The sequence below is a fragment of the Tursiops truncatus genome, chromosome 6 (assembly GCF_011762595.2).
Source record: "Tursiops truncatus isolate mTurTru1 chromosome 6, mTurTru1.mat.Y, whole genome shotgun sequence".
Lineage (NCBI taxonomy): Eukaryota > Metazoa > Chordata > Mammalia > Artiodactyla > Delphinidae > Tursiops > Tursiops truncatus.
Genome location: NC_047039.1, coordinates 67,371,097 through 67,443,185, shown reverse-complemented (window position 1 = coordinate 67,443,185; position 72,089 = coordinate 67,371,097). Strand labels below are relative to the sequence as shown.

The 72,089-nt window shown below is 38.3% G+C and overlaps 2 long non-coding RNA genes across 2 annotated transcripts; both read left to right on the top strand.

Annotated features, from left to right (window-relative positions):
- The first annotated feature begins 20,262 nt into the window (after positions 1 to 20,262).
- On the top strand, positions 20,263 to 35,509 carry LOC141278882 (uncharacterized). Its single transcript, XR_012332279.1, has 3 exons — positions 20,263 to 20,329; positions 28,517 to 28,552; positions 35,459 to 35,509. It is a non-coding gene; the product is annotated as an uncharacterized lncRNA (long non-coding RNA).
- Positions 35,510 to 36,094: 585 nt separating this feature from the next.
- On the top strand, positions 36,095 to 50,998 carry LOC141278881 (uncharacterized). The gene is made up of 3 exons (XR_012332278.1): positions 36,095 to 36,120; positions 37,266 to 37,411; positions 50,873 to 50,998. It is a non-coding gene; the product is annotated as an uncharacterized lncRNA (long non-coding RNA).
- The last annotated feature ends 21,091 nt before the right edge of the window (positions 50,999 to 72,089 follow it).

The following is a 72,089-nucleotide window of genomic DNA, read 5'->3' as shown; positions in this document are numbered from 1 at the left end:
GAAAGAAGGGAACAGTGTATCAGCAGCTGTCTCCTTCCCCCTCAAGGTTCCATTACACCTTCTTCCCACTTTCTTTCCACCTCTCTACTTACAAATCTTATCATCTGGTCTCAGTGTACTAGTGCAAATAACAAGTTTGAATGGAGTGAGTTCCAAAATCAAGAGAGCATAAAGAATCTTTCAAAGAGAGGAAAATTGTGTGAAGTGGTGTTGTGGATATTTAGTGCCTTGCCAACAACCACATACCAATTATGTTACCTTGGGCTAGGTGAAAATGAGGAAACCTCATTATGCCTTGGAAATTCTGCTGCTTATACCTAGAAGTGTCACTTGGCTTTCTGGTTAGCACAGAAAATTTTGGACTTTCTGAAATTATGTAATGGTAGTTAGCTTGAGTCTAGAACAAGAGGAAAACATTGTTGATATATTTGGAAACATTTCGATAACCATATATATACAGTTTAGTTTGTATAATAAGCTGAATTAGATTATATCTGTATATTATGTTGCCTTCCAAAGATATTTTATATCAGTCTTTAAATTATGATATAATAGATTTTGTGGTATATCAAACCCATTCAGAACTCCATATATTTCTGTTCTTATTTCGTAGAGTGAAGTTCCTCCCCTGTTTGAACAGCTTCAATCCTGAAATCCATTTTCTCTTTTCAGCTATAACCAAATATTCTATCTTCTGTATAACATGGGTTCATAAATGCTTCTCTCTACCAACACTTGTCTCAAGCTACTTTTCTTCCACAATTGACTGTGGAGTCACTGTAACCTGATAGGTATAACTGTATCTCATTGTTGACAGGAGCTTACTGAAGAACATGTTTTGGTCTTATTTTATTTCTATCAACTAGTCCAATCTCAAGCATAAAGGAGCCACATAGTAACCTCTTGATTAAAGAATGAATAACAGTATAAGGGTTAAGGCAGATCTACAGCCATAGATGCAATTGCTTTCTGGCAACATTTAAATCCAAAGAACATCATGTCCTAAAGAAAATGGGATATACATGCATATATATACATAATGGAAAAAAAAAGATGAAATCTTGCCATTTGTGGCAACTTGGATAGACCTTGAGGGTATTAAGCTAAGTGAAGTAAGTGGAGAAAGACAAATACCATATGATTTCACTCACATGTAGAATATAATAAACATAAATATAATAAACAAATAAAACAAAAACAAACACATAGATACAGAGAATAGAGTATAGTGGTTACCAGCAGGGAGGCAAGGTGGGGGAAAGGTGAAATGGGTAAAGGGAGTCAACCCTATGGTGATGGATGAAAACTAAACCTTCAATGGTGAACATGCTGTAGAGTATACAGAAGTTGAAATATAATGTTGTACACATGGAACTTATATAATCTTAGAAACCAATGTTACCTCGATTTAAAAAAAAGGAACAGCATGTGTACAGTTTTTTGAGCTTTTCAAATATTTGAGCTTCCAATACTTATTTGCTTTGTATTTATGCAGTTTGTAATTTTCGAAATACAATTAGTCCATGTACTCACCCTGAAGTCATTTATTAGTTATAAGTGTTTTCCTAGTCTTTATACCCAGTAGAATTGGCCTAAACATGCAACAGCCTATGTTTAAAATCTACTTTGCTGATTAAAAGAAGGAAATGAGCTTGTACTTGCTTGCTTGCTCTCCCCCAAAGCTTATTAATCCATGTACACTTATTTTACTAAAGAATGTACCCAGTCATGCAGTGAAGTGTAAATATATTGAGTGCCCACCATGTGCTGGATTCTGTGGGAATACAGAGACAAATAAAATGGACACTTCCCTCCAGGAGTCTAAACGGTATTCACAGAACAGATATAACTGTAAATAATGTTTTTCATAAAGGATCCCTGAGATACATGCTCTCTCAATGTTGTGAACAGAAAGAGGGGTAGAACAAGGAAGGACAAAATTAATTGCTATGGGTGGGATCTGAAAAGGCCTTTCAGAGGAAGGGGCATTTGAATCAAGCTTTGAAGTTCATGATATAAACATTGTACAGTATAAGCAGTCTGAGGGAAACTTCCAAGAGGAAGAAATGTCTTGGTCAAAAGGCTGGAAGCAGCAAGGTTAAAAGCTATTCTTTGGCACAGATGGGATATAGGAGTGGAGATGGGGTATCAGATAAGACTGGAAAGTCAGATTTGGGTCAGAAGTTCTTGGTAAGAGGTGAGGATCTTGCTTTAATTTCCCAGGCAGCAGGGAGAAAATGAAAGTTTTTAAGGCAAAGAAAAGAAGAGACAGGCTGTGATGTTTAAAAGTTTTCAAGAATCAGAGGCATCAGAGCCAGTGGCCAGAGAATTTATAAGTAGGAGGAAACTTGATAATCTTCATAAGGAAATAAAATGCCCAGAAATTCCTCACCTCTTCTCAAGTAAGTGCTGGTACCAGGGCAAAGCATGTGAGGTGAGTAGGGTGTAAATTTATAGGAGGCACTCATTCTTAGGGCCGTGAAAGTACATGAAATTGTACCTCTCTCACCTTAGTCTGGTTCTGACACTGCCTGGAATATTAAATTGGCATTACTGTAAAAGATACTCGTGACATTTCCTGTGAGAACTCGCTTCCTATGAGTTTCAAAGTGGTCTACTTTCAAAGTGGTCTACTGGATTCTTTCCTTGGGCCACCATTTTCAGTTTCTGTAAGGGGAGAGGAAGGCTAATTCACATAGAAAAGTTGCACTGCAATGAGATATTACACTGAACCAGGCCAGTTAGAAGAAGAAGGTCTTACCTCCATGAGCCTGAAGCTCCCATTTATCCTGACAGGATATGCATAATGACACCCAGGTCTTTTGATTTTGAACTCTTTAATTTAGATTCTCAGTCTGAGGTAGAGAAAAGGACACCGACTGAATGGTGAGGAGCACTGCACTCTGAGCTGTGAATTTGTGTCAGTGGGTCCATTAGGGTAATCCAGACCTTCTGTCCATTTGTAAGGTTGCTGAGAATTTGTGTCAGTGGCCCATTAGGTTAATCCAGACTTTCTGCCCATTTGTAAGGTTGCTGAGAAGAGGAGGAGAAAATTAGAATGAATCTCTTCTTTTTTAAAACCAAGAAGTAGGTGACACAGAACATTTGCTCATTTGTGGTCAAGATCCCTTCATGTTACTGCTTGTTCATTATCGATTGCCTGTTGTGATGCCTTGTACAATCATAGATTCTTAGAGCAGTTTTCATTTTATAAATATACTGAGTGGTCCATTGTTAAAATTAGTGTACACTGCATATGACTATCCATTCTACAGTCAGTCAGCCTGTTTCTCACCCATGAGAAGCAAAGGAGATATTCAGGAAGCATCTAGCACAACATTGGCACATTGTAGGTCCTCAGTCAAATACTGGCTCATTTTCTTCCCCTCTCTCAAAAATCTCCTTCCTCTGTAGAATCACTCTCTCCCCCACAGACTGGGCCCACATCACCCAACTTCAAGATTCCACTGCTAAGATAATTTTTCTAAAGTATTATTTGAATATCCTATGCCCGGCAATTAATTGATTGGTTTATTATATTGTACCCCACCACTTAGAAGGAAAGTTAGTTTAAAAAAAAATATATATATATATACACATAGACACACACACACATACTCACACATACATATATACACATACACATGCATGCCCTTCAATGTACAAGTCTACTGAGTCCAAAAACAACACATAGTATGTAAAGTCATAGTCGTTAAACACAGGGCTACATTAACTTTTTTTATATACGTTCCCATCCATCAAAAAAAGTGCCGTGTGCAGAGCATTGTGATGTTTACAACGTCAGAATATGTAGCTCTTAAGATTGGCTCACCCAGTAAGATTCAGAGAGATGCAGGATGCAGAATGGGAAAGAGCATGGGCTTTAAATCAGTAAGGCTTGGGTTTAAATCTCCTATCTACCAGCCCTGTGACCTTGAGCAGGTGGCTTACTGTTCTGAATATTTGTTTAAGATATTAAATTGCCCCCCTGCAATTCTGTAAGTATTAGATGAGATGATATATGTAAATCATCCAGTGTAGTTTCTGATCCGTGGTTGGCACTCAATAAGTGGTAACAATAAATGACATTGATTACAGTTTTAGGAAATTATTTCTGTCTCACACAATCACTCAGCCACTTCAATCCATGTATATTCTAAGGGATTTACTTGGAATTCAGACTCATACCTCCTTTATGTGTTCAGTGAATTCTATGAAATGCAGTACCTGTCATATCATCCAAATGAAGGCTGTTCTTTGGAACACATACATAGAGATATTTGAAAGATTTCCCTATTCAGGACAAGCTAGACATCTCCATATGAAATCTCCACGTAAAGAATGTTTTCAGATTGTCTTCTAAGATGTTATCTGTCCTGTTCCTGCCTTTTCAGTTCCTTCCTGCTATCCCCAAATCTCGTACAACAGAAGTAAAATTTAGTACCTTACTGTGTTTTTGTATGACTCTTCTTGCCTTTACTACCACAGAGATACTCTTCTTGTTAAACACACTCTCAGTGATTACATTATTAACCTTTGACTTCTTTTCCCTGACACAGATCATTTTTAAAAATTTATTTATTTATTTATTTATTTTTTGCGGTACGTGGGCCTCTCACTGTTGCGGCCGCTCCCGTTGCGGAGCACAGGCTCCGGACGCGCAGGCTCAGCGGCCATGGCTCACGGGCCTAGCCGCTCCACGGCATGTGACACAGATCATTTTAATTCCAGTAACGACCTGTTCTTTCTTCCTTGATTTGACAGGGTATCAGGCCATGTAAGATCACGTAATCCACTAAGAATCATAGGCCATTAGAGCTGGAAGGCATTTTATAGATTATCTAGTTCACTTTGTTCTTTATATACAGGATAAAAGGGAAGTTCTGAGAAGTTAAGGCACCTTGTGAACTATCATTCAATGTCTGAGATTTATGTCTTGAAACCAAACAAAGATTCTGTTTAATTACCTGGAATGAAATTAGAACATGGCTCTAACATACCTTATGGTCATCCTCTCTTTGTTCCTTGTCTTGGTAGGTATTACATGAGAAGACATGATAGAACAGTAAAATTATGCAGCCTTGTTAATAAGGTAACATTCCATCGATGTAAGGAAAATTGGTGTCATTTGAATGGTTTCTTAACTTTTATTTTCGACATCAGCTGTTTGGCAGTCTGTACATATACTATTAGGAGCGAGCACTTATAATCCAAAGCAACCAAATGATCGTCAGTAAACACCAAGGGAATTTCCCTTAGCATATTCGATATATTTTTGTGATCCTTGAGATTGGCGCTGGGATTAGTTGAGAGTATACAACTGTTAACACACAGTTAACTATATTGGTATTTCAGGAACACTGTCTATTACATCTAAAACATTCAAAGCCTGATAGATGCATTGTTGCTGCATTCTTTCCAATACGATTTATTTTAAAACATCTGTTGATGTTGTTACATCTGTGCAGACATAAGGTTCTGCTAGGAGAAAAATTAAAAGATTGGTGAGTAGGCAGATGTGGCTGTTATCTTTCTCAGAATCATCTGAAATTATAACTCCAATAAGTCAGTGTGGTAGTACAGCTAAAGGAAGAGCCAGAATGTAAGACAGATGTTTACACTTTTATTAGAACTGCTTGATACCAAATCAAGACTCTGAGTTTGGAAAAACCATTGGTAATCATTTCAGAAATAGCTTACAAAGCATGTAGTTAAACTAAGTCTCTTATTTCTAAGTGCTCCTGTGTGTGTGTGTGTGTGTGTGTGTGTGTGTGTGTGTGTGTGTGTGTGTTTTCAAATAAAAATGACGTAAGGCATTTTCATCTAGATATTCTACCAAAGATCCTTCTTAACAAAAGTTCTTATGTTAAGCTCACAGTTCTTTCTTAGCAATGGCATACAAATTTTCAGTAAAGGACTTTTGTCTTGGCACCTTACAAATCTTTCCTCGATTATCCTGAGTCCCTCAAAAACTTCCCTTGTTTGAACCCTTATATTTAACACTGGTGAAGCAGTTTTATGTGTTGAGTACTGTTCTAAGCATTTAATCCTTCCAACAGTTGCTAGAGAAGTTATTCTAATTATCCTATGTTTAAAGATGAAAACACTGAAATAAGAGGTCAGCTTGTCCAGAGTCACACAGCCTGTGAAAGATGAGGCAGGAGTGGAATCCAGGCAGTGCCTTCCTAATTACTTCTATAGATTGCCTCACTTGTTCACTATTAATTACCATTCTCTGGGACATTATATCATATCTTTCCAGGTAGTTTGTTAATGCTTTATAGGCACTGTTCCTCTTTATACTCCTTTTTTTTTTTTTTTTTTTTTTTTTTCGGTACGCGGGCTTCTCACTGTTGTAGCCTCTCCCGTTGCGGAGCGCAGGCTCACGGGCCCATGCCACTCCGCGGCATGTGGGATCTTCCTGGACCGGGGCACGAACCCATGTCCCCTGCATCGGCAGGCAGACTCTCAACCACTGTGCCACCAGGGAAGCCCTATACTCTTAAAGGCAGAGTAGATTTTGTTTGGTAAAGACCAGTTTAGCTTCATGCCCAGAAGGGTAAGAGTAGAGGAAGTGTCCTGGACTTTCTGAGGGCCAAGCTGGAAGGGCCAGTCTTGCCTCCAACCACCTGGCATTTCTTGTCTCTTCCCTCACTTGCTCCTGGTCCTTGGTTTTATCCTTTGCAGGTGCAGGATTGACTCCAGAATGTGTATATACAAGGGGTTTAGCCACCCTGTGAGAGAAGGGACTTTAGGGACTTCCATGACTACTGTGAAAATACAAGGCCAGTTACATAACTTGCTAGGTCTAGTGCAAAATAAAAATGTATGACCTTTTACTCAAAAATCAGGAAAAAGTTTATTCCTTTCTACTGTGGTCTCTCTCTCAACCTGTCATGGTGGTTTTTATTTGTTATTTAATGTTGTGCTCCCTCAGGCATGGGGAACTCACTAAGCGAATGCACCTAGGGCCCCTGCAGGAGGGAGATGGGGAGAGGGCAGTGGCTGAGTGGGGTTGTGGTTGGGGATGACCAAGAGTCTGCTCCAAGGAGGGAGTGGGAGATGAGACCGTGGTTGAGCCTAGGCTCTGAAGGCCCAGCACATCCTTCATTGTCTCATCAGACCTTACAGAACACAAATTCAAAATAAAAGTACTAAGAATTTCAAGATGGCAGCTGCAGAGTTAACCCCCAAGGGTAGGCCCCCCTTTAGAGCACTGGTTGCAGACCAGACCCATGAAGCTGGTTCTTTATACCTGTTAATTTGGTTTGACTTAGGGGTCAGAGCTGATGAAGAATATGGCTGAAGCCTGTCTAAGCTGTCTTTTGCTCCTTCCACTGTTAGGGTGATAGCATCTTTTGAGGTATTGTTGTCTCATCCCAATGACTAGATGGCAAATCTTTGAGATCAAAGCATTTCCTTTGTGTCTTTATGAACTCTCGCAAGGTGACCAGAGGACCACTGCGGGTAATGAGGGCACTATGGAAAGTCCATTTGAGGGTAGACAAGCCTGTGCAACCCAACAGAAAGATTACTTGTACCACTTTATGATGGCAGAGAGTCTTCACGTCCACTGGACTCACTGAGAAACATTGTTGACTACTAAGCAAGCTTTACACTCACTATTGGGGAAGACTCTCATGCATTTTTAATAAAGAACCATTTACTTTCCAGCTTATCTCCAAATGGTACAGTCCTGAATGTGCAGACTGAATGGGACTTTCGAAATCATCCCTTCCCAGCCAGGCACTTTACCAAAGAGAAAAGTGAGGCCTGGGGAGGTGCCTTGACTTACCTAAGGTCACAGTCCTCCAGAGATACAGTTTTCATTCGGCCTGGTCTTTAACACAGCACACCTTTCCCTCAAAGTCTGACACAAGTTTTTGGAGACAGAAGCCAACCTGAGGGAACAGTTCAGAGTGCTACCCTCTCAATCATTCCTTCACTCCAAACCCCAACTTGTCAGTGTCCACAGATGATAAACTTTTCCTTCCCCAGAGAGCACATTCTTTTTTCACCTTGTTCATTTTTCAGGTGTTCTATCCAATGTTTTGTTTCAGGGCAGATTATACTCAGAGACTGAGATTGTATTGCCAGTATTTTATTTAACAAAGATTCAGTGTACAAATTATAATTTCGCAGGCCAATAGCATACAGGAAAATGTCTCTTAACAAGCCAATAAAGAAGTAACATACTCTAAAATGATGATAATTACACTGTTCTTCTAGGCAAGGGGAGGTGACAGAAATAAGTCCAAATTTAGTTGAGGTGTACCTTTTTATGAGTTAGTACTCTGGGGAGGCAGCTTAGTCAGTCATCAGCTGATGTCCAGCTGCTGGCAAAACGAAAGTCCCCTGTTGTTGGAGCACGTTGCTAGGGAGTGATGGTGCTGGTTTGGGGGAGATGATCTCCTTCACGGGGCAACTGCACAGCTTTCATCACTGCCAGTAAAAGAGTGGACTTTACCAAGGCAGGAGCTAATGCCCCAAGGTCTTCCCAGAGCTATTAGATCAGCAACAGCAAAGAGCCGCCTTGCCCAGATGGAAGACTCTCAGTTGGTCCTCAGAAACTCTGAGTATTTATAGTCTAAATGTCCCATCACCATACTTGCCTCTGTGTATGTTCTTATTAATAAGCCCCAATGGCACCCCCAGCAGCTGAGCTACTGAGTGCTCGTCAGCAACCACACGTGTGGATGACAACATCCCCACATGCAACTTCACTTTTATATCAAAACAACTTACAAAAACAACTTCATTTTTAGACCAAAACAACTTTACTCTTAAAAACAACTTCATTTTAAAAATGAGTCTAGAGTTTTTGTCATAAAAAACAAGTGGATTTGAAATTCTACTGTCGACTGAAAAAATGCACAACTTAGAAGTTGAGAGTTATGTTTTATTTGGGTACTTTGCTGAGGACTATAGCCCAGAGAATCAGCCTTTCAGATAGCTCTGAGGGACTGTTCCAAAGAGGTAAGGGCTAAGGGATGAGACAGGATACATAGGCATTTTTGTTGGAAAAAAGAACATATAGTTGAACATCAAAAGATAACTGCTAATTTACACAAAAAAAAAAAACCCGGACATTTCAAGTTAATGATTTTATTGGTTTTCTATATATGGGAAGATGCAAGAGTCTGGGCTCATTGAAATTACTACTTTGATTTGCATCTTAACTAGGCCCGGTATCCTGTTCTCTCCATTCTGAATTACCCTCAGGGCACACCATAGTGGGCCGCTGATGACAGGTAACATTGGTTGTTTACCGGAATGGCAGGCAACATTCTTTGTTTACAGTATCAAACCACTACACAACACCCACAAACCCATCACCAACTCTGATGGACACAGTAAAATCTTTCCTCTTCTTTGAGATATTTGGGTTATACAGACAGAGCCCTAGCCAGGCCAGCACAGAGGCTTCTCCTCTCTGCCTCCCCAAGAGTTCAAGGTGGATGAGAAGGTACACTGTTGAGGGCTGATGTGGAAAAACTGGTTTTCATTCTACTCAGCTGGCAGTGAGCACCTTGAGGATTCTGAAGTTGACCCAGGGGATCAGTGGGAAAGTGTACCTTGGCCTTTGGTAGTGCCTTCCCGGTGCCAGGGCAAAAAGGGTGGTAGTTCTGCCACCTATTTGCTTTGTATTAGCTTCTGTGCTTATTCTGGATTTCTTCCTGGATTTATTATGCTATAATTTGATGTGCTATTGGAAAATATTTTAGCTGAAATTCTAGGCTCATTGATGAGCTTTCATAACCGGCTCCTCCATTAGGCCCTGCCAGCAGAAATCCTCTCAGCATATATTTAAAGAAGCAAGATGATTAGGGGAAGAGCCTATTGGTAATCTTAACATTGCAAACTTTTAATTAACAAAATGTTATACCTAAATATATGCATGTAAGTCTAAATACTTTAAAACTTTTTAGTTATGGTGATTTCTGTTTTTAAAAGTTATTAATTGAAGAAGTAATATAGCTTATGGCAAAAATTTTAAAGAGTACAAGAAAGCATGCAATGAAAAATATTGTGACATCTCATCACCAATAATTAATTCCAAATTCTCCATCCCAAGAGGCAATTACTGTTAAGAATTCCTTCTGTATCTTTCTAGAAATTTGCTACATATAAACAAAAATGTGTGTTTATACACTTGAGAAGATACTTTACATATTATTCTGCATCTTGCTTTTTTTTCCATGTAAAATTATATCTAGGAGATAGTTACCTATCAGCACAAATAGATCTCATTTCTTAACATCTACATATATTTCCATTTCAAAGATGTATTTTAATTTATGTAGCAAATGATCTAAATAGGATGCTTTCTAGTTATTTGCAATTACAAACAACACTGTAAAAAACCTCATGACTTTGTTTTTGCCCACATATGTACATACATGTGTAAGGTGATTTTCTAGAGGTAGAGTTGCTGGCTCGAAAGATACATGCACTTAAAAATTGTGATGTTTCCAAACACTCTAAGAAGTTTGTGTGACTGGTTAGCATTTGAAAAACCGTGACTGAATAGAAAAAGACAGATATAAAACCAAAGTAGATGACTATGAATTGAATTAATATATTCTACTAAAAGCATAAAGGAAATAGTAATTTAAATGGAATCTAAAAACAATAAGTAGTTTAGTTCAGTTTATCAAACACTTGTGCCTGTTGTGTACTGAGCAGTGTCAGGTGGATGAGAAGGAGCTGGAGGTCATGGGGAGGATAGTGGACACAGGTGAGTAAGGCTGCATGCTTGTCTTACCTTGACGGAGTCCCCAGTCCACTAGTGTAGGCAGTTGTGGGTGAAAGCACAGGTGTTAGAGAAGCACAGGTGAGAAGGTTTAAGATACGTGTGGGGTTGGTGGGGAGAGGGCTCATGTTTATAGTACTTTTTTGTACCTCAGATATCTTTCTGCTTCAGCCTATAGCATTTATGTACAATTCAGGAAGAACTGATTTACAGGCTGCTCCCTGTTTAACCATGGGTTGAATTCCAGAAGTTGGTTTTAAGTCCATCTGGAGCTTAGAGGACCTTTCCTCACAGAAACATTGCCATAAATTGTTTCAATTCCTAAACCATATAAAAGCAATCTCACCCACAGTGTAGCAGAAAAATTGTGCATATGTGGTTAAAGAAGGCAGTAATATTCTGGTAAGATCAGGTAATTAAGCAAAAGACAAAACAAGTCAATTTAAATGAGTAGCTTACCATGAATGCCTGCACTTGAAGACTACTAGGTTTAGTTAGAGGAAGATAAAAAGGTCTGTGGAGATTCTGAAAAGTACTGGCTGTTTCTCTGGAAACTTTCAGGGGTTTTCGGAGCTAGCCAATCCATCCTAATTTCTACTTTTTTGTCCTCTGCACTCCCTTGGTTTTGTAATTCATGGAATGAATCAGAGGGAAAGGTTTTCCTGAGGTAAAAAAGGAAAGAGTTGGAAGAAAGAGTAGAAAGAAAAATGAATTCAAGTAGGGTGTGTATATCTCCGTGAGAAAGAGGTGTCCTGAAATGGAATTGAGGAGTGTCTGAATACTTGAGTGATGAAGCTTGGAGTCACACAATTCTACAGTCTGCCCAGGAGGTTATGATGTTTGTCCCAAATGCCTTGGCTGGTCTTTGAGAGGGCGGGTGGGCTTGGTAGTGCTTCCTTTAAATCAGTGGTTCTCAAACCTGGAAGTTCTTCACAGTCATTTGGAAATTTTAGAAATGCACATTCCTGGCTCTAATACTGGAGATTTGATAAGAAATTTCTGTTTTCCTGTCCAAGTGCATAATGTACGTAGGTGATTCTGATTATTTAGCCAGGCCTGGGAACCACTACAGGGTTGGACTTCATAGCCTTGGGTGAAAGGGGAGAAAGACTATATGTAACCTGTTGATGGTGTAAAAAACACTTCTTTAAGCCAAGTGATTGTAATGTATGGAATGCTTATTTATATTTCAGAAAAGGGCAGTCTCTTCTTTTTGGAGCAGTGGAAGGTACGAATCCTCTGTTCCTGGGGACAGGATGGTAAACAAGATAGGTCCCTGCTGTCTTTGAGTTCATATTCTGTTTTTTACTCTATTCAGTGATTCTGGTAAGTGATTCTCAATCACACTGCACCTAGTGCCTGGTCCGTTCTTGGCTGTGATCCCCTGGTTCCAGGATGGGACTCAAGCACTGATATCTTTTAAAGGTCTCCAGGCGATTCTCAACAGTGAAAGTATTAAGAACCTTGTCTAAATTTGCATGAGGTTGAAGAGGGAACAGTAACCTGTCTCCAGTGTTTCTCCTCTCCCAACTTAGTTCCCCTCTCCTCCTGGATTTCTGGTGTAAGAAAAGATGCTAGTACTGTCAAAAATTTTTGAGATGAGGAGAGAGAGTGTTTTGTTCATCGTACTAAGAGATGGAGAACTCTAAGAGCAGCAGAGCTATGATCTTCAGTGACTCCCTGAGGATTTTCCCGTGTGTGGAACTACTGTCCCTTTTCCAGCTGATGGTTGATGCAGGGAACTCCCCACCCAGTTCAAGCATCTGAGAGCAGATAAAAGCTTTTCTCCTCTTCCTAAGAATGGCTGCTTGACCCAGTAGCAAATTAATCCATTGTTTTTATTGTAAGATTTTGTGATGTGCTAGTGAATGTTTAACAACCGGCTCTGGAAAGAAAACAGAATCCGCAACTGGTAGTGTGTGCTAATTTCATGGTGTAAATACTCTCCCATGGCTGATTTCAAGCTGACAGCAGTTAAACACCTCACTTGCAAGGTTCCTGAAAGCGGAACAAGTAGCAATCCTGAGCAGTTAGAAGCCAGCACACCACTAGATGTATCTTTCCTCCACCCCTCTGCATGCCAATCATTTTTTATTTTTGATAGTTTCTTTCACATAAATGTACAGTTGACACTTTATTTTATATAAGTGATATATCAATTATACAATAAAACAAAAACCAAAATGAAGTATTGAGGCTAAAGTTGTGCCAGTGATTTCCATCTCTGCCCTGCGTTTTTTCATTTATAGGGACAACTTATCTTCTTGCTAGTTAATATGACCTCTGAAGACTCTTCATTGACATGAACATCACAATTAAAAATAGTGTAAAATATTTTTGTTCTGAGACATCTTGTTATAAAGCTTATGCCAAAAAAGCTAGTTTTCCTTAAAGCAGAAAAAAATTTTAATATTTGCTTCTTTTCAAAATTTAAATAAATGGCCTAGATATTATTTATGGTTTATTTATGACCCACAAGACACTCATTAGATGGCTTTATGAGGTTGGCTTATAATGTGGAAGTTTTACAGATTTAAAAAAATAAAACAGATGTATTTTTAAATTAAGTCTATCAAGTGGTATGGGAGAGCGAGTGGTTGCCTTTTGAGCATTTATTATCCAAATCTCTAAGGGAATTAAGGTTGCATAGGGGAGCAAAGTTGAACATATCATAGAAATATTCACAAATGAACTGACCACTTATAAAATTAGCCCCCATTCAAACCACCCTCTCCACTTGACATCTTATCTATTTAAACACTGAACAAAATGCAATGCAAACTGGCTTCAAAGTGCATTGGAAATCCTTTAATATGAGGAATTTCTTTGAAGGCAGTGTTGGCTTGTGAATGGCTTGAATCTTGTGCAGAGCCGTAAACAAATGGTGATCTGATTGAGTCATCTGAATCAAGAGGTGAAGTAGAAAAGAAATCTGAAGATGAAGACAGGATAGGTTTTTCAGAAGTGAATTATTCAACATCAAAATATTGAGAGAGACCTCTGCAAAAGTTGATGATAGACATTTTTGCCAAAATGGCTCTCTTAATTATGGTGCTACAAAGTATCGTGTAATTTTGTTAGGAAAGTTAGCTATATTCCCATCCACCAAAAACAAAAAAAAAAAACCCAGAAAACAAGAACAATTACAGTAGAGCCACTTGTTCTTAGAAACAATAGCCTAATTCACTGTGGACAACAGTACACAGTGGGTGCAATTATAATTTAGTTTTTTGACGTATAACATATGTTATTTTAGTAATTTTTATGAATTTATCAAAATTTGCCAAAATTTTATGTCATTTTTCCTGGGTAAGGTTCCATTCAAACTTCACCCTCATTATTTATAATGAAATGTTTTTTCCTGCTTTAATTAGGGTCATTTCAAGTCAGCCTTTTCCAGGTAATGGTAATACTTAAATAACCATATAATGATGTACTCCTGAATTCAATCCAGAACTTGCCAGGTCCCTACATTTTTGGTAATAAGGACAACAATAATAATTATTGAGAATATGCTATGTACTATTCTATGCCTATGTGCTATTCTGAGTACTTCACAAGTGTCATCTCTTTTAATCCTTACAACAACCCTGTGAGGTAGAAACATTTATTAACAGCATTTTAGATATGAAGTAACTGAATTGAGAGGCTGGAAAGTAACTTTCTAAGGAGGGGAAGCAGACACAGGTAATCTGATGCCAGAGCCTGCTGCCAGTGTTTACCAGTGACATAACGGCCAAGAAATATTAAAATGCTTAACGCCTCAAATTCTAATGGTGAAGTGACCAAAAGTCATATTCTTATCTACTTTAAAACATAAGATGAATATTATATTAACAGGAGTTAATAAGTATCAATACCGGGAAATCCTCTCCCTAATAACTGGCTTATTCACATGTTAATCAGAGTTTAAAATGCTGCAAGAAACGGCTGCACAGACTGCTTGCCCCATAAGCAAAAAAATATTGTATAATATTTAGACAGTAACTTAAATAAGAGCTAACTATATATACCTTGCTTGTTCTGGTAGTTACTAAAATAGAATTAATTGCAGGCTATTGAATTATATTGTTAACAGTAATCATGGTGCTGCTAGCCTTTTAGGTGAAGAAAAAAGGCATGTTGTAGTTCTTAAAGTTATTTATTATTATTTAAAAGCTCCAAATTAATAGAATCAAAAGATGTATTCTTTACATAGAAGAAAAATGGTACAGCAAAGAAAGTTTAAATTAGAGTAGATTTGTACGCTGGAAGCGTATTTTTCTCCTTAGGTTAGTGACTTTCCAACTTTTTACAGCTTCTTAGGGAAATGAAATCAAGATAATGATAAATGCCTTTGTGTCACTATAAAATTCAGCACTCCTTTTTCAACATTATCTCAGCAGTATTTAATATATTAAATTTGTGCATCATGGAGTCCCTGCCATATGTAAGCTGCCAACTTGAAAAGCAAAGCTCTCTGCTTTAATATTACGTGATACAAGAAATAAGATTTTCCAAATAAATTGGTTTATTGTTCATTGACGATTGGTGGAGTGGAATAGGGAAACACATTACATTTTACTTTAAAATAGAATTCAAGAAAATACAAATGGGTATATTAGAACATGGGCATTAGTTGAAGCTGCATCTCTGGCCAGCAAAATTAAAGCAATTAGACAGTGTCAGAGGCTAATTACTGATGAGACCTCTGTATTTTCTCAAGCTTGGAACCGGGAAATTAAATGCAGAGCTGAAGATATAGTAAGATACAGCATGTTTCTTTTTGAAAACTGTAATCTTCCTTTTACCATATAGTGAGAACCATGTCATATATTTGATCTTCCTTTTTGTCTTGATCTACAAGAAGTTCAGAGGCACAAGTTTGGCTCAAATACAGGATCTTGCGTTAAGCCTACATTTTTGACTGTTAAGCCTCACCTTCTCTCCACTCCTTCATTCTCATCCTTATTATTTCGATTTCCCTTTTTAGTCTTCAGTTCATAGTTTTACTTTTTTCTCGTTTCTATGCATTATACTATGTTTTGTTTTAGTTTTTGCAAGTTATTCTGAATCCTTGAAGAGACAGTGTAACTTTATGAGCCCTGCCTGGGACCAGATCTTGACTCGGCCATTCAAGAGCTGTGCGATCTCAGGCAAACAACTGAATTCATCTGTCATTTGTTTTTCTCATCTGTAGAATTGTGTAATTATGATACCTGACTCCTAGGGTTACTGTAAGGATTAAATGGGTTAATATGTGTTCAGTGCTTTAGAAGGGAGTCTGGCACATGGTAACTTTTCAGTAAGTATTAGCTGTTGAAGCGATGGATGGACAGACATGCTCTAGGTGGAAGAGAAATAGGCAAATATAAGATAAAATGCTTTGTAGAAATGATGATAGGTTTAACTACCTGAACTTAAAAGAAAATTAACTGAAGGTGACCCTGAAAACAAAAGGTGGCCCTGATACTTACCAACTGTAACAGCAAATAGAGAAATCTCAAACAGTGTAGACATTGTCATCAATGAAGTCATTCCATAAACTACTGGAAACTAGATCTGAAATGTTTGGGTCTCCGAAGTCAGATGGGGATATGTTTTGTGACATTAGTGTCAATTATTTCCTCTCTGAAGTTATGTCTTGTAATTCTGGGCCAAAAATCCTAAGATTACTACATTATTAAGAGATTAATCATACCTAATCAAGAGATCAAATGCCAAAAAAAAAAAAAATTGGAATCCCACTTTCTATTCTTTCTTCTTGTCTCCTTCATTCTTGCTTTCCTGGTGCTGAGATCTCTGTGATGTCCTTTGAAGGAGTAGAAGAAAGATAAATACACCTGACATTTGTTGATTCCCTCTGCATGAACCAGGTTATCTACTAGAAGCTCTAGCCTGCATCCTCATGCTGCAAGTAGGTATTAATATCCGCGCTTACGTTGCAGGTTCAGAGGACTTAAGTGTATGCCCCCAAATCTTACATTTAGTGCGTGACAGAGTTGGATTCAAACCCTGGTCTGTATGGTGCTAAAGCCCATTCTCTTATGGATACAGCCTATTCTATATATCTAATCACTCTACCACAGAGTCTGTGGATAAAGATATAGCTATAATGCGTTAATTAAGTCTTGCTTAATTAGGAATCAGTTGCAGTGGTTGTACAGTTTGGGTTACAATTCATGTTGTAAATTTTTAAACATTTTTAAAAAAAAATTATGTATTTATTTATTTGGTTGCGCTGGGTCTTACTTGCAGCAGGTGGGCTCCTTAGTTGCAGCTCCAGGGCTCCTTAGTCGTGGTTCGCCGTCTCCTTAGTTGTGGCACACGGGCTCCTTAGTTGTGGCATGTGAACTCTTAGTTGCGGCATGCATGTGGGATCTAGTTTCCTTACCAGGGATCGAACCTGGGCCCCCTGCATTGGGAGCACAGAGTCTTATCCACTGGGCCACCAGGGAAGTCCCTTGTGTTGTCAATTTTTGAAGAGAGGTTTTCCTGGGTAGTTTAATATCACTTATTTCATTGTCATGATTGAAGTTCTGTGGCTACAATCTTCTAACAACCTCTCATCCTTTATTCTTTGTGACCCTACCGATTCTTGATTACTCATTAGCTAAGCTAATTTCTGAAAACACGCTCCTATATGAGGTCAGGCTATGCTTTTGTAACCCAAAGACCCAAAACCATAGTGCATCAAGCAAAAGAGTTTATTTCTGTCTCATGTAGCAATCCAGGGCTAGCAAGCAGCTCTGCCATCCTCAAAACATTGCTTTGAATGTTGCCTCTTTCCAAGAAAGTGGGAAAGAGGTAGGCCAAGGCAAGGAGATAGCCCAGAAATGGCACATGTTACTGCCACTCACATCTTATTGGCTCAGACTAATTAATACAACAAAGCTAGCTACAAAACTAGAGAACCCTCTAACCAAGTGACTGTGGGGATAGATGTTCTATGCTAAAAGAAGGAAAAGAAAATATATACTGGGGCACAATCAGTGGTCTCTGACTCATCACCCCCGACTAAAGAACCCCTGAGACTCCTCAGTGTCTCTGTTATTGAAGCTGACCTAGATTCTAGTGCCCTCTGTAATGACGCCTCACCTTACCCATTCAGTTTTTTCCCCTGGAGCCTTGCCAGCATAGGGCTATGTCAGCTTTAGAGCCGGAAAGAAATCTTTTAAAGCAACAGTTATGGTTTTGACATATGTAAAAGTCTGTATGTCACAGGCCCATCAGCTGAGTTGGAAAAATGTCCAGCCCCTCCCCAGGATGAAGAGTGCTGCATGTGAGACGGGGAAAATGAGATTTGTGTTCATATTAACTAGACACGAAGATTTATATTTGTATCATAAAAAGGCAATAACTACACTGCAAAGATAATTTCAGAATTGGATCTCTCTTCTTCTCTCCCTCTCCAAACCTCATTATTTAAAAAAAAAAAAGGTGAATATGTTGTTATTTGCATGGGTATCAGTTGACAGTGCATGTCTGGCAACTCAGAGTTTTGCAAACGTTGTCCTTCTAAAATATCTTGCTGTGGTTTTGTTTTGCTTTGATTTTTTTTTAAAAAAAAGAAAATACATCTGATAAGAAATCTGGCCCCAGAGAGTTTAGAGAACAAAGCTTACAGAAATTGCAATGGATTTGTTCCACAAGCTGGTGCAAAGCTAAAAGCAAAGTGAAGCATATTTCTCTGCTTTCTAACAGTCTTCTCTGTTTCATTCCGAGTACAGAGCTGTATGGCTGAACTTCTTGTAGCACCATGCATCATTCATGACCTGATGGAGTAGACAGAGTGCATAACAATCGGTGCAGAAATCCACTGCATGAATAAGTTGACCAATAGGTTACAGACGTCTCCGTTTTGCTTTCTGCTGATCTAGGACATTACCCCCTCCCATTTCAGGAGCAAATTACTGATACATTTTAATCATAACACTTCATCCCGATATGTTTCCTCTTAATTTGGAAGTTGATTTGGGTGATGAGAGTTTTGGCACTGTTAGAGTGAAATATAATCATTGTATGGTCAACACTCATTAAAATCGAAATTAAACAAAAATGATAACACAGCATATTAAGTTACTAGACTGGTGACTTTATATCCACTTTTCTTTGCTTAGAATACATTTATGTTAGGGGAAGAGACTAAGAGGCATGCTTTTTTAAAAAAATTAATTTGGGTAAACAGGTCTTCCTGTTCCTACCTACCTATCTCTCCCCACCATGTGAGGCCCTGTAGTAACCATTCTTATTACTGTCTTTATGCATTTAAATATAAATGCAAATACATGCTCCCCTGCCATTCTTATATAGAAGGTATATATTGGATTGGCTAAAAGGGTCATAAACCCGAACGAACCTTTTGGCCAACCTAATATATACCGTACTGTATATACTGTGGTGTACTTTGTTTTTCTTACATAAGACGTCTTAGAGAGCTTTTGATATGAGTACATAGACAGCTTCATCATTCTTTCATAGAGTTGCATCGTTTCTTTTTTGTGGATCTGTCAGAGTTTATTTACCAGTCTGAGGAGCATTGTTTAGTTAAATCCTCAGCTCTAAAGTAGGCATTATTAATCTGGATTTTCAGAGAAAACCAAGGCTCTAGGAGGTTCTACAGTGCTTCCACGGTGATCTCTATCTTCCAGGGTTTGGTAGGTGGATTCATATTACATCACCATGGTGGAAGCAATAGTATCGGTTCTTAAATATTGGCTATTCTTAAGAAAATCTCCTTCCTTCACATGCTCACAAGTACGTTTTCCTATGCCAGAGGTTCTCAACTTCAGAGTACAAGAGAATCATTTGCCGCCTCTGAGAATGCAGACTCCTGGGCGGCACTCTCATAAGTTCTCATGAGCATGTCTGGGGTGAGTTGCTGGAACACAGCTCTACCAGGTAGCCCAACTCCATCATGGCTATTCACATAGAGTGGAACATAGAGGTTCTGGTCGGCAATACTCATTTGAACATATACTCCAGAGGGTTTGTGGCAGCGATCCCTGAGCCACACTCTAACACACAGCTGTAGATAGTCCCTGGGTGTGTATAGTATTTGTGTACAGCATCATGCTTGGTAGTCAGAAGCATTCCCTGACCCCATTGCCACCTGGTTCCCTGTGGTGCTTTGGGCTGGGCTTTGTTCTCCAGCTCACTTTGCACCCTGGCTGTACAGGCTGCCTTAGGTGCCAGTGGGTGCAGCAAAGCATGAGGCTGAATATCTCTTGTGCCTTTGGGATTGAGAAAGACTTTAGTTCTCTGTAGCAAATTAGCATATAAATAGGTGCTGTTGGAGTCCCAAATCCTGAGTGCACCAGGAATTGAAAATATGTGCAAGGGATTTAATTAGGAAACTCTTAGAATCTCCAATGAGACAGAAAACAGAGAAATCTTCAGTGAGGAAGAACTGCTTCCTGAACTTACCTTTCACTTCTTTCTTGTTTCCACCATAGTCAGGTCAGGAATTATAAGAATGAGACCATTTCTGTAGGACTGACCACGACAGAATGCCAGAGCTTGAAGAACCATGAGAGGTCATGTAACATGAGGATTCTTAACATGGAGCCTCTAGAATGGACCCTTTAACTTCCAGAGGTCAGTAAACCCCACAAAATCATAAAGTACTGTGTCAAAGGAGTTTCTGATCTTCTCAGAATGATAAAGGACCACCCATATAGCCTAGCACCTTCATTTTACCAATGATGAAACAATGATGCAAAGAATTGCAATGACTTTCCAAGGTCACATAAATATTTGTGGCAGGGATGGGGCCAGAATATGGGAATCTTCATATCTGGTGATTGATATCTCCAAGACTTTGAAAACAGCATATGAAGGTGGCTTAGTAAGAGCCCTTGGCAAGGAGCATGCCATTGCCAGGACTTGCAGTCTTTGTAATAGAAAATGCTAATTGACGGCTTACTTTGTGCTAGCCACTGTTCTAAGTACTTTACATATTAGCTCATTTGATTCTCATAATCACTGCATAAAGAACCCTAAGAATGGATGAATTGTAGGAGTTAACTTTTGAGTACAGAGAGGGAAACAAAGACTGGACGTGATGGTGAGATTTAGATGAAAAGGGGGACAGGGACCAGGAAAGACTGGCAGCGGGAAAGCTTTATGATAAGCCACATAGGAAAAGGTGGTCAAAAGAATAAATGATGTTCAGCTGTGATTTTCCCCACCTTAAAAAAAAGTAATTCAATATGTTGTTGTTCTTATCATCCCATTTTATTTATGAGGAAAAGAAAGTACAAAGAAATTAATTTATCTGCTAGGATTTAAAGTCCAGCAGTTTGGTTCCACAACCATGTTCATCATTACGCTATGCCATTTCTTTCTTTGAAATGATGATTAATGCCAACTGGGAGAATGAGCACCAAATCATTTACAGATCCACATTTTCATGAGATGTGAGAGAAGGTAATCTTGGCTCTGTTCCCGGGAACTTCTGCACTTCAACATGAGCCCTAGAATGAAGAAACACCATTGAGACGCTTTCAGTGATAAACGACAAGATGGTTATACACTAAAACGTCCACAGTAGTTACGTCTGAGTTCTCCAGTATGCAGTTTTATTTTTGCTTGGTGCTTTTCTGTTTTCCCAGTTTTCTACAAAGTATATCTGCCACTTTGATAGTCAAAAAGAAAATAAATATTATTTAAAAGATACTATACACAGTATAAGAAACCCAGAAGTTCATTGCCCCCTTTTTTGTCTCAAACCATTGGAAGGGATCCTTCTATAGACATTTGCTGTCAGGTTTTGGGCCTCTGGGGTGTATTCTTGTCTATCTTCAGAGTGCTTTTGTACAGTGGGAGTTTCAAGGGCTGACAGAACTGCTCTAATGCTTTCCTGGGTTGAAATATGGCACCATAGCACCAACCCCTAAAAGGAAACAGTTTTCCTTCAAACATTATCCAGAGGACACTTTGAATGGATGAATGGTAGGAGTTAACTTTTGTGTACAGAGAGGTAAACAAAGACTGGACATGATGGTGAGATTAAATGAAAAGGGGGAACAGGGGCCAGGAGAGACTGGCAGGGGGGAAAGCTTTAGGATAAGCCACATAGGAATAGGTGGTCTGAAGAATAAATGATGTTCAGCCCTGATTTCCACACCTTTAAAAAAAAAAGTAATTTAATATGCAACAGCCTTCAGTGCTATTCAGGAATGATCTATCAGTGTGTGTCTGTTATGCCAAAACTCAGAGTGGTTAATTATAGATAGAGCAGCATGAAATATGGCCTGCTCTGCATATAAGGCCATCAGGGACCCTCTCTGTTCCTTGCTGTCACTAAAGAGTGTCAGCACAGCTTAAAGATGGCACCCTATCTGCCAGCACCCCATTTACAAAACATTTTCAGAATAGATTTGTGGCTGGGAAGGTCTGTGTCATGGAGTTTGTTTCAGTTTCAAGTCTCAAATTAACGGATAATTCCTTGGAAAACCTACACGGAATTCATTTCTTTAAACTGTATCTGTTGGTATGAGCATCAGACCCTACCTTAGTCTTTCAGGAAACTTAACATTTCTCTAGTGTCAAGCTGCACCATAAGCAAGTTTGCCAATATTTTAGTAATAAAGTTCACAGAGTCACGTCTTGCTTAGATATTACTGTCATCAGGATATAAAGTATTTCAGTTCGGTAAGTTTTTTCAGAAGACTGAGTTTCATAACTTTAAGGTGTTAAGGCTATTTTCTCTAACTTTAAACACATGGGAGGAACATTTCTCAAATATGTGATACATTTCTGTCCCTTTTGAAACAAAGCACTGTACTCTGGGTGGCTAGGGGGTCACCACTGTACATGCAATTGATAATTCTCAGAAAGTATTGGTGCATATGTAGCAGTTTCCCCTTGCATGTAAGTCCCAGACTGCCTTCCTGGGTCAGTTTGTGTGTCTACGTTTGAATTTGTGATCTCTTTGCTTACTATCCATCCCACTTCCAGATACCATTTCTTCCTCTTACCCGTGTGCCAGTCACAGACATGTTGTATGAATTTTAATGACTTTCCTTAATCTCCTCGGTTCCAGGATTGCTTTAGGTAGTTGAGGTGATTAGACAAATGTTTTTTAGATAAGTGATATTTTGCTATGAGCAGCAATAGATATTTTAATGTTTTTTCAATAAATTCCCTTAATGATATGCTCTCAAAGTATTTAGAAGAGGTTAGTGGTCCCATTGTTTAGAAAGGTGGAGTGAGTGACGGGAGTCACAGAATTCTGTGTTGGTGATTGCGGCCTAAGACTTAGCCAGTCAGCAGCAGCCCATCAGTAGCATCACTGATGGTCTCCTAAATCTCCCAGGGGTCAGAGCTCTCATTCATTCATTCATTCATTCGTCAAAGTGGTAGTTTAAGAAGGATTAATTTTATACTTGCGTGTAGAATGATTTCAAAGCTATGGAGACTTAAGAGGGAACGGGGCTTCAAAGACATATAATGTTGAAAGCAATTGAAGCCAGTTAGAAGCAATTTCAATAATTTATCATGAAAAGTCACCTTTACTTGACAATCCTACTTGAACATGTTTTCTTCATCTATTAGCTTTGAGATTCTTCAACAACTATTACCTTTGACAATAAAACTCATTCATATGGTACAGTTCATTATTACAGGGATTTATACAAATGTCACCTGCAAATATCATGTAAGATCTGATATATCAATTGCTTACAAGCCTTACCACCTAAATGTAGTTGAATGTGTTATAAATAATGTGTTATAAATATAAATGTCCTGCTAGACATTTCACCTCTAATTCACCTTGCTTAAAATTTGATTTATCATATATTTTTTTCAAGTTATCCCCTTGTCCTAATATGCCTATATATTAATTCCAGTTTTTGAACAACTGCAGTATGCCACGCCCTACCCCAGGTACTTGAGACGCAATCACAGCCTGCAGAAATTTATGGGCTATAAAAGAATAACAATAAATCAAATTACACTAATAATTATTTTGTTACAATTATAATGAAGGCTATGAATTAGAATTTTAGCACATTATATGAGTGTAGTATTAAAACCAACTTTTTTAAACTTCATTTATGGGACCTCCATATCATGAAGTGTCTCCAGTGCTTATTGACTGTGCTGTCATTTAGCCTCTCATATCCATTTCTTTTTTTCTGTTTCCCATGTTTGCAAACTAATTCGACCTCTTCTTATTTCAGTAGGCATACTCTGCTGCCCTTCCATTCCAGGCCTTCTCCAATTTCTGTTTCAGTGACTTACAACCTCTTTCATACCTCTCTTCAGTTTTGTCTTATACCACACCTCCAGACGAAGCATCCACAAATGCCACATTGAAAGCAGAAGTACTCTGCTCTACAGACACCTTTGGTGGTCTTCCCTCACCAGCAAGATGAATGCCAGCCTTCTTAGACTGCATTCTAGGCTGTCCTCAGCCTGGCTCCAGCTGCCTACCCAGCCTTATTGTCTATTATTCCCTTAAACACAGTCTCCCCTCAGCCACCTTAGTCTACTCATTGTCTCCTGAATGTGCGTCTATGCACGTTATCAACTCCATCGGAAATGATCTCCCACCTTGGAGCATTCTATACCACCAAACTTCATATTTCAGTGTAGATTCTTCCTGTAAAGATGTTTACATCCTCAGAGGGTCCTTTCCTTTCTGAACTCGTAATAGTAATCTGCATTTCTTACTTAACAACATAGCCTTTCTATTGTTTCATTGTATTGCAATGTGTGATTACACACCTAAGGCTGATGGTTTCTAGATATCAAGGACTATGTCACTTTCAGGACATAGCACATGTTTTACATGAAGTAGGTGCCCAGTAAATATTGATTTCATAAAAGGATTCTAACTGTACTCTGCAAAGGTGAAGGCATTCTGTAGATCTATATCAGTGAGAATCTCCATAGGAATAGCGTGCCAGACTCCTCAGAGATGTCAAGTTTGAGAGCTTTCTGACTCTTCCAAGTGGAAGTTCATGGGAGGAGAGTAAGTGCTGTGATAGGAATTTATACTTGCTTTGATAATGTGAGTAAGATGGCCGGATTCCAGAGAAAGAAGACCAGTAGTGTTGTTTGGTTGTTTACTTTAGAAAGCAAGATTTGTCTTCCATGCCAGTTCTTATCTCATCAATATTTTATTTGCTGTTTTCCTCTTCTGAGAACGGAAGAGTAAGTATATTGGATTTTCATTTACTCAAAGAAACAAAAGTATTTAGTAAGCAATATCCAGTTTTAAGCATTGCTCTACTGGAGATAGTGAAGTTGGCATATATTTTGTAAAATTTGCCTTTGTGGTTTTCTAGTATGTTTGTATTGATAGTTCTTGCAATTAACAGAATATAAAGTACAAAGAAATGACTAAGTTTCCTAGGTTTTGAATAATAAATTGAAAGTATAAGAGAAAGAGGCCATTCAGACCGTAACGTTGACTGGCTTAATATAAAGATATAAAATGAAAATGACCTTATTACATTCATTGGCACAACATGCATTTTAATAAAGGCAGATAAATTAAAGCTATAGAGCATTATGAAACTGGTTTTCTGAACTCCTGAAGGTAAGATGCCATGTTCCTGGGCAAATGCAGGGCAGTGGCACTGGGGATTGCAGGTGGTTGTTTAATATTTATTATTAATCTTTGTTGGAAGTTAGTATATGTCTTTAAATTTTCATTACCCAGCTGTGGCTCACTGTAGACATTTCCAGACCTTAGAGTCGTGAAGCAACTGCAGAGGTGAGAGTTGCCCATTCTAACCCACCTTTGTAAGCTCTTCAGTGGTTGGAGGGGAAGCTTTGATTACATGGTCACTATAGGCTTTGGGGTCAGCAAGGTCACAAGCCCTGTATCAGGGGTCCCCAAGACCACCCTCCCCTGCCCCACTAGGTTTGGTGATTCACTAGGGACACTCAAAAGACTTATACAGTCATCCTCATGGCTAGGATGTGTTACAGGGAAAGGACACAAAGCAAAATCAACAACAGGATGAGATGCATGGGGTAAAGTCTAAAGAAAACTAAATACAAGCTTCTGTGCTTTCTCCCAGTAGAGTCATACAGGACATGCTTAATCCCCCCAGCAGTAGTTGTGAAAATGTTTGTGAAATACTGTCTACCATGTAAGCTTATTAGACTCTCAGTGCCCAGGGTTTTTACTGCGGACTAGTCATGTAGGCACCCTCTGCCTAGCACATACCAGAATTCCAGACTCCCAGAAAGAAAGCAGGTGTTCAGCAAAAAACATATTGTTTGTACAGTTTAGACACAGTGAGCCACTCTCATCAGTTCTGGAAAGGGTGGGAATCTTCTCAATATCCAGGTGTCCTGTTGCCAGCCAAGGGCCAACCTTGCAAACAGGACTTCTAGGCATAGCAGTCTCAGGTCTGCTGTGCTGTTTGTACATACCACCCAACCTCCATGTGCAACTGCATTGAGGACTATGTGATTGGGATGTCCCAAGCCACCAAGTTATCTCTGTCCTTATGCATTCATTTGTTCATTTAGAAGATTACATATTCTACATGGCCTTGCATGAAGTGGCTTCTGTCCGCCTCTCTAGCTGCATCTGATGCCACTGCTCTCTTTATTAATAAGTCAGGCACCCTGGCTTTCTTTCAGTTCTTCAGTGCTCCAAGTGGTTTCCTATTTCAGGGCCTTGCTGTACACTGCACCTGGCTGAGCACTGTACATCCTTCAGCTCTTACCCTGGCAATTACTTATTGAGGGATGTCTTCCCTGACCCTCCAGATGAAATAAGGACCCACTTGTTACTCTCTGAGCACTCTGTCCTCCTTCTCAGCATTGATGACAATTGTAATTAAATACTTATCAATACATTTTTTTAAATAGTAAGGTTTTTTTTTAATTTATTAATTTATTTCTTTTTGGCTGCATTGGGTCTTCGTTGCTGCACTGGGGCTTTTGCTAGTTGCAGCGAACAGGGGCTACTCTTCATTGCGGTGCGTGGGCTTCTTATTGCGGTGGCCTCTCTTGTTGAAGAGCACGGGCTGAAGGCTCACGGGCTTCAGTAGTTGTGGCTCACAGGCTCAGTAGTTGTGGCTCATGGGCTGTATAGCGCAGGCTCGGTAGTTGTGGCACATGGGCTTAGTTGGTCCGTGGCATGTGGGATCTTCCCAGACCAGGGCTTGAGCCCATGTCCCCTGCGTTGGCCAGTGGATTCTTAACCACTGTACCACCAGGGAGGTCCATCAATACATTTTAATTTAATATTTACCTTCTCTGTAGATGTATGTATCTGATGGGGCTGGGATCGTATCTGTCTTGTTTGTTGCTGTATTCCTGGATGACTAGTACCTGTGAACAACCAGCGTTTGTTTAATGAAAGAATACAATTCTTTCACTTTTAATGCTCTGAAAAATAAAGCATGGCCCCATCACAGATGAATTCACTACATTGGACTCAAGGCAGATAAACATATAATTAGGGTGCATGTACTAAGTATCGGAACAGACAATGACTTGTGCCTCATGCATGAGATTTTGAGTCCTTCTATCACAGGGTAAGGAGAGTGTTTCCACAGAGAGTTGCCCTCTTCACAGTGGCTTCCCAGGGGAGTCTGGGGAGTCAGGTGGGCCTGGGTTTGAAACCTAGCTTTGAAATCTACTTACTGGATGACTTTGGGCCAGTTACTGAGCTTCCAAGAGACTTATTTTTCCTGTCTTTAAAGTGAGGGCACTAAGCCCACCTTAGAAGTTGGGAGGATGACGTTGTGAAATCAGATATCTAAGTGCTGAGCACAGTGTCTGGCATGCAGGGAGGACTCAGTAAATGGTGGCTTTGATCAGGGAACTGTCAAGCTGGATAGGAGCCTCCAGGTCATACTCTCTCCTCTCACCTAACCAAGAAGAATCTTTTTAAATCTCCTGCCACGTATCACAGTCCTTTTAGAAAGCTGGTCCCTGGGAGCTGATCCAGTTCAATTGCTTCAGTTCTTGTGTTTATTGATTGCCCGTCTGCCCACTGTAACTTCTAACCTTAGGATCCAGTTTTGTATTCTGGGGCAACACAGAACACGGCTATCGCTCTTCTGCATTTCGGACCTTCAACTATATGAAGGCAGCTGTCAGATCCCACTTAGACCTTCTTCTTCTAGACTGAATATCTGTAGTGCCTTCAACCTCTCCTCACATACTGTCATTTCCAGACCTTCCTGGTTTCCAGATCGCTTGAAGTCTTGGCTGCCTCCCTCCCCACACATGCTCCGTTTGGGTGGTGTATCAGTCAGGGTTCTTCAGAGAAGCAGAACCAGTATGTATATATTTTAAGGAATTGGCCCATGCAGTTGCCAGCACTGGCAAGTCCAGAATCTGTAGAGAAGGCCCCAGCAGGAAGCTCAGGCAGGAGCTGATGCTGCAGTCTGGAGGCAGAATCTCTTCTTCCTGGGAAACCTCAGTTTTTGCTCTGAAGGCCTTCACTTGATTAGATGAGGCCCACCCACCTACATTATCAACGGTGAGCTGCTTAAAGTTAACCACATCTATAAAATACCTTCACAGCGATGCCTAAGTAGTGTCTGATGAAATAACTGGGCACTGTCATCTAACCAAGTTGCCATAAAAGTAACTATCACAGATGATATACTTAAACTATGATGCCAGAACTGAGCATGAAACATTCGCTCTGACTAGAGTCCAACACGGGAGAGTGTTAGCTCCCTGGATCTGAAAACTACTTTTGTGTTAATGTGGTCTAAGATTTTATTAAATTTTTAAAAAATAGCCAGGCCACACAGACTTGTTGGTGCTAAACATATCTGCTACCTTTGCATGCAGGGGGCATGGACTCTGCTGCAGAAGCTCCGGGTACAGGTAAGAGGGTGCCTGACAACAAAGGAAAACCCCAGATCAGAGGAAGTGGGGGGAGGGAGGGATTCTGTCAAGGAGCCTGGAGGAGGGAAGGAGACAGTGTTCTTTGACACAGTCCTACTTTGTTTCCAGTAGCCTTTAACATACCCTTCATCTCCCAACCAACTCTTCTGTTCACATGTCCCTAACTGCCACCCAGAAGCTAGTAGCATAACACTAGTTAATAGTAACTTACAGTGTTATTTCTCCTATAGGTTATTTATAGCCTAATAGATGACTCTTGAAATTTGAAAAAAAAAGTCATAGCAATGTATTTATTGCAGCAGAGCTTCAGGCTCCAGAGGCAGGCAGGGAGGGAGATATTTTTGGAAACAGGCACAAGATCCATCAGGTGGACCAGCTACTCTCCATTCCTGACATCTCTTCACTGTCCCTGTCAGGAGGCTGTGAAGGAGGTCAGGAGGCTGACCTCTGCGAGAACTGTGTGCACTCGGTTAGCCTTGCAAGGCCAGCCCTCCTACATCTAGGCAGCTGTGCTGCCTCTGGCCCCGGGTTGTTTTTCTAATTCCCATATTAATATTAAGAGGGACTGAGCAGCTGACGAATCAGCAGGAGAAAACAGGAGAATAGAGCACGTTACTTCAAAAATATTGTAGCCTGCAGTACCCATCAGTCAGAGCTCTGGATTTGAAGCTACTGCCAGGTGGCTGCAGAACTTGCTTAAAACATGTATATAGTAGCTTCTGGAAAAGCATCAAGGCTTGCACTGGGCTATGCCCTGGGTTATTTTGTTCATAAGTGGTATCAGTTTGTAGTGCAGTATTTCACAGACTATGATACCCATACTATTGGTGACTCACAGATAATTTTAGGTGGTACAAGGATGATCATATTTTATTCTAGACTTGTGTGCTTATTTATTTTAGTATATATTCTTGTGAAATGTGTTGTAAGGTTATATTCATATTCATATATTCATATATTTTAATGCTTATTTTAAAAGTATAGTTGTCTCACTGAGCTATATAAAAGTATAGCTGTTGCATACTGCTTAAGACAACATTAAGGTAAAAATTTGAGGCTATTTAAAGAAAAATGTTCAATAGATAATAGTACAGATAGTATACAGATATGGTAAAAGTTATGATAGTGACATGAGAATGACCACAATTAGAAAACACATGTCCAATGAGTAAAGTCTGGGCTTTACTATCCGACCTTTGTTCTGATATCAGTTCTATTATGGCCTCTTTATGGTCTTTTGTGTCTCATCGATAAAATGGAAATGTTAATACTTAACCTTTAAGATAGGTTTGAGGATTAGAGCTAATAATACTAAGTGCCAGGCTCATCATAGGTACTCCATAAATAGAAATTATTGCTTTTAGTATTTTAGATCTGTTAGAAGAAAATGGCACAATTATCAAAAAGATGAGATCAAAGGCTAGAGATCTAGCATAAGACATAAAGACAGAAAACTATTTAAGTTGTGAGACTGCATCAGTGTAGTAGTTCATTTGACTGTGTTTAGAGCACTTCATTATCTGACGCTAGCTTCAGATACAAAAGTAGAACATGAAGACACAATTGGGGAGGCCAGGCTAGACTCAGAAGTAGACTCAGTGGTATAGAAAGTGTCATGAAAGATTTTTCAGTTAAAAGTTCAGAGAGGAAGGACTGACAGCTCTCTGGCCCTTCAGAGGAAAGGGAGAAGGTGACGTGGACCCTCTGGTCCAGCAGAGGAGCAGTGAGAGGGGCATGGAGATCCAGTTCTGCATCAGGGGTCTCATGAGCCCATTACATGGGTGTCTGGAGACAGTAAAATGAAAACAACAGTACAGACTGAATCGTTTATCCTCTTCCTCTATTTTGTTGAAACCTAAAATAGGACACTTTGTCACTAAACTCCCAAGCCTCCAAAGCATTTCCTTGTCACTGTTTTGTCCATCTTAGTCAATGCACTAATAAGCTTTTCCTCACAAGGGAGGTCAGGTTCTGGAGTGTGGATGAACCCAAGGATGCTATATTAGTTTGCTAGGCTTGCTGTAACAAAGTACCACAGACTGGGTGGCTTAAACACAGAAATTTATTTTCTCACTCTTCTGGAGGCTATAATTCTGAGGTCAAGGTGTCAGCAGGGTTAGTTTCTTCTGAGGCCTCTCTCCTTGGCTTGCAAATGTACGTGTTCTCCCTGTGTCTTCACTTTGTGCTTGTCTGTGCCCAAATTTCCTATTCTTGAAAAGACACCAGTCATACTGGATTATCGTCCTCCCTCATGACCTCATTGTACCTGAAGTACCTCTGTAAGGCCCCATCTCCAAATATAGTCACGTTCTGTGATACTGAGGGTTAGGACTTCAACGTGTGAATTTGGGGAGACACAACTCTGCCCATACACATGTTTGCTAACTGCTCCTGGAAGAAAAGAATTCACACAGTATGACCTGCTGACTAGACCACAAGCTTCATCTTCATTTCAATGAAGAGTGTCTAATTATCTGTATCTTTGCAGTGTTTCCTAAAGATTAGAGTTGAATAATCATCCTTCTCTGAAGTTTTAAAATTAATAAAATCAGATATCGTTTCAACACGTTACGAAAAGATTACAATAAGAGGCAGCACACTGTTATTGGTATCTTAATTTCCCTTCACAGCTAATGAGTACTTTGTAAACACTGGAATATAATTTATTCTTCTTCAATTTTTCTAGTCCCAATTCTACTCCCAGACATGTTATTTTAATATATCTTTAAGATGGATATGAATCATGACTCTGCCACTAGCTGCTGGAGTGGCGTTGGGCAATTTTGCCCATCTGGGTCACAGTCTATTGCTGTGTAGAATGGGGATGATAATTACCTGATAGGGAGGCTAAGGGGATAACAGGAGATAATGGTTCTAAAGTGCTTTGTACAATGCCTGGCATATAGCAGGCGCTCAATACATGATAAGTAAAGCTCTAAGGGTTATTTGTATACAGGGTATATAGAAATGGATTCTTAGCTGTCGGATTAGGAAGAACTAAAAAGGAAGATGTGGTCCCCTTCAACTCATGCTCTCTGTCAAGAACAGAAGCTATTCTGGATTACTACCAAATCATTCATTAAAATCAACATTCATTCACAAGCTCAGAAGGACATGCTCACATTGAACTGTAGTGGCTTCAGCACATGTAATATTATCTTCAAGGAATTGGCATAAAGATCTGAATCCTTATGACTTCTATCTACATTATCCATTCCTTTAAGAGAGCAAGCAGCCAGGCTAGAGATTATATAATAGGTGTCAGAGCAGATAGCACAAAGCAGTAAGTGATACCGCCTGGACATGCATGCATTCTGATTCATCTGAAGCTACCTTTTTGGAAAAATGGTCCACTTGGATATAAGAAAGGATGTGTACTGAATGTTGTCCTGCTACTCACAAGCCCTGACTTTAAAAATATTTGCTGAAAAGTAGGGAATTGGACCCTTTGTCTTTCCCCTCTTGATTCTGTTGCTCACCCTGAATACTCTACTTTTCTAAGCACTATATTTGAAATCTTGTAGACACCTGTAATTTCCTCCATTTTATTCTCTATTTCCAATGGTGTCTAATTATCCTTAGACTGCTTCCTTGTTATTTTTATATGTCTGTTGTATGGACTTTACCTTAAGTTCTCACTAATTCTTGACAAGATTATTATTTTTATAACTAGTCTCCTTGACTTTATTCTCTTTCCTCTCCAATCCATCCACTTACCCGATTAAGTTTCTTAAAATGTGACTCTCTTCAACCCAGCACTTGAAAAAGTGAATATTTAGTTAGCAGACTGCCTCCAAAATGGTTTAAGCACAACCTAATCTCTGGCTTCAACATAACTAAACAGCACCTTACCTCCTAACTTGTGTTTCAAATGAACTGGAATCTCCAAATCTGTTCTGAACTCACTACTTAAACTACATATGTAGCAAACATTTGTAGATACGAGTGCTTAGTATCTACCACGCATTGTGTGGAGTGATTTATATGTATTTTCAAGTCACCACATTAACTCTATAAGAAATATTTGTAAGATACTGTTATTATCTTTATTTTATAGGCTGGAAGTGGGGCTGAGGAGGTTAAGTGGCTTTCCCCAGGTCACACAACTAGCAGTGATGGAGCTGGGTTTACCTGACTCCAAAGCCTGCCTTCTGCCCCAAATGCTGCTTCTTCATATCTGCCAGTCAGACCTTTAAGGTACATCTGAAGCATCTCCACTAGTTAAAATTGTAAGTTCCTTTATTATAGGGACCGTGGAGATGCCACTATATGTATGTATGTATGTGTGTGTGTGTGTGTATATTTATATATATATATATTTGGTGCTCATAAGATCTAGCATAGTGTTAGCCTCATAACAGATACTCAATACCTGTTTGAGTGGACAGAACAGACGATTTCAGATGAAGCATAAAACAAAAGTAAAAAAGTGGTATGCAGTGCCACTGTAAACATAAACAAAAGCTGAGCTGAATTAAATTTCATTTCAGTGCACAACTACCTCAGTCTGCCTCAAGGGCAGAATAAACAGATTCTGTGAACTTTATGAGTTCATACCTATAAAAGAACATTGCTCATGTGTGGCCTCCTCTGAGAGGGAATAAAGTTTCATATCAGGCATCCTGAATAACTGAAGATGCAGAACTCTGCACATGGGGAAACATCTTGGCCAGTCAACAAAATCAGGCTGCTGCCCTCCTGGGGACCATTTTGTTTGCTTAGCATCCACTCAACTTACTGGGTTGTTTTGGGCAAGACTTCACCTCTTTGACCAAGTTCCTCATCTCTAATGCAGAGGGGCTGGTGGAGATAGTAACAGCTACCGTGACATACTAGCACAGCTAGTATGAGCAGAGCTAGGGTTTAAGCCAACTAACTGAATTTAAAGCCTTAATGCTACTATTTTAAGTCCCTTGCATCTGTAAAATTCAGTGAATCTCCCACATGTTCTCTCTGACTCTGAGTTGGTTGGAGGCTCTTACACTCCCTTGTCTGAGGATCCTTTACTCTGTTTTGTGATGTTTGGTAATGATTTTTGTACTTCTAGCCCATGCGGGACCTGCTGGAGGGATCTCAGCCATTATGCAGCCTTGTCTGGCTCACATCTGCTGAGGGCTGCTGGCTGGGGAGGGTGTGCAGGCAGAGCAGACAGTAGAACAAAGCTTCTTTTGCCAAGTCCGTGTCACTGAGAGGCGATTCGATACTTAAATTAAAATTTTACATATTTCAAATTTCAAATATTTTCAAATTGTCACATAACCTCTCTAAAAGAACTGAAAAATAACACATTTTTCAAAATTGGGTAGTGGAATTGTAGGTGGCATCTGCACCTCTTTTATAATCTTGTTTTCATACACAATCAGCAGGTTGACCCTCATCTTCTGCCACCGTGACCTTGAAAGAAGACCTGAAATTCTCAGGGCCACAGACTGTGTGTGTGTATTTAACAATAAATCTTTTTACTTTTGGGACACTTTCCCTTCACAATCTCTGGAGTGATATAAGAGGTACTTAAATGAATGCGAAAGGAAATGAGTGGACAGCACTGTATATTGTGAGGATAATGAGGCAGGATGAGTTAGCTTGAAAGGCCCAGCATTGCACAGACATCTGCAGAGGTCAGTTGTGGCTCAAGCTTTGAAGAGACTTTTCTTCAGCAGGGATTGGAAATAGATGATCTTGAGGTCCCTTCCAGGTTGTTTAATTGCAAGATTTACTGCTAGACTGGAAGATACTTTCCCTCTTCCCTCTCTGCTCAGTTTTTTTTCTTTTTCATAGCATGGTTCTGTAAAAAAGGTACGTTAGTTTTCTCTGTGTTATAAAACTCCAGATGCATCGCTGATGCCAAGAGAGTTACTGAGATGCACTTTGGGTAGGTGTAAATATTGTTTTGTTATTGTATTTTTGTAATAGTGTGATTTTTTGCTATGAAAGTACAGCTTCTGATGGTCATTTCAGTAAAAAAGAGAAATAACTACCTCACATGAACTTATGGGAAGTTCATTTTATCTGGTGAAACTGAGTTTTGCTTTGTGCACTGAAGGAAGCAAATGATGGTACCTTGGCCATTTGCAGCAAACTCTTAGATACCTGGAGTTGTAGGTGTTTTTAGAAGGTTATATGTGTTTTGGCTCAGCTAGTGAGTAGAGGTGGAAACAAGCCTTCAGTATGACCTATAAGGTTAAAATTACTGTAAAATAATTATGATGAGCACTAGTTATTTTCTGCTGTCAATAGGTGGAGTGAAGGTCGTGAAGCATGGAGCATTCGTGGCCTCACTCTGGTGTGCACACCCTGTGTAGACATAACTGATGGAACTGGCAGTCTTTCCTGACTTGGATCAAGACCTCAGAATCCTTTCTCAACACAACAATTCAGGAAGTTGCTATCATCTAATGAGAATGATCTACCACCTAAAACCCAATTGCTATTCTGAGATTCATCCCTGTGGGCATCCAAGAAATAGATATGGGTTCTAAATACAACATATTTAATTTAGCTTGATTTGCATTAATGAGTATGAATTCTTGATCTGCCATTTACTAGCTGTGTGACCTTGGCCAAGTTTCTTAACTTATCTCATTCCTTTAGTATTAAATGGAGATAATAATATGTACCATGAACATATAAACATGGTTCCTTAACATGAAGCCACGTTGTGCCCTAAATTTTCACTCTCCCCCATGATACAGAACCAACCACTTACTGTCTTTAAACTTTCTCCTTCACCCTGCCTGCTTTTCTTCTCCTTCTGATACAGTTCTTCCAATGCCAGGAATATGTTTGATTAAGAGATGTAGTACAGAAGCAGATAAGACATGCCAGACCTGAACACTAATGAGGATGAAATTAAATGATAATGGATTTTCCTCTCCTATCCCCTAGATAATGATGAGACTGAAATGAACACCAAAACTGTGTTCTTCAGTAATCCATGGTGACAGTAAAAAGAAACAGCCAAACAACATATTGGCCTCAATATTCGGAGCACATTTGGAATGCAGAGTAAGACTGAACAATCCTCCATTTCCCTTTCTCTCTTCTTTTGTGTAGTATAGTCTGAGCAGGTATGTGGGTGAGGCAGTGTGCTCCCCCCAGGTGGGGGAGGGACACTAGGCTTGGGACTCAGAATACTTGTGCTCGGGTGTCAGCTCCATAACTGACTACCTGTGTATCTTTGGATACATGGCTTCCCAGCTTCCTGATCTTCATAATGGAGGAGAATGATGTTATCGACCTCACAGCAGTGTTGAAATGAGATAATGAATTTAGTAATGCATTTCGTAAACTGCAAAGCACTTAAACACATTTTAGAGTCTTAGTAGGGATGCTCAAAGACATGCTGAATGAATGCCAATCAGTTAAGCAGTAGAGGCTAAGATCACCATCCTAGTAGATTCTTTATAGTATAATACTTTGTTCAAAGAAAATCTTATTATGGAAAGCTAAGTTTTTGCTGTCTGCCATGGCAGGAGCTTCAGGACTCATCTGAGAAACACTTCCATTTCTGTCAGCAACATTGTGCCTTATCCCCGTCCTACCGAAAGGTACAAATTGTACTTTTTTCTATTTATTTTTTAATTTATCTGTTACCAAGGTGTATCTGAGACCTACATGAGTCTCACAAAAAATAATTGATGAATCTAACTGATGTGCCTAAATATTAGTTGAGAGCTTCCTAGGTCCCAAGCACCATGCCCTACACCAGCAAAACAATAATGAAAATGTCACAATTCCCATATAACAATTTCCTATATGCATTGTCTTCCTAGTATTTGCATGACACTGAGGGAGGCACAATTAATAGTTATAGGCTACACTTACTAAGGCTCTTGAGCACCTTCTGTGTTCCAAGTCCAGTCATTATTTTACTTTACAGTATTCCATTTAAGCCTCACAAAATCTGGACGGGGATTTGTTTTGTTTGCTTTTATTTTATATTGTGGTAAGAACATTTAACAAGAGCTATACCCTCTTTTTTTAAATTAATTTTTATTAGACTATAGTTGATTTACAGTGTTGTGTTAGTTTCTGCTGTACAGCAAAGTGAATCAGCTATACGTATACATATATCCACTCTTTTTTAGATTCTATTCCCATATAGGTCATTACAGAGTATTGAGTAGAGTCTGTGCTAAACAGTAGGTCCTTATTAGTTATCTGTTTTGTATATATTAGTGTGTATATTTCAATCCCAATCTCCCAATTTATCCCTCCACCCCCTTTCCCCCTTGGCCATGTTTGTTTTCTACATCTGTGAGTCTATTTCTGTGTTGTAAATAGGTTCATTTGTACCATTTTTTTTGGATTCCACATACAAGCGATGTCATATATTTGTCTTTCTCTGTCTAACTTACTTCACTCAGTATGACAATCTCTAGGTCCATCCATGATGCTGCAAATGGCATTATTTCACTCTTTTTATGGCTGAGTAATATTCCATTGTATATGAGCTCTACTCGCTTAACAAATTTTAAGTGTACAATACATTATTGTTGACTCTAGGTACAGTGTTGTACAGAAGATCTGAAGGGAAGTTATTATTAACCCCTGGGTCACAGATAAGGGAACTGAGTCTCAGAGAGTGAGATAATTTTCCCAGACTCACACAGCTGGAAAGTGGGGGAAATGGGATTTTTTAACCTGGGCTGTTGGAACTCTAGAACCTATCCTCTTTTCCATTACACCACAGTGCCACCTCTGCCTTCAAAGAGCGACAGTTCAGCTGGGCAGATACAATCTACCTATAATGACCAGGAAAAGTAGAACTGGCTAAGGGCCAGTCGCTTCAAGGACCCTCTCATTTGGCCACTTCTTCCCTTCCTCCCTCAAACCCAGGTAACACATATGCCTCCTTACTGGCTTGGGCTCCTTGGGGCCACCCTTTCCTTTTTCCTCTCATGAACCAAGTAAAAGTTGGTTAACTTGGTTTCTGCATATAAAATGATGTTTTTAGAAACTAAAACTCACATTTCAGATTGGGACATGACAGAGCATCATTTTACAGAGTTTTCTCGTGCCCTGAAAGATGAGTACTTAACTCTGGTTATGACTGAGCATTTTGGCTGACGTGGCTGTCATTGGGTACAAGACAGGAGCTACGTGCCTGGAGGAGGATCGAGTCATTAAGGCAGGTCAGCATAGCCTCGGAGGGAGGGAGCCAAGGTGTGCCTTGTGATAAAAAGGATAAGTGAGATGGAGTCATTGACAACGACTGTGACACATCAGCAAGAATGGTGCTAAAAGTGTTAGTGCAGCAAAGATGTGGTGAAGAAAGTGAGGGTCTTCAGCCTGCTCTGGGGAAAGACTCATTTATTGTTATTTCCCTGGAAGTAAAAGATCATGTCAAAGCTATTTTATTTTATAAAATGGCATTGAATAATATGGATTTGAAGGAAATGAGTAATTTTCATCTGATTTAATCTCATAATGGCTAGCGTGGGCCAGAATGGAGCCATAGCTCAGGGTCCTGATGAAAAATCATATGTCTCCTTCACATTAGCAGTGAGGGATTTTCAGTCCCTTTCGTTACTTAATGCCCCAAGGAAATCTGTCTTGACATTCCTCTCACAGCAGCATCAAAGTGAGATTTTTGCTGTCTGTGGCCGTCTCAAAAATTGGCCACTGCTTTTCAGTCACCCAGTTTCTGTGCGTGGGTGTGACTGCCTGCAGTTGTCCATCCCTGCCCCAGTGCAAGGCTCGGATTCTAACCCATACCTAAAACACGGTAGATTCATGTCACAGAATTGAATGAAGTGAGGAAGACAAGGCTCTCCCCGCTGGCTGGAGCCATAAAGTACCTGGAGAGGAAACAGAACCCGAAGGGAATTGTCCTGATTTTATGGTAGGTGAGAACCATAGTATTGTTGCTGAAAGCACACTCTGACAAGCATTCCTGCTTGGGGAAGGTTCGGTACTTCATGGATGGCTAGTGAGTAAACTGTCCCCAAAGATATAAAGATCTGAGGCCAGTAGGCCTGCCCCTAAATGGAAGCTGACCTTCTGGGCAGTTGAGGCTAGAGGAATTACTTAGTTCTTTGGCATAAAGTGAGATAGGTAATTCAATAACTAAATGCTCTAAAAAGTTAAAAGATAGTTTTAGCCATTCTTTCATTTAACAAATATACTGAGCACCTATTCTGAGCAGAACACAGTCTAGGCTCTGTTGCGGATGGGGTAATGAAAATACTACTCCTCACCTTTCAAAAAAAGTGTCAGTAACATATTAGATTAAATATCTATACTAAAGTTGAATGATGAGATGGCAAGAGTAGAAAATACGAAATCATTTATTCACTCAACAAATACTTACTAAGCACATAACCGTGTTCCAGGCACTCCACAAAGCATTGGTGAATCATTGGTGAATGAAAGTCAGATTCTCTGCCCTTGACACCCTTTTGTTCTGGAGGAATGCAACCAGTAGGCTTCCATTTTGAAAGCAATGATTTTCTCTGGTGATTGAATATCTGTAAACTTGCAGTTGTATAGTTTGTCTGTGGGGCAGATTTAGCCATTGTCAGCTTTCACTGATCATGAAAGAATGAGTTTTTTGCATGTGGTGAACCAGAAGACCAGGTCCTGTCTTCTCCAGATACTCTTCAAGTGAAATAATCAGATGAGCAAGGTGTTGACTTATCCAGAGGATAGCCAGAATTGCAGGAGTTTGGGACAGCCTCCTTTGTATCAGAAGATTTCAGCCCCTACACAAAATCAAGCTACTGATTGAATTATTTGTGCTGTGCCTAGGTTCTTAATGGTGGATCCTGATTCTGGGGCATTCAGGTAAAGTGTATCATAAGGCTTTCAGGAAAAAAAAAAAAATTAAAATGTTTTTACCTGATGATCAGTTCAGGCTAGAACATTTGAATGTTTAGAAGAAAACCAACAAAAACTGGAATAATAGAAAAATAATTGAAAGTCCATGAATGATTAAAGATTATACCATATTTATACATCTGTATAATCAGTATATAGTAATTCCTATTAATCTCTAATGATCTTGGTTCTAAATTGCCAGAAGATACCCACATATGAACTTTTATCTTGGGTTAATTTGGGACCCTCTTCATCTATTGGAAAAGCATTTCATTAAATGCATTTTACACACACACACACACACACACACACACACACACACACACACACACACACACACACACACACACACACACACACTTCTTTCCCTACAAGAACAGTTTTGAGGAATTCATTATCCTTAAACACTGCAAATGCAGCTTGCATTTGGCCTTTAAAATATTCCAAGGGGCAGTTCTTAGGGATTACAAGGGTAAGCCTATTTTGGCATGTGTGTGAAAGTCATGTGGTATTTGGTGCTTATTAATTTAAAGTATTATTATAGCCACAGGACCTATAATACTTATAAAGTATTATAAGTAAATGTCATGGCATTTAGGAAAAAAAATTGTCCACAACTCTGAAATATCAAAGACCAGATAGAATATTAACTCTATTCCATTCTGATCAGTTTTTTATTCTGTGCCCCCAGGCAAAATATCTGTTCGATATATATGTTGCTCTAGCAACACTTTCAAGTCGTGGTAAACCTATTTTAAATTATGAGTCTGAGAGTTGTATGTGTAGTTAATTTTCTTTTTCCCACCTTGCTTGGATTGCTAAGAAAATCCCTCCAAAAACAAAACAAACAAAAAAACCATGTTTCACAAAGTGGGAATAGGGAAGAGGGGTGGTTAGAGGAGGATAGAGCTGGAAACAGGCAACAAATAACTGATAGTCTGAGAAATCCTCAGGAGAGGGAACTGTGGAGCAGATAACATTATTTGGATGCTTGAAAGAGAAGGGCCCTTTTTGCCATTTTATGGGCCAGCTAATTTATTTTTTCCATTTCTAAGGTACTGAATATTAGAATTGCCAGTTTCTTATTTAAAAGATCACAAAATATCAAATTGCAGAGGGCCAGTCATGTAGTGTTTCCCAACATGAGTTCCTCAGAAATGCTGTTCTTACAAGATGCTCTATGATAGAAGAATGTCTGGTCACATAAGTGCAGGAAATACCACAAGCTGCAGATTCTCCTGGAAAGTCATACATTAGTAAATGAAAGATTTAAGAAGTGGTACAATAAAGAATCCTTTTCATTTTTATGTGTCAGATTTTCTTCAATTATTTGACCATAGAACCCCCAATTTAAATAGCAAGCAGTTACTCATGTTACTCAGAACTAATGTTGCGCAAAGTATGCTAAATTCTATGGGAAGCACCCCTGTCAAGTATTCTTCCCTAAGAGTCCCTTAGCCTGCAGTTAGCACTCTCCACAATTGAAAACAAATCCACATTACTTCCTTAGAGCTCTGCTGGAGGATACTCTAGTCTTTGTTTCTCTAGGTCATAAGACTTCTTGTCTGCTTGCTTTATGCTTTTTCTGTTCCTCCACCTTCCTCTTTGGTTGCTTCTTTTATAAGACCCATCAGTCATCTCATGGGCAAATTTTACACAGAATTTATTCAATTCAAAAATATTTATTAAGCATCTGTAGTGTGACAAATTGTGCACTAGGTACTCAGATACTCAGGTGAGAAAGAAAAACTTAGAGACCAGCTCAGTACCTGTCTTTAAGGAGTTTACAGTCGAGCGAAGAAGAGAAGCCATTGTACACATTATCATAATAACTTACAGATGTGTCACCTGCGATAAGAAGGGTATAAAGAAGGTGAAAATAGAGGAAAGATAATGTCCTAATGGGGGCTACCTAAGAAGGAAACATGGAGGATAACTGAAATGGTATTCTAGGTTGAGTGAAAGCATTAAAAAATAAAATTACAGAAATATTCAAAATAGTGATGAAGCTCAGAGAGTCTTTAATGGAGAGTCTCCCAACTTGGCTAGACTATAACAGGGAGCAGTATGAACTAAGCCTGGAAAGGAAGTTTGGAGTTATATAATGTAGTAGATAATCTCATGTGTCAAGCTAATGAATGAAGATTTTATATGTGAGGTAGTGGCAAGTATTAGAGAATCATTGTATGTCTTTATAATGATACAATCAAAACCTTGAGATTAACTTAGTAGCAATTACTAGAAAAAAACTCAGGTGAAAGATGACTAGAGGCTGGGTCTACTGAGAAGTTGATGGAAATGCAAATAATATAAACAGACTCAACAAGACTTGGCAAGTAATCAGTTGTGGAGTGACTGAAAAACAAGGATGAGTCTGAGTCTCTGAGCCTTCTTGTCAGAGTCTGGGGAGAGAAATAGGAAAGCTGAAGAGCAGGGGCTTTTGGGGGTGGTAAGGACTGGGTGTTTGGGTTTTGATGTGTTCCTTATAAGAAGCCATGGGGCACAGGGATGGCATTTCTAATCAAGCAATTGGAAAGGTAAACTTGGACTCTGTTAAGATTGCATAAAAGACAAAATTTTTAAAGTCCTGTGGCTAAAATGAATGATTGAGATCATAGCGATGCATCAGATTCTCATGGAAGGAAGTACGAAGTGAAAGGAGGCAAGGTTTAACTATGGAAAACTCCAGATAATAGGGAAAAATGTCACTGAAAGAGATAAAGGAATTGTGTGAGGTAAAAAGAGAATTAGTCAGGGTAATACAACCACAGAAAGCAAGGGAGGAGAAAGTCTCAAGCAGTGAAGTGAAATGGTACAGGGATAAAGAAGGATCAGGGCTAGGGTAAGACCCCTAGATTTGGTGAATTAGAGGTCCTTACTGAACTTTGAGAGAGTGGTTCCAAGAGGGCAGTGTTGTGACTGTGGTGTGCGTTGGAATCTCTTGAAATGCTGGTTACAGCAGAGATGGCTGTTCAGTTCTCTTCCGTAACCACTCTCTGCCAAAATTTCGATTTTGTAGATCTACGGTGAGCCCGGAAATTTCCACTTCTAACAGATTTCCAGCTGATGCTGGTGCAGATGTGCTAGTCCAGGAACCATACGTCAAGAATCACTGTAATAGAGTGATGGAAGATTGTAACAGATGCAAGAGAATAAGGGAATAAAAGATAATCTAGATGTCTATGTGGCAAATGGAGGCAAGTTCAGAATACTTGCCTATGAAAAGAAGATGGGGAAGGGCAGTAGACTGTGGGCTAAATTTTCCTCCCATAGCACCCAGCACGGTAGCTTATATATATTAGGTTCTCAGGGACTAGCTATACACTGAAGATAACCAATAGCCATTTCTTTCTCCTTGCTCTAGTAGCAAAGACTTCTTAAATGTAGCCTTACGTGTAGTCACCTCTTCTAAACTCCTCCATCTCTTCTTGCCAGAAACTGCCCCCGAATTCCATCTTATGTCCAAAATACACCAGTTGTGTGACAATCACCTCAACTACCAAAGTTGGGGGATAGCTAGGTTTGAGGCTGTCTGCAAAGAGTTTAGCTATTAAAAGATAAGGAGAATATGTCAGATATCACTTTAGCCTTGAAAATGCCGCAGTGTGTGCATCCTTACATTTATGTGCTTAAAAGCTCAAGATCTGTTTTGCAAAGATATCAAATTTTCTGTTTCTCAGAAAACTGCAAGAACTTGGCAGAAAGCCTGTGCTTTGGACCAAATGCAGTCATGCTCGTGTGTAATCCCAAGAAATCAGAATGCAACTTTCGTAGTTTAGAAAAGTCATTTCAAAGTCTGTGTAGTGGTTTCCTTCATGACACGATGATTTTATTACTTATAATTTAAAACACCATGGTGCTTCCTGATGAACTGTTTATGGCCCTTTGATTTTTCCCAACTGCCAGGTATGTAATGCTTACTTAAATTAAATTTTTCATCTCCTATTCAAAACCTTTTAAGGACTCTCCTCTTTGCAAAATTGACTCTTAACCTGGGTAAGAAGAGAATGAAGAGTTACACAAATGTAATCACAGGGTGTCAGAAGGCTGAAGCTTCTATTAATGATTAGAAGTCAGCTTCAGGACATCCAAAGGTCACTTAGTTTGTATGTAAATATTAGCTTAGATAGAGGAAATTGGAGGGATGAAAATTCAATACCACGAGATACTATAAGAAGAAAAGAAACAGTATAAGAGGCTTAGTGTGTCCCTGCCAGTAATCATAGGATATTTATTGAATATCTACTATTTGCTTATCATGTAAAAGAAACTGAAATGTAAGGTACATCGAGTTCTTCAAGTAAATACTATCTTTGGGCAACTAAACAAAATTACATAAAATAGCTACAATTTTTTTTAAGTGGCTGTTGAGTGGCATGGTATACATTATGTGGGGAATGCTGTATAATACATAACAGAAGAGTAGTGACATAAATTAGCACAGTAGAGGCTGAGTTGATTAATTTCATTTAATGCAATATATCTGAAACATATTTGACCATTATACTCTCCCCCTTTTTTTTCAAATAACAACTTCAACATTCTAAGGTGTATACTTTAGGAAGTGAGAATGGAAAGGACAAAGCCAGACAAATAAAAATTTGTCTTAACTTTTGATCTTCAGTTTTCTGAGCTCTAAAATGGGAACAATAATGCCTATCTCACAGAAGATGCAGGAGTTAAATTAGATTCTGTGTGTGTGTGTGTGTGTGTGTGTGTGTGTGTGTGTGTGTGTGTGTGTGTGTGTGTGTGTGTGTGTGTGTGTGTGTAGTGGCACACTTAAATACTTTACCCTTGAATACTTCAATGTATTTTCCCCTAACAAGGGCATTCTCTTTCATAACAATAGGACAATGATCTAATTCAGGAAATTAACACAAGTACAACATTATCTAATCCACATACCTTATTCAGATTTTGCCATATTTTTCCTTCTTCCTGGGGAAGTGCCTCAGTCTTCCCTTGTCTTTCCTGACCTTGACACTTTGAAGAGTTTAGGACACTTATTTTGCTGACTCTCTCAATCTTTGATCTTGCCTGATATCTCCTTGTGATTATATGCAGGTTATACATTTTTGTCACAGAAGTGTCATTGTGTCCTTCCCTGTGCATCATATCTGGAGGCACCTGATGCCTGTTTCTCATTGCTGGTGATGTTCATTTTCATCACTAGGTTAAGGCAGTACCTACTAGGTTTCTCCTGTTTGCCTCTGCTTCACTTTCCAATTATGTAAATATCCTGTTACTAATCAAAGTTTATACTACTTGTTTTAGCATCCACTGATGACTCTTTTTAATCAGTTATAACCATGATGGCTGCCAAATGATGGCTTTTTAAAGTCCACGTCAAAAGCAATTTTAAAAAATTATGTAATCAGAGAGATGCTACTCTATGTGAATGCCTCTAGTTTACAGAATGCCACCCTGAAATAATGTTTTTTATACAGCATGAGGAAACATCCCTAACACCCAGCTGTGACTGTTAATGTTGTGGGGATAGCACTGCTGAGAAAGTCTGGGAAGTAATATCAGGCTGATGAACAGCTATGCATTTTAAAGCTTCTGTTATAGAGAAAGCTTTGTCCACTAATGTTTATCTATAAAATATATTGAGAAATATCGTGTGCTTTGAGATAAACTATTTTTATGAAGAATTCTAGCTCTGGCCACCAGGACTTGTTTCTGCTTCAAGACATAAAGAATTTTTTGTCTTTTGCTTTTACTCAAGCAATAAACTTATTTTGTAAATGACTGAAAGCAGATTAGAAGCCTTTAAAGGCTTGTTTGTAACAGCTACAGGCTTTCTCTTTCCTGCATAGGGACTCCTGCTCCCTTTTCCCCTTACTTGAAAATTATAGCAAAAAATTAATGCTCATAGTACCTGTGAGATGTATTGGAAGAGAAAAAAGTTCATCTACTTCTAAATTATTGCCCTTATAATAAAATTATCAAGTATTAGCATTTCAAATATTGTATTTTGAAATGTGATCTTTGTATACCATGAATAAAAAAGTATGACATCTATTGATCACTTATTATGCCCCAGGTACAGGATATACTAATAGTCTATATATTCTCATTTAATCCAAAACCACTCTCTGAGGTGGTATCCCCATTTACAGAAGACAAAACTGAGACAGAGAGTTAAGTGCTCTTCATTTCGTTTCCAGTGTTTGTGAGTCTTACTCATAAATCCTGAGAATTAGAACCTATCTTTGTTCATTTGTGTTAATGAGAATAGTCTTGAGATTGAGTTGACCATACCTGTGGCCCAAAGAGGCTCACTGATATTTTCTACTTTTATGGCCACATGTGGCATTTCCAGACCCAATATGTTTTCTTGAAATAGCACATTCTTTCATTCCTGGCAGTATCTAGCTAGAGACTATAGATTTACATTTTTGTAAATCGTTGATATTATTAAAGAGCATCTATTGATATTATGATTTAAAACTTTTACTTTTAAAATGTTATATACCTTTTTACCCACATACTAAATATTTGTTGAATACTTAATATGCCTGGCACTATGCTGGGCTCTTTACATGTATAACCACCCGGTTCCATACTTCCTGGAGGGTAGTTTTTAATTCTGATTCTGCACATGAGAAAGCTGTAACTTAAGAGACAGAAGTATCTGCTCAAGACCAAAACACCAGAAAGTTCGGAGTCAGGATTAAATTCCATGATTTGTCTGATTTCAGAGTCCACAATCCATATAGTACCCTGACGACACTGGCTTTCATAAAGGTGCAGGGATGTGTAGGTAAGAAAAAGACCAACGTTGCATGGTTGAGGTGACAGGGTTTTAACATGATGCAAGGCACATTTTCCTCTATTTCTTTTTTTTTTAAGTTTACTTCAAAATTTTTATTCCTGATTTATTAATGCAAAGTTCAAAATTATACAGAAATGAAAATATTTTAGAGGAAATTTGGGGCTGGGAATTGGGCCCATGACATTGAAGACAGTCAGATAATACTCTTCTGCCATTGCCTGATGTGTCAGTTCTGCTGAGATCCTCCAGTGGCCTCTTCTGACAGCTTTCTGCTGTGGAACATTAGCACAAACCACGTCCTCTGCCTGGAATGTTATATACCCCCATTCTGTGACAGGCTGTCTCCTATCCCTAGGTCTCAGTGTGAATATGACTTCACCAGAAAGCTTCTCCTGACCTGTCCATGTGCCCGACTAGACTATAAGTTCCATGAGGTCAGTGACGCAACTGAAGCCCTAGTCCCTAACCCTATGCCTGGCACATAATAGCTGCTCAGTAAATGTTAAATAGATGGATGGATGGGTGGGTGAAAGAGAAAGAGGGAAATGAAAAAGACAAGGCGAAAGAGGTGGAGAGGAAAGGAAGGAGGGAGGAATATTGTTAAAGAGAAAGAGACAAGAGGGAAGGGGAGAGAGAGAGAGGAAGGCAGAGAGGGGAAGAAAGAGAAAAATTCTCATTCAGGTTATACAATAAGCATGTTGTAATGCAAAAACTTCCTGGACCTAAGGCCAGTAGAGATGAATTCAGATGCCCCTTTGTTCACTTGTTCCATAGCATTGAATATATTATTTCCCCTCTCTGAACTTCTAATTCCTCATCAGTAAAATAAGGATTTGAACTTGAAGACAGGAGACATCTCAGATCCCTTCAAACTCTGTCATTCTCCAGAAATGCAATTGTTAGTGGATAAGTATTCTCAAATGCCTGATATGCACTTCTCCACTTCTCCTCCAACTCCCCAAAGACTAAAACAGCCCACGGCCTTGAACAATACAAATCTGTTTGAAAACACTTTATGCTCTGTCACTCCAGCTTTCATCTCACTAAGCTGTCTAAGACTATTGAAAATTCAGTAGGGTCATTAAAATCAGCTCGTCGATTTCTTTTCCCTTGTAATCTGTAAGCACTACTATATTTTGACTGAAAAAGACCGAAACAGCATGTAAAAGCATTAGCAGCAAGAATGATAGGCTGCACCATTTATTTGAATGCATGAATGTCGTTTTCTAGGACGACTGATGTTATCCAGGTTTTTCTTGATTAGGATTCTCCTGTGGCATCCATGCTTGATGGGACTGTGTGGGTGGGCAGGAGGGAAGAACAGCAGACTGGCTTGTATTAAACAAGTAGTGGGCTCTGTACATGACTGATTAGATCTGAGGTGATCCATTTCACTGAGAGGCTTCTGCATATGCCTGCCACATCATACCAATGTTCTGCAGGCTGCTAGCTGAGAAATGAGGTAAACCACACAGTCAACTAAGGTGGGGAGACTTGAATAAGCAAGAAGTGCAGTTTTGTAACTTCATAATGGACAAGTTATGCTGAGTCAATGGGCAAGGGCCACTTTTCTGCCTGTGCACACACGCACACGTATGTGTGAGCTTGTCTTACTTGAAGCCATACATTTTATGCACACATATCACGTATATACATACAAATGTTTATGAACACATGAGACTCCACTGAGTTTTAGGAAACACTTGGATTCTACCCAGTAAAGTTAAATCCAGTCAAAACACTGGATTTGTGTTACATATTCAAACTTTAAATGTAGTATTTCCCATGATACCAAAACGTACTCTGAGGTTTAGGGGGTAGCTACTAATTGTTTAAACTAGGCTAGTCTTATATACCTAAGTATCCAAGTGTTGAATTCTCCTCACTATTGTAAGTTGAACATAATCATGATAAGACTTGAACATGGCTGGATGATCAAGATATAGTTAATTCTCAATTAACACCCCTAACAAAAAAATAAATACAGAGTTTATAACGTACCTTTTCACGTGGGATGCTTTTTAAAGTTTTTCATTATTGCTGATGCTTCTCTTGTTGCTGCTGTCATTGGTCATGAGCTGAGTATAGCAACTCTGTCTCATATTTCTTGGTATCTCAATCATAGCTTCCTGTCATCATCGATGCTTAATAAATGCTTATAGTCATATTGTACTAGATTGTCCTAAATTTAGCATAATTTAAAAATGATCAATCTGTGTTAATTTTGAAATGTGTGTTTTCACTCATATTTGAGTGTCTATTGTCCCTCAACTCCTGTTGAACCACCTAATGACATCCCCAAGGCACAAAGGAGTTGTCAAGTTCCCCATGCTGCCATTCTTATAAGTTGCTTCATAATGGTAGGCAGCTACTTCAAACTAATGCAAACTTAGCCTTCTTTCAAAAATTCTCTTTATCTGGGCGTAGGGCCAAAAACTTCTGTTTCGAAGAGTTCCCCTCAGGCAAAGTAAATTGAGGGAGTTCCCTCGTGCATTCACCTGTTCCTTCAAAAATAGTGTGCCAAAAAAAAAAAAAAAATGTGCCAACAAATGTGTAGTGAAGCCTTTGTACTGTTAACTTTTTAGTTAATGCCCATCAAATGAAAAATAAGTAATTTAAATGAACTGGAGTCTGTGGAAAAGCCACAAGGCAGTGTAGATAATATACCCACAAATAAGTGAAATTTGGTTGCACTGAGTTTATATGGTCTTAGTGAAAACCATGTCAGGGTGCCTGAGACATAAGTGCTTTCTCAAGAAAATTGAAGAGGCATAATTTACAGAGATGTGACCTGGAGGTCCCTGCTTCATGCATCCTAATTAAGTAAAGCAGTCACTGAAATTGCTTTCTGTCATCTGGATAAGAAGCAATTACAGTTACACTTCAGGTTGCTGGTTTGGTTAGGGAATAAGGTATTGTATTTAGCTGACTCCTTCAATCAGCTGAGGGTTAATAAATTAATGTCCATAGTTGTGAAAAGGTAATGTGGCAAAGAGGGAAATCTAACTTCTTAGAAGATGGAGACTTTAAAAATTCAGTCTGAAACCTCTTTCCAGATCATAAAATTAGTGTTAGTGGTTATTTTTGTTTTCTCTCTTACAGAAACTGAAAAAAAAATCCCAAAATTGTTTAAAAAATATTTCCATCACCAGGTTGAGTTTTAACATGGTATGGTATACAATAAATTTAGTTAGAATAGATTTCTGATTTTTTTTCTGATTTCTTTATAAAACCTCCTGTATACTTACTTATCTCTACTTAATAAATATTATAATCTGTGATCTGCTGCCAACTAGATGATGAGTTCTTCAAGTGTTGATACTGGAGTTTTTTCTTTGAGAAATCCTAATTATAGCAGGCCCCCATAAAGTTTGATGAAGGAGTAAATTTTTATACTATGTTTTATGAATTCGCAAATTTGTGTCTCCTAATGCCTGTTCTTGAAATATGCTAAGTCTCTAAAAGTAGTTTCTGGCTTCTTGTTGTTGTTGTTGTTATTAGAATATTTTCTGGAAAGATTTCAAAGTTCGCATTCATTTGTTTTTTGGTAGTTTCATCTTTCTCTTCCTGATCAGTCGGCACTCTCTGAATTGCTGGTTACTTGATGCATGCAGTTAGCTGAGTGCTTGTTAACCAAGTTTTTACTAATGAAGAAAAGCAAATGAGCTCAACTGCAAAAGCTTTTGGAATAATTCTAATTAACTTCAACAAAAGAGTTGGCCTACTAAAGGAAAGAGTGGGCTGGAATTACCAACAGGTTGAGATTAGTCCACTGTTACCAACTTCCCACTGTAAAAAATGAATAAGCATGAGGAAACTGTTAAGAGATTTTGTAGCTGCTGAAACATATATCTGACCATTTTTAAATGCATGGGTGAGCTAGAGGAAGATTTAAAGTTATTTTGACTAATTTTCCAGAAACTAAATTTCCAGAATGTATGCATGCACACACATACACAGACACACACTGAGTAGTGTGCTGATGTATGTTTAACAATGCAAAGCTCTCTGGAAAAAAATAATGATACAAATACCCTGATTTGTAGCATTGTTGATTTCCAGCATAAATTCTCCCATCATGGCCAATTTCAGCCTCCAAAGGTGATGTCACTGAGCACAGTTAGGAAGAGATGTGCACAATCAGCTCTTACACTAAAACAAACCAGCTCAAACAAACCACTGCACACTCGGCCCCAGTATACCATTTAACTTCTAATATCTCAGATACTGAATCCTGTGAATCATATATAGAGGTGTGACCCAAAATCCAGTATGAAATATCTAAACTGGAAGAATGAAATATTCGCCTTTCTTTTCCCATGTTTCAGGCAACTAAACAGAACAATGAGGATTGCCACTTCATGGGAATAATAAGCTCATTTTGGTGAAACACATTCACTTGATAAATGATATCTGTCAGCATAAAGCCCTCACCAAACCTTCTATCATTTTGCTGATGACCCAAACTTACTGACCAAGCTGAGTGCTGACTGGATCTCTGCTATTCCAAGCAGAGCTGGGGCATGGCCACCATGAGAACCAGAAAGAGCAGCTTCAGAGTCCTGGCTTTGAAGATATTAAAGTCAGCCTCCCAGTGACCTTGCTCTCAGCCACAACCTGCTTCTTTGAACAGCTCTGTCTGTTTGGCTTCCCAGCAGTTTAGGACCCCTTCTCCTTATTTCCTGTGTTCCTTCTTGCTTCAGAGACTGCAAGCCCCAGCCTGCTTGAGATGGAGATATGGCTCATGAATGGAGTATCAGACGGGTGCCAAAAGACGCAGATGGAAATAGGATCTGATTGTTTGACTCTGCTTAGAATCAATAATTGGCACTAAGTAAAGCAGGGAGTTTAATCAAGGTAAATGGGACGGTGATAAATAGATAGCTAAATGGAGTCCAGGAAGTAATAGAGTATAATTCCAAAAGAAAGGTTACATTTAATCCAAATAAGTAAAGTGCTTTTGAGAGGGAGGAAGTTAATAGAGGGATACACACTGAGAACCGTTGATGGTATGAATAGCTATGTACTACACAGGAGGAATCTTTATGGAAAAACTGCTATAAAACATTTAAAACACACACACTCATACACATACCCCTTGGTGGTGTGGTAGAAAAAAATAAATGCCACATTTTCAGATGTGAGGTTAATTGGACACAGGTGATTGTTGTTTCAATCTATGGGTCACACTTTTATATCATCCTTATTTAGTTAAAATGTTATTACGTTTATGGAGACTTAGAATGACTATCTTCTTATCCTACCCCTCATTTCTGCAATCTCTTCTCTTCTTTCTCTTGTCCTATTAGCTTGTTTTACTTCTGCAATATTCAGACTGTATTTCAGTAATATGTTGAAATTAGTGGTGGGTTTATAACCTGATATTTATTTTTAAAAACCTTGGTGTTAGTAAATACATCAAGGATGGGTCCCAGTATCTTCCGTCTAGGTTAATATTTAGGAAGTGTCAAATTTCATTGGTTTTCAAATTATGGTTCGTGAAATATATTTTATGAAAGAATCAGTGGCTAAACATAATTCAGAGTAGGATTAGCCCAGTGTCTCCAGCCTTGACCCTGAAGTTAAGATGTTTACGTATGAAAAGGGAGTGTGTAAATGTCTCAGAATCTCAGAAATTGCATGTTTCAAGGCCCTAGTGGACTATAACTTGGCATGGTATTTTGTAATCTGACTAAAAATATCAACAACAGCCACAAAAGTAGTAATAGTGAGTATGCTTTCTTAAAGTATCTACATTGTGCCAGGCATCTGACTTTCTTAAGTATCACTATGTGCTGAGTATATACTAGGTATTTCATATGTATTGCATTCATTCTTTTTTTAAAAAATTTATTTATTTATTTATTTTTGGCTGCATTGGGTCTTCGTTGCTGCCTGCAGGCTTTCTCTGGTTGCGGTGAGTGGGGGCTACTCTTCGCTACTGTAGGTGGGCTTCTCACTGCAGTGGTTTCTCTTGTTGCGGAGCATGGGCTCTAGGCGCATGGGCTTCAGTAGTTGTGGCACACGGACTTCAGTAGTTGTGGCTCATGGTCTGTAGAGTGCAAGCTCAGTAGTGGTGGCGCACGGGCTTAGTTGCTCCGCAGCATGTGGGATCTTCCCAGACCAGGGCTTCAACCTGTGTCCCCTGCATTGGCAGGCGGATTCTTAACCACTGCGCCACCATTGCATTCATTCTTGAGAAAAACTTGACAAGGAGTTATCACTATCCTGTTTTTATAAATGAAGAAATTGAAGCTTAGAAAAGTTTAGAGAGAAATATGAGGGAGAACCAATATTCAAACTCAGATCAAGCTGACCGTAATTCTGCTCTCTTACTACTATGGCCATCTGATTTTAAGCTCTGAAAGGGCAGAGACCATGTTGGTTGTGCTCATCTTTCTATCTCTAGCACATAATAATTTGCTTGGCATTCAATCTATATGTGTGAGTTGAAAGAATAAATGAAATCTCTCATTTAAATTCTTGTTAGCTGTCGTATTTTTTTCCATCTGAAAGTGAGAATTATAATGTTAAAAATTTTTGTTAAACTTTTCAGACATTTAATGAAGCCATATGACTTAGTGTGGTTGCAGCATTTTAGTGCTCAGCATGCAGCAGCAGGAGCCCCCAAGTGTAATCTATGAAAGACTACAGAGATGCTGAAATAAATTAAAAGTTTTAATGAGTTCAACAATTCAAACTTTAACTCACATAATTTCTATGGTGATCAATAAATACCCTGTGCCTATGTAATTTCTTTTCATATGTTTCATGTCAATATCAGCATAATAAATGCAAGAATTAAAATCTCTAGGAGAAATGGCTTCAGATTCATTCAGTCTTTATAACCCAGATAAAACTACCAAATAGCATTGACTACATCCTGGGCATTGAATTCATGAATTTGCTATTACAACTTAATATACCCTTTATGTCCAAGCTCGCATTGCTGCACAAGATTCCAAAATGAATAATCTTGTCTATACTAAAATAATGTTTTGTGTTTTTAAAATGCCATTTAGTCCGATTGGTCAAGGAAAACCTGAGTGTCATTTTAGCCATCTAAGCTTCATTAAAATTTATGCTTCTGTCATTAGAAGGAAATTGAATGCATCTTGTCAAAGAAGGCATCTCTGTTACCTCTGAAAACAAAATCATGGCAGATTTTTTTTTTAATATTTATTTTTATTTTTTTGGCTGTGTCGTGGCTTAGTTGCAGCACGTGGGATCTTCGTTGAGGCATGCGGGATCTTTATCATTGCAGTGCGTTGCAGGCTCTTCGTTGGGGTGCGCCGGCTTCTCTCTAGCTGTGGCATGCGGGTTTTCTCTCTCTAGTTGTGGTGTGCAGGCTCCAGGGCACATGGGCTCTGTAATTGTGGTGTGTGGGCTCCAGAGCGCGTGGGCTCTGTAGTTTGGGGCACGTGGGCTCTCTCGTTGAGGCGCACGAGCTCAGTAGTAGTGATGCGTGGGCTCAGTTGCCCTGCGGCATGTGGGATCTTAGTTCCCTGACCAGGAATCAAACCCATGTCCCCTGCATTAGAAGGTGGATTCTTTACCATTGGACCACTGGGGAAGTCCCATGGCAGATTGTTTTTAAATAATTCTAATAACTTTCTGTAACTATAAAATATGTTTACTGAACAAACTTTAGAAAATATGATCAAAAATTTAAAAATAATTATACCTCCTTAGCCTTAGGTGACCACAGTGAATGTTCATTAACATTTATTTGTGTTTGCTAAGAGACTTTATACTTTATTTACAGATAGGTGAGTCAGTAGAAAGGGAACATGAATCAGACATTCTTGTCTTTATAGAAAGCTTCAGCATGTAATTTCAGGCTTTTGGACCCCTGAAGTAGCTTCTTTGAGCTAAGAGTTCAGTCTGTATCCTGGTACATGACTCAAATGATAAAAGCAGCCCACCAAAGTAATGTCATAGCCCTAATTCTACTCTAATTTTCCTACTAAATATTCTCTTCTGAATTCCAGTTATCTGTCTGACTATTGTTTATTATCAATATCTATAGTATCTATTGACATTTGAATGCATATCTATGTAAGGATATGGAGTGACCAATGTAGTTTTTTTGCTGAAGTTCTCTCATAACACATCATTATATACCTTAATTCTTAAAGACTTTCTAATTCCTGAAAGACTGTTCCCCAGAATACATGCATGAAAAATCTGTTGATTTTCCTTTTTTTGGTCATAAGCTTAGATTGTCTAAACTGTATTATGGTATTTCTCTTCCTTTATTATATCTTCACATAGTAATTGAATTTGGAATGGGTAAATCTTGAACTTTTTATTGATGAATATTTACATCTTTATTTGGTGTCATTTTATATTTTGGTCACCTTTCAGTATGTAGCTTTTACTCCATACTGAATTTTGTATATCTTTGGCTCTAGAAATCTGTGAATACATAGAACATGTTAAAAGTCCCTCATAACTATTAAGCTAATTTCTGATAGCATTTTATTTTTCACTCTCTCTTTATGAGAATATTTTGGTCTTATTATAGGTCAGGAGTTTTTTTTTTTTTTAATGTTGTGTTTCAGGGGTACAGCAAAGTGAATCTGTTATATATACACATATATCCATTCTTTTTTAGGTTCTTTTCACATATAGACCATTACAGAGTATTGAGTATAGTTCCCTGTGCTATACAATAGGTCCTTATTAGTCATGTATTTTATATGTAGTAGTGTGTATATGTCAATCCCAATCTTCCAATTTATCTCTCTCCCCCAGCTTACCCCCTGGTAACCATAAGTTTATTTTTACATCTGTAACTCTGTCTCTGTTCTATAGATAACTTCATTAGTAGCCTTTTTTTTTAGATTCCACATGTAAGTGGTATCATATGATATTTGTCTTTCTCTGTCTGACTTCACTCAATATGACCATCTCTAGGTCCATCCATGTTGCTGCAAATGGCATTATTTTGTTCTTTTTATGGCTGAGTAATATTCTATTGTATGTATGTACCACATTTTCTTTATCCATTCCTCTGCTGATGGACATTTAGGTTGCTTCCATGTCCTGGCTATTGTAAATAGAGCTGCAGTGAACATTAGGGTGCATGTATCTTTTCGGATTATGGTTTTCTCTGGCTATATGCCCAGGAGTGGGATTGCTGGATCATATGGTAGCTCTATTTTTGTTTTTTTAAAGAACCTCCATACCGTTCTCAACAATTTACATTCCCACCAACAGTGTAGGAGGGTTCCATTTTCTGCACACCCTCTCCAGCATTTATTGTTTGTAGATTTTTTGATGATGGCCATTTTATAGGTCAGGAGTTCTTTACCTAGAATCCTCAGACTCCCAAGGGTTCAAGGATTTAATTCATAAGGTCTGTGAACTTGTATAGAAAAACATATACATATTCATATTCACTAACCTCTGACTAAAATTTAGCAGTTTCTTCAATTATAAATGTAGACAACAAACCACAGTACTGTTAGCAATATCTGACTTTGTCACCACTAAAACTGACAGATATTTTCATGTCACTTTATAGTTGCTATAGATATCTTAAAATATCATTACATTCATCACTACTTAGAAATTATGGAAGTTATTAGATCTACTGCTAGATCTTGATATTTAGTATATTAATAAGGGCTTGCATATTTTTATAACAAATATCTGGCTTTAATTTTTCAACAATATTTAGTGTTTTAGTATTTCAATATAATAGGTTTTCTTTGTAAATAGATGTAGTTTATGCACGAAAAACTATTTTGATGATGCGACTGTATCTTTTCACCTATTTATTTTACTCTTCCAAACATTAGGATTATATACCAACACACAGCGCAAGTATCTTTCTTGGTACTTAGACTTCAAAAATATCTTCTGATTAGTTTTCATACTTAAAAAATGACTATAGAACTTGGAAGAACTGGATAAGAAAGAAACTTCAAAACAAACAAAAGGGAATGATTAAACGATAGAAGGAGAAGAGTAAACAAGGGTGATCCCAGACGATCTAGAAGAGGAAATTTCTTATATTTCTATTTATACATGATGCTAATTTCATCCAGGTGATGAGCTGCCAGATTAATAAGGATCATTTCAAGAAGGCCTAGTAAGACATGGCAGATGTGCTTTCATAAGGAAAGGTAGTAAATTTGCAGAATATAGTTCTAGAAAGAGGACTTAAATCTGGAAGCCGTGGTTGACTGTTTCCCAAAGTGTAGTAGTGTCTGCAGCCAGAGATGCTTCCCCTTTCCCATTCATCCCCACCCTTGCAAAGCTGGGAAAATTTCCAGAAGGAAAAAAAAAAATCCTGTGCTGATTATCATTATACACTCTTGCCAGAGGTATATTTCTGGATCCTGTACTTCACAAAAGAATGAAGAATATGGAGGAAGTTGAGTGAGTGGTAACTAAAATGATCAGCGGATGGATATATCCCTTGATTTGAGGAAGTGAGGACTGAACAAATGCAAGGCCTGTAAAAATTTGAAGATTATAAACAAGATGGAGATGGCTCTGTTAACCAAATTCTTGAACACAGAACTCTTTTTTTTTTGCGGTATGCGGGCCTCTTACTGTTGTGGCCTCTCCCGTTGCAGAGCACAGGCTCCGGACGTGCAGGCTCAGCGGCCATGGCTCACGGGCCCAGCCGCTCCGCGGCATGTGGGATCTTCCTGGACCGGGGCACGAACCCGTGTCCCCTGCATCTGCAGGCGGACTCTCAAGCACTGTGCCACCAGGGAAGCCCAACACAGAACTCTTAAAAGGGATTTGATTCAAGAATTTGAATAAAAATAAATGACAGAATCACTATATACTGCAAGTAATAAACATATAGAACTGGTAGTCTCCAATGGTGGTATTCATCAATATAAACAGAAAAGGGGGGCTGAAAACAGTTGAGTGTGAATAGTGGCTTTCCAATGGGATTTCATTAAGGGAATGTTAAAATGATAAACCCATATGCTTATTAAACTACTGAAGTTATTGACAGGACAACCACTGCATGTGACGAAATACCCTTCAGTGACATTAACAGGAGCCATACAATTGGACTGTATTCTGGTGTTCCCGCTGTGTGGTTGTTTTTGTTTCTCTGGCTGCATGTTGTGTATGGTATGCCAACAGCGGTGGCTGCTAAGTCAGTGCTTGTCCTTATTGAAGAAATGTGCCAATACCACCAACTTGGTATTTTCCCTGCAAATGATCGTATCCTGGTTCATTAGAAAATATGAGCCTCATATAGTTCATACCCATAAATATTTATTCCTTTTCTGTGCATCATGTATTCTTGCCAGTAAAGCTCAGGCTCTCGTAGAGTGGAATTCTCACAGCTGTCATCCTGTAGACTTCAGGGCTACTTCAGCAGCTCCTTCTGCACTACTCAGAGCAAGTCTATCTGTAGGGGATTTAGAGCCAACAAGTTCAGTCTAGATCATTACTGCCTGCCAATCTTCATCAGTCAAGAGGGTTGCAAAATAAGGAAAAAATTTTACCAGCAGGGAGGGAAAATGATGATTACAGTTTCTCTTTGGGGAATGAGTGTTTCATTACTTGTGATGCATTGTACTTTGTCAGAGAATAAATAGGTTGCTTGGTGCTGAGAAGGTGAAGAAACCGCAGAATTATCTCTAATTTGGGTTGGACTCACAAAACAAAGATATTATTGGAAATCAGTCAGGAAAAGGGGGACAGGTTTGAGAGATGTATTGAAGTGGTTTCCCTCTCCAAGTAACATTGTTTATACTTGGATGGGTAAGCAGCCACCTACACAATACTGTGCTTCTCTGGCCTGCTTTCAAACAACTTTAGAAATCAGAGATGCAGAGGTGTCAATTTCCCCAGCTGCTGTGGCATAAGCTCAGTTAGTAGAAGTATCAAAACACGGTCAGTAATAAGAAAGACACAGGAAAATTATAGCTTATGTTGCCCTGTGATCAGGTAATGATACAATCAGCTAAGACTGAATATCAGGCACTCTTCTAAGATTTTTATATACATTAATTTATTTGGCCCTCATAATAGGCTTATAGGATTCATATATTATAAGGAACCTGAGGCATAGAGAGGTTTCAATAACTTGCCCAGAGTCATCCTGCTAATAATTGACAGAGTTAATTTTGGGTCTCAGGCAGTCAAGTTTAGAGCTCACACTCAACAGTTATATTCTACTGTATATTTTGGGTGTATTCTGTTCAAGAAGGCACCACGAAATACTTGCCCTGGATTTTCATCCCTAGTTAAGTAGAAGCTTGTTACCTCCTCCTTAAAATCTCAGTTTCAGTCTTAACCAGTAGTTACTTCTACCTCTCTGATATCCTGTACCCAATTTGATTTTTCTTTTCCAGAAAATGATAACGGCTCAGTTTTTGATACTCTGCACCTCTGTCCTGTGTGTGTGTTGTGTGTGTGTGTGTGTGTGCACATATGTTTTTTGTTTTTATTCCAGTTTTATTGAGATATAATTGACATACAGTACTATGTAAAGTTAAGGTGTACAGCATAATGGTTTGACTTACATAACATCGTGAAATTATTACCAAAGTAAGTTCAGTGAACATCATTTCATATAAATGCAAAATTAAAGAAATAGAAAAGAATGTTTTTCTTTTGATGAGAACTCTTAGGATTTGTTCTCTTAACAACTTTTATGTATAGCCTACAGCAATGTGAATCATGTTTATCATGTCCAGTGCTGTACTGGAAGTTTGTACCTTTTGACGGCATTCATCCAGTTCCCCTCCCCTCACCAACACCACAGATCTGATCTCTTTTTCTAGGAATTTGTTTGTTTGTTTTTGAAGTATAATTTTCCTACAACATTATGTTAGTTCCTGGTGTACAGCATAGTGATGTGGCATTTCTATACACTTCAAAATGATCACCACTATAAGTCTAGTTACCATCTGTCACTCTACAAAGACATTACATAATTATCCACTGTGTTCCCCACACTGTAAAGTTCATACCCATGACTCATTTATTTTTGTAGCTGGAAGTTTGTATCTCTTAATCTCCCTCAGGAAAGAAACCTGTTTCTACCCCCCTCACCCCCCCCACCCCTCTGGCAACCACTTGTTTGTTCTCTGTATCTTTGTTTCTGTTTTGTTATGTTTGTTCATTTGTTTTATTTTTTGGATTCCACATGTAAGTGAAATCATATGGTATTTGTCTTTCTCTGACTTATTTCACTTAGCATAATGCCCTCTAGGTCCATCCATTACATCTATATTCTTTCTTTGAGTTTATAGCTGAGGTATATTTTTGTGTTCAATAATTAATTAAACATTTTTGTTTTGAGATAAATGTAAATTTACATGCAGTTGTAAGAAATAATACAGAGAGATCCTGTGTATCCTTTATCTGGTTTCCCCCCATAGTAACATCTTGAAAAACCACAGTATAATATCACAACCAGGATATTGACATTATCCAATCCACCAATCTTATTCACATTTCCCAAGTGTTACTTTACTCATTTGTGTGTATGTGTGTGTGTGTGTATACTTAGTTCTGTACAGTTCTGTCACATGGGTCTGCTCATGTGTCTGAACCATAGTCAAGATATGGAAGAGTTCTATCACCACAAGGATCCTTTGTGTTGCCCTTTTTATAACCACGCCATCTTCCTCCTGTACCTCCCCTTCCCTGTTTCTAAACCTTGGCAACCACTATCCTGTTCTCCATTACTTAAATTTTGTCCTTCCAAATGTTTATTATAAATGAAATTACTATATGTAATTTTGGGGGATTGGCTTCTTTCACTTACTGTAATACCTTGGAAACTCTTCCAAGTTGTTGCATGTATCAAAAAACCGTTCCTTTTTATTGCTGAGTAGTATTCCACAGTTGGTTTAACAGTTCACCTGTTGAAGGACATCTGGGTTGTTTCCACTTTGGGCTGTTATGAATAAGGCTGCTTTGAGCATTCACACACAGATCTTTGTGTAAACATAAGTTTTTATTTCTCTAGGATAAATGTCCGAGAATATTACTGGGTTATATGGTAGCTGATGCTTAGTTCTACAAGAAACTGCTAAATTGTTTTCCAGAGTGACTCTATCATTTAATATTCCCAGTAGCAGTAAATGAGTGAGCCAGGTTTCTCCCCATTCTCACCAGCATCTAGTACTGTTACTATTTTTAATTTTTGTGATTCTGATAGGTGTATAATTATAGCTCATTGTGGTTTTAATTTGCATTTTCCTGATGTCTAACTATGTTGAACAACTTTTTATGTGCTTATTTGCCATCTTTATTTCTGCTTCTGTGAAATGTCTGTTCATCTCTTTTGCTAATTTTCTAATTGGGTTTTTTTGTTGTTTTTTTTTTACTGTTGAGTTTTGGCAGATCTTTATGTATTCTAAGTAATAGTCTTTTGCTGGATATGTAGTTTGCAGATACTTTCTTCAATTCTGTAGCTTGTGTTTTTATCATGTAGCAGAGTATTTCAAAGAACAAAATTTAAAAATTTTGATAAGGTCCAAATTATCAATTTTTCCTTTTAGGAATCGTGCTGTTGGTATCAAGACTAAGAATTCTTTACCTAGCCCTAGATCTCAGTGGTTTTTCTCAGTTTTCTTTTCTACAATTTTTATAGTTTTATGTTTTGCAATTTAAGTTTATAATCTATTTTGTGTTAATTTTTATATGAGGTGTGAGTTTAGTTTGAGGTTCACCTATTTATTTATTCATTTTGCCTATGGATTCCAATTGCTCTAGTATCATTTCTTGAAAAAGCTATCTTTTCTGATAAATTGCTTTTGCACCCTTGTCAAAAATCAGTTGGATATATTTGTGGGGGTCTATTTCTGGGTTCTTTATTCAGTTCCATTAATCTGTGTGCACATCCCTTTACAAATACCATATTGTCTTGAGTAATGTAGCCATATAGTAAGACTTGATTTTGGGTAGAGTGATTCCTCCCACTTTAGTCCTTTTCAGATTTGCTTTAACTATTTAATATTTAATTTATGATGTTAATTTATAATGAAAAACAACAGCCCATGCTCCACTTACATTCTTATTCCAACCTCCTGGAGGCAGCATCTGTGAGTAATTGCATTTTAGTTTCTTTTGGTGGTTTACCCTTTATTTCTTAATAGTATATATTGCTACCTCTTGATTTATCAGCTTTTCGATGCTTTGCATTACTTCTTGCTATAATATATAGTGTCTTAGCTCACTTAAATCAATCCCCACTCCCTCTCCCTCCTACCTTTTGCTATTGTTAAGCCACTAGTTTTAGTTTGTTCACTGGTCATTTGTGTACCTTAAAAAGACATACCTGAACCTTCTTCTCTTGACTTCCCTCTTTGTTAGATGACAGTACTGCTCCCCCAACTCTTTCACCTCATGTTGTCTTATACATTATTGAACTTTTCAACATTTTCATTCTGTTTTGTAATGAATGATAATTGTCTTATTTCTTTGTAGTCTAATTTGAAAAGTTGAAAATCAGTAGATATTATTAGCTTTTTAAAACTGTAAATATTTCATCATAAATTTCTTGACTCTGCCAAATAGCCCTATGGACCATTCCCATTATAAATGTTCCTAATACCAAGTTGAATAGACTCTCCCCACCATCGTCAAAATTAAGTCACCTTTTAGATTACTTCACACTTGAATGATGCATTTCTTATTATTCCTTGAGTTGCATATTATCAATCTTTTTGGAATAAATTTTCTTATTGAAGGATATGCATACATAAAAAGCAAAGATTATAACTGTATAGCCTGATATATTTTCACAATAAATAGAACATTAGCAGTACCCCCAAAACCTTGTTTGCACCACCCCAGTCATCACTTGCCCTTCTCCAGTCATTTTCCTGACTTCAAACACTATATGTATTTGTTTTATTTGATTTTGGATTTTATATAAATTGAGAGATACAATATTAATCTTTTGGTCTGGCTTCTTTTACTTAACATTAAGTTTGTGAGAGACATCTTTGTGGTTGCATTCAGCAATAATTCTTTTATTTTTGTTGCTGTAAAGTAGTTTTTGTAGTAAAATACCACAATGTCTTTATTCCAACTGTGATTGGGCATTTTTTTCCAGTTTGGCTATTGTGGATATGCTGCTTTAAATCTTCTTTTCCCTGTCTTTGAGTATATACATACAAACTTGCTGTTGGGCATATGTTAGGAGTATAATTACTGTGTTATAGAATATGAATATTTTCAAGTATAATGAATACTGCTAAACAGTCTTTCTAAGTTTGTAATCTCACTAACATGTATGAGAATTCTATTTGATCAATTTCTTCACTAACAATTAGGCTTGGCAGTTATTTTAATTTTACCCAGTTTGGTGAGTAGATGTTTTTACCTCATTGTAATTTTAATTTGCATTTTCCTGATGAATAATTGAGGTTGAATAGTTTTTCATATTTTTTGGCTAGTTCTTTAAATATTCTGGTTTTGAATATATTTTTGTTTATTCTATGGCTTTTCACTTTTTTAAAACTGTCTAAATGAGCAAAAAAATTGTAATGTTATCCAGTTAATCTTTTCTGTTTTGGTTAGTGTTTTTTGACCCTTTTAAAACGTATTTGTCTATCCCAAGTTTATAGAAATATTGCATAATATTTTCATCTAGAAGCTTTATTGTTTTACCTTTCATATTTAGACTTACTGAAATTAATTTTTGTGTATGGTGTGAGGTAGGATTCAAAATATATTTTTCCCATATAAATATCCACTAATTTGGTTCCATTTCTTTAAAAGGCCATCCTTTTCCCAAAGTTCTGCAGTGAAATCTTAGTCATAATCAAGTGTCCATAGATGTGTGGGTCTGTTTCTGCCCCTCTATTCTGTTACATTGTTCTATTTACCTATCTTTGTACCAGCACACACTTTAGCTTTTTACTGATTCTTGAAATGTGGTTGTTTAAGCCTTCCAGTTTACGATTGTTTTGGCTATTCTTGGCCCTTTGAATTTCCATATAAATTCTAGAATCAGATTATCATTTAAAAAAATTCTCTTGGGATTTTGACGTTTATAGATCAATTTGCAGAGATATGACATCTTTACAATATCAATATTCCAACCCATGAATCTAATACATATCCCCCCAATTATTTAATTCTTTAAAAACCTCCTCTCAATATATTTTTTTCAGTTTTCTGGGTCCTTACACTTCTTTTACTTCTTTTGTTAGAATTATTGCTAGGTATTTGAAGATTTTTGATATAAACAGAAACTTTTTAAATTTTCATTTTTAGCTGTTGATGAAATATAGAAATAAATTGATTTTTGTATATTGACCTTTAGCCAATGAACTAAATGATTTCACTTACTAATCCTAAAAATGTATTTTTAGGTTCTTTTCTAGTTACTATATTTCTTTTAGTCACATAGTACAGGGTGTCAGTTTGGGAGGGTGATAAAAGTTTTAGAGATGGATGTTGGTAATAGTTGTGGAACAGTGTGAATGTACTTAATGCCACTGAACTGTACACTTAAAAATGGTTAAAAAGGTACATTTTATGTTATGTATATTTTACCACAGTTTATATAAAAGAGATGTTGATGAGATCTGCAGTATACTCACGTTTGGCAATGTCGTCAGAATTTCTTTACCTCCCTCGTGATTTATTATTATTACTCTGAAGCAAGTGTGTAGGGAACTGTCCAAAACCTGCTCCTCAGTGTGACACATGGATATTCCATTCAAAACAAAAATAGACCCAAAACTCTACTGAATTAAACTAAACTACTCTGGTTCATTGGCTTTCTTTTTTGCTTAGCAGATTTTCATAAGGAAAGCTCTGATTTAATTGATAGAAAACACAAAACAAATGTAAAAGACCCCAAATGATAAACTCCAGAGTGGAATGGTAAGGGGACACTCTCATAGTACTCTGAAGTACTCTGAACATAAGAAAACACAAAGAATGAGGAAAATGTCCTTGAACTGCTATGGAATGATTTCCAGGATATACCGTCAAGTGGGAAAAAAAAAGCAAGATTCAAAGGATTCAAAATATTTAAACTAAATCTAGCCTTGAAACTATAGTTAGACAAGTCAGTTTGTGGAAAAATCATTAAAGATAACTAACCCTAGGACTCTTTGAAAATGTCAGTATAATGAATAACCAGAAAAAGAAATATGAAGGTAATAGGCTTATTCTAGATTAAAAGAGGGACTAGATGGTTGAGAGTTCGCCAGCCGGTGCAGGAGACGCGGGTTCGTGCCCCGGTCCGGGAAGATCCCACATGCCGTGGAGCGGGTAGGCCCGTGAGCCGTGGCCGCTGAGCCTGTGCGTCTGGAGCCTGTGCTCCGCAATGGGAGAGGCCACAACAGTGAGAGGCCCGCGTACCGCAAAAAAAAAAAAAAAAAAAGAGAGACTAGAGAGACTTGACAACCAAATGCTGTTAAGTAATCCTTTAATGAGTCCTGGATCCAACAACAACAATTATTAAAGACATCTTTGGAAAACTTGAATATAGACTATATATTAAATCATACTTTTCCATGTTAAATTTCTTGGTTGAGATATTGGTATTGTGGTTATGTAGGAAAACATTCTTGTTAAGTGATACATGCTGAAGTGTTTGGGGATGAAGTGTAATGATATCTGCAACTTGCATTCAAGTAATTCTAAAGGATATATGTGGAGAACGGATCTAGCTGAAGGTATAGAGGTGCTCATTATACTATTATTTCAACTCAAAATGAGACTTGAAATTTTTCAAGTAAAAAGTTGAGGGACAAAAGGGATGTCCACGATAAAAAATAATTTAAATTAGAGCTATGCCATTTACTTATTTTGTAGTTCATTGGAGTTTGAGCTTACATTTAAGTAATGTTAAATGGTAATAAATTGGTCATCCTAACCAAATAAGCCTTCATGGAATGCCTGTTGTGTCTGAGGTGTGGTAGAGAATAGATATGTATAATGAAAGGAGAAAAGAGTCAAAGCAGAAAAACGATCAACACGATGGATGAAGTTATAGTGAAAACCTCAGTGTAGAATAATTGTGTTGTGTGTCTAAAAAGTTGGTCTTTCATTTTCTCTGAGACCTCTCATTAAAAAGAAATGTAGTCCCTTGTATTAGATGGTTTCCTGGAGACTGAGATTCCTTTTTAAAGTTTGAAAGCTAAAACCACTGGCTCCAGTTTCAGTGAAGAGAAGTATTTCTAGCAACTTATTGATAGCTTACGGCATATAGTACATAAAATGACTTAGTACATGGAGTCAGGGAATGCTTCCTTGAATTGATGTCAGAGGTGAACTTTGAAGAATGATAAGAGTTAACTAGGCAAATGGGATAGGTGAAAGTATTCTAAGCACAGGGAACAGCACGTACAAAGAACAAAAACGAGGGGAATGGTGCATTTGGGAGCTAAGAGAAGGTCAGTATGCCTGGAGCACGGAAACGGAAAAGATGAATGTAGAAACAAGGTTGCAACCCTCCATCTCCCACCCCTTCATTGTTCATTCCTCCATCTCTATTAGCTTGTCAACCACAAGGGGGCTCCCAAGACCCAATACCTGGTCTGTGGCCTGTGTGCCATTCCAAAGGTGTTTCCTTTCTTCCTTGGGGTTGTACAGAACCATCCTGAGCAGCTCCCATCTCTTTCACATATGCCCCTGCCAACTGAGTAGCAAAGGGGAAACAAGCGAATAAGTTTCGAGTTACTACCAACACACAATAGATGCCATGTGTCTCATACTCCCTCTTGGGTTAGAAATCAAAATAGCTGCCTAGACACACGGGGATCAACAATGCAGTCCTCCTTTCATTAGAATGATGTTTTGCTTTGGATTCTACATCAAAAAGGCTAATTTTTCAGGGTTAGGGACTTGCTGTTTTTACAGGAGGACAAAAAAAGAGGAGAGTGTTTGGTTTTATTTTTTACAATGTCTCTATTGTTCCTGGCTTTTTTGTCCTTAATGGACATTGCATGGCACCAAGGCATTTAGAAGTAACTCAGTATGCCTGTTCCGAAATCATGTAGATCAGTAAGAATATCATAACTTTTGAAACTATAACTATGAGGTAGCAGAAATCTTAGGTTTGCTGAGATATATTTAAGCTTAAAATGACCTTAATGGAAAAAACAAATGTAAAAATCTAAGGGAAAATGACATGTGTGTATATATTTTTTTCTTTATCTCTATGTGTTAGTTATCCTAGGGTTGATAAAATTAATTAAAAGGCACAGTGACTGCTGAATTGGTTATAGACATAACCCCCAGATTGGGATTGCTTTTGGGAAGACTCAAGGGTTCTCATACCACACCACCTACCACAGTCTGGACTCCCAGGTCCTGGCACTGGAGTGGCTCAAAACTGGCTTTGGGTTCCAACAGCACTAATAATCAGAAGTCACTCAATCACCCATCCACCAACCACCATTCAAATATGTTCTACACCAATGTTTCATCTATTGGAGTGGAAGGCAATTAGGTAGATCTGAGGAAATTCAGCAGGCCAAATCATTACTTTGCATTCTGCATGTAATTTGTTGAGACCCTTCTAATAAGAAAAGATATTTTGTTTGTTTTCTAGCTAGAATTATATTTATAGGAACAAAACTTATCAGACTAATATCAGTTTCTGCTATGAAAGTGGCAGGACTGATAAATTGCAATATGATTATAATTTATCTTGATTCTGTGAGGATTTTTATTCTGTTCATACTAATGAAAAGAACTGGAGAAACAGCCCACGTCCCTTTTCAGGGTGTTGTCAATCCTGTGGACTAAATAGCAGGTACGCACTTTATTGTCAGCTTCTCATGAACTGTGTGAGGGGTCTAGGTTAATGAGGTAAAGGGCAAGATCCCGTTCCTTTATGATGGCAGGTGATTATGTGATTTAATCAGCAAACTGTGTTTAATTAGCTCTAAAAGTAATAAAACTAGATAAGTTTGACAGCTGGAAGAGGAAAGTCAAATAAATTAAAAAGCAAAATCGAAGTTTTTCTGGATCCCAACTAGATTGAAATTTTATTTGAGTTTTATATATACACTTTAAAATTTATTTTTCATGTAAGCACCACAGCTCAGGGGATTATTTTTACACCAGGAAAGCCTGGTCATGGATCTGAAAACCAATTTAGCACTTTCTTTATTTTATTTCCAAAACTTAGCAGTACTTTGGAAATGGCTAAAGAAAAAATAATAACTACAATGAGATGGAATTCAACACTTTAACCTCAGTGTTCAGCCAAACAGAATCTTAAGGCTCTAAATTGTAAACTCATTCCATTTGACTTGATTTTAGGGTCACATGGAGCCAAAACTAACTTATGTGCCTTGAATTCACTGCTTTGAACTGAAAAGTAAGCTGTTTGCTTGCTCCCAATGGGAATACGTTATGCTGAAAGATCGCTTCCTGTCTGTCCTAGAGGGGCTTCCCTGCCCTGAAAGGAGCGGTAAGTTGGGCCAGCTGTCTCTGCAGGGGCCGCCTCTGACAGCTTTCTCAGGATGAGGTCAGGAAAGCACCAAGCTGTCGGAAGATATGAAGCCAAAGGCTTGGCACAGCCCCGCCCCTCCCTTGCAGAGGGCTTTAACTTTAAGTGCGGCCCAAATGCTGAAGTCACAGAAAAGGGACACATTTCCCCCAAGTGACTTCTGCTGAACCACACTGTGGATTGTTTCAGATGCTCCTGAAAGTCATTAGGAATGCTGTCCTGCATGGATATTTTAGACCGTCTGTAGGAGGATTGCCCAGAGAGAGTTGCCCCTCTCTCTGGTGTGACATTGGAAGGTGCTGGAGAGTAAAAATAATCCTGGATTAGCATATTAGTCAGATGCAGTATTTATCCATTCTGCAGTTAGGGAACAAAAACTTAAAATGCCACCTTGCCGAAAATAACAGGCAATTAAAGTATGCCGAATCCATGATACTACTTGTGGTAGCCAAGAAGCATTATTGTAGAGGAATAATTATTAATGGGGTTTCCAGTCTTTCATTTCCCCTGATATTACCTACCTAACTCTTTACCCTTTTGCCTTTGAAAAGAAGTGAAGAGTTTTTCTGGTTTCATCCAGGGTAGTATCACCACTTTTGCTTATTATTTCTGATCACTGTCCCACTAAATTCTAAGTATGATGCTAAGTTCTGGCATGAACCACTGCCGGAAGGAGTCCAAATGAAGAAGTGTAAACATCCAAAGACTGCCCCGTTCACACAGCTGGAAAAATCAATTCAATTGAAAGCACACATCCAATCTACTTCAGGTGTGATCGACAGCATATTACCAGGTCAATGCCTTCATAATTATTTCTTTCTAGTGAGGCCTTGTGGGAGATAGGCCAGATACTCTGACTCATCTTTACTGAGTGCTTTCATGCCAGCATGCTCCCTTCTCTGAAAGGCAACTGGAATTGAAGGAAAATGGAAAACTCATCTTGAGGTGAAATGGGAAGTGACCAAGGAGCCACAAGGCAGTGACTGTCAATAGGCAGAAATAAGTGGCTTTGCTACAATCATGTCTCGTAAATGTGCCTACCTTCCATCACAGTGCCTTATATCTAGCAAGTGTGGAATAAAAAATTCTGGAAAGTATGAAAATAAGGAGTGCACTGTGTAGTACTGCAGGGGACAAAGGGGTAGAAAGTAAAAGTGTGAAGAAGATGTGAAGACCATCATTGCAAAATAAATGGAAATGCAGTTCCAGGACTTCTAAAACCATGCTAGTGAAACTGTTTGTGTTGTAATCTGAGTTCTAAGAGTAAATAATGTATCCTATTCGTGGGAGAAGTTGCTAGTGGTGAAAGAACACATACTAGAAAACAACTAAAAAATAGTGATAATGATACAAGTAAAATTCAGTAAAAGTGGTTACATCAGGGTAAGTAAAAAACTGAAACTAAGAAGTAGAATTGAAGCATAATATATGGATTATATAGAGAATAAAATTAAAAACAATTTTTCAGCAACAGCGATAACCTGAAAACAATAGAAACAAGCTTGAAGGCATATGGGAAAGGAATTTCTTTTTGAATTTTATTTAATTTTTTTTTATACAGCAGGTTCTTATTAGTCATCCATTTTATACACATCAGTGTATACATGTCAATCCCAATCACCCAATTCATCACACCCTGAACCCCACCCCCCGCTGCTTCCCCCCCTTGGTGTCCATATGTTTGTTCTCTACTTCTGTGTCTCAACTTCTGCCCTGCAAACTGGTTCATCAGTACCATTTTTCTACGTTCCACATATATGTGTTAATATACAATATTTGTTTTTCTCTTTCTGACTTATTTCCCTCTGTATGACAGTCTCTAGATCCATCCACATCTCAGCATATGACCCAATTTCGTTCCTTTTAATGGCTGAGTAATATTCCATTGTATATATGTACCACATCTTCTTTATCCATTCGTCTGTCCAGGGGCATTTAGGTTGCTTCCATGACCTGGCTATTGTAAATAGTGCTGCAGTGAACATTGGGGTGCATGTGTCTTTTTGAATTATAGTTTTCTCTGGGTATATGCCCAGTAGTGGGATTGCTGGATCATATGGTAATTCTATTTTTAGTTTTTTAAGGAACCTCCATACTGTTCTCCATAGACGCTGTATCAATTTACATTCCCACCAACAGAGCAAGAGGGTTCCCTTTTCTCCACACCCTCTCCAGAATTTGTTGGTTGTAGATTTTCTGATGATGCCCATTCTAACTGGTGTGAGGTGATACCTCATTGGAGTTTTGATTTGCATTTCTCTAATAATTAGTGATGTTGAGCAGCTTTTCATGTGCTTCTTGGCCATCTGTATGTCTTCTTTGGAGAAATGTCTATTTAGGTCTTCTGCCCATTTTTGGATTGGGTTGTTTGTTTTTTTAATATTGAGCTGCATGAGCTGTTTATATATTTTGGAGATTAATCCTTTGTCCACTGATTCGTTTGCAAATATTTTCTCTCATTCTGAGGGTTGTCTTTTCATCTTGTTTATGGTTTCCTTTGCTGTGTAAAAGCTTTGAAGTTTCATTAGGTCCCATTTGTTTATTTTTGTTTTTATTTCCGTTTCTCTAGGAGGTAGGTCAAAAAAGATCTTGCCGTGATTTATGTCAAAGAGTGTTCTGCCTATGTTTTCCTCTAAGAGTTTTATAGTGTCTGGTCTTACATTTAGGTCTCGAATCCATTTTGAGTTTATTTTTGTGTATGGTGTTAGGGAGTGTTCTAATTTCATTCTTTTACATGTAGCTGTCCAGTTTTCCCAGCACCACTTATTGAAGAGACTGTCTTTTCTCCATTATATATCCTTGCCTCCTTTGTCATAGATAAGTTGACCATAGGTGCGTGGGTTTATCTCTGGGCTTTTATCCTGTTCCATTGATCTATGTTTCTGTTTTTATGCCAGTACCATATTGTCTTGACTACTGTAGCTTTGTAGTATAGCCTGAAGTCAGGGAGTCTGATTCCTCCAGCTCCATTTTTTTCCCTCAAGACTGCTTTGGTTATTCGGGGTCTTTTGTGTCTCCATACAAATTTTGAGACTTTTTGTTCTAGTTCTGTAAAAAATGCCATTGGTAGGGCATTTGATAGGGATTGATTGAATCTGTAGATTCTTTGGGTAGTATAGTCATTTTCACAATATTGATTCTTCCAATCCAAGAACATGGTATATCTCTCGATCTGTTGGTATCATTGTTAATTTCTTTCATCAGTGTCTTATAGTTTTCTGCATACAGGTCTTTTGTCTCCCTAGGTAGGTTTATTCCTAGGTATTTTATTCTTTTTGTTGCAATGGTAAATGGGAGCGTTTCCTTAATTTCTCTTTCAGATTTTTCATCATTAGTGTATAGGAATGCAAGAGATTTCTGTGCATTAATTTTGTATCTTGCAACTTTACCAAATTCATTGATTAGCTCCAGTAGTTTTCTGGTGGCATCTTTAGGATACTCTATGTATAGTATCATATCATCTGCAAACAGTGACAGTTTTACTTCTTCTTTTCCAATTTGGATTCCTTTTATTTCTTTTTCTTCTCTGATTGCCGTGGCTAGGACTTCCAAAACTATGTTGAATAATAGTGGTGAGAGTGGACATCCTTGTCTTGTTCCTGATCTTAAGAGGAAATGCTTTCAGTTTTTCACCATTGAGAATTATGTTTGCTGTGGGTTTGTCATATATGGCCTTTATTATGTTGAGGTAGGTTCCCTCTATGCCAATTTTCTGGAGAGTTTTTATCATAAATGGGTGTTGAATTTTGTCAAAAGCTTTTTCTGCATCTATTGAGATGATCATATGGTTTTTATTCTTCAATTTGTTAATATGGTTTATCACATTGATTGATTTGCGTATATTGAAGAATCCTTGCATCCCTGGGATAAATCCCACTTGATCATGGTGTCTGATCCTTTTAATGTGTTGTTGGATTCTGTTTGCTAGTATTTTATTGAGGATTTTTGCATCTATATTCATCAGTGATATTGGTCTGTAATTTTCTTTTGTTGTAGTATCTTTGTCTGGTTTTGGTATCAGGGTAATGATGGCCTCATAGAATGAGTTTGGGAGTGTTCCTTCCTCTGCAATTTTTTGGAAGAGTTTGAGAAGGATGGGTGTTAGCTCTTTTCTAAATGTTTGATAGAATTCACCTGTGAAGCCATTTGGTCCTGGACTTTTGTTTGTTGGAAGATTTTTAATCACAGTTTCAACTTCATTACTTGTGATTGGTCTGTTCCTATTTTCTATTTCTTCCTGGTACAGTCTTGGATGTTTATACCTTTCTAAGAATTTGTCCATTTCTTCCAGGTTGTCCATTTTATTGGCATAGAGTTGCTTGTAGTAGTCTCTTAGGATGCTTTGTATTTCTGTGGTGTATGTTGTAACTTCTCCTTTTTCATTTCTCATTTTATTGATTTGAGTCCTCTCCCTCTTTTTCTTGATGAGTGTGGCTAATGGTTTATCAATTTTGTTTATCTTCTCAAAGAACCAGCTTTTAGTTTTATTGATCTTT